Below are 72,089 nucleotides of genomic sequence, written 5' to 3' on the forward strand. Positions count from 1 at the left end.
GTCAATAGCAAAAAACAAAAATCTTTTAAAATTGATACAGTTTGTACTATGGTTGAATAACGTGCTTGTGGATTTGTGTCTTTTGATATCACTCAGATGTTCTATAACACGTGTTTTTAATTTTCTGATGGTTTTCCCTATGTAAAATCCTTGACATGCGGTGCATGTTGCAGCATAAACAACCATACTAGAATTACAGTTACAGTGACCAGGGCATTTCAAGGTTTTCCCGTAATTGTGAATAGAAATGTAAGGACCATCATTAATAAATCTACACACATGACATGAGCCACATTTGCTCATCTTAGAATGCCTCAACTGTTCACTGTTAGAATTGTTCTCAAATATATTTTTCACCTTTGCTGTATGTAAATTTAGGTACCAATCCTAAAATACCAGAAAGTTCCACATTTACATCTATAACACTAGTCCATAATTCTTGGACACTGGTGACAATCTCTTGTGTTCTGTTGTTAAATGGAATTATGAATGTGTCGTTCCTAGTAGTATAAACTTTGGGGATAGTTCCTTCTAATGTATCATAAGTAATAATAGGTTTACATTTAGTCAACCTCATAGTTGTCACCTCTTGACTAATGTTAAAAACTAGATCGTAAGGGTAACCTCTGTCAAAAAACACACTCATAAGTACATCCAATTCATGTTTAAACACTTGATTGTCACTAATTAATCTGGACAGTCTGAGCATCTGGCCCTTCACGAGGTTCTTTTTTTGGTGAAGTGGATGGCAGCTCTCAAAGTGTAAGAATGAATTTGAGTATGGTTTCTTCCTGAATAAGGTTGATTCAATTCTATTGTTAACGACAGTAAGCTTGATGTCCAAGAATTCTGCATTGTTATCAAAAATATGACTAGTGAATTTTAAAAAAATTGGTGGATTGTTCTAAAAAAATGATAAAATCATTAAACTCTTCCTTAGATCCCCCCCCCAAAAAAAATCAAAATGTCATCCAAATAACGCAAATACAGTAAAATCTTGTTCCAAAAAGTACTAGTAAAAATGACATCAGATTCCCATTGTGCTAAAACTAAATTAGCATAAATGGGGGCACATCTTGCCCCCATAGCAACACCTTTCTTCTATATTAGTAGTTGTGATTAAAGTACACAAAATTGTTTTCTAAGACTAGTTCAAGCATGTTGGTTAATAAACGGTTTTCAGAGAAATTAAATCTTTTGTGTGTGTTAAGACAGTCTTCAAACATTTCCATCCCCTTTTCATGGGGAATGACAGAGAAGAGGTTAATAACATCTATAGTGGCCATAAAAAAATTGGTTTTAAAGTCAAAATTTTTTGAAAATTCTCTGACAGATTCTAAACAGTGCCATGAGTCTCTAAGAATGTATGGTGTACTTTTCAACATCTCTTTACATTTAAAATCAACATAGGCTGCTAATGCTTCAGTTTTTGAGCCTTTAGCTGACACTATGGGTCTGAATGGGGGGTGGTGTATATCCTTGTGAATTTTTGGAATCCCGAAAATTGTGGGTGTAATAGGGAATTCCACAGAAAGATATTTAAAAGTATTCTGGTCAATTCTAGCATCCATCAAATATTCATAAATCAACCAGTCAATTGTAGTGTATGCTATCTAGTGACTTTTTCATAAGTGTCATTGTCATCTAGTAAATCAGTCATTCTTTTGTAGTAATCAGTGTTCAACATAATGACTACCCCACCTCCTTTATCTGGCTTCATAATCCTGTATTGGTCCGAACTAGTTAGTTCTTTTAGACAAAACTGTTCTGCTGAAGTCAAATTGTATTTGGTGACAATTTTCTTGTTTAAAATTCTTCTAATACGATTTTCACAAAGTTTTTCAAAGATCTGAATTAAAAAATGTTGTGGGGGGATAAAAGTACTGTGACGTTTTGGAGTAAAAAATGTAGTATCAGTGGTAATAGTGTTAGTCTGATGAAAAAATATTTTTAAATGTAACAATCTAGTATATAATTTAAAATTAATCAACACACTACCAATGTCCACATGAAACGAAGGTACAAAATTAAAACCTTTACTAAACAGTTCTAGGTAATTCTTATCAAATTTGTTTTTAGTATAGTTATATAAACTAAAACCTGAATGTGTTGTAACCAAACAGTTACCCAAATCTTGGTTAGTAATCAACTCATTTGTCAGCTCATTGTTAAGTGATACTGAATGAGAATCTTCTATCTGTGCCAAGAGTTCATTCTCTGTTCCCCCTTGTTGTAGTGATTGTGTGGGGGATACCTGTAACTGCCTTGTCTTTCTCTTATTATTTCTGACCTCCTTAGCACCGGCTGTTCTAAAAAAACTGATTGTGATTCATCATTATTGTTAATGTTAGTGTTATTTCTATAAGTTTGTTCAAAACCTGACATTGGATTATGCTTGTTCTGGCTATAATGTCCTTGAGTTTGTTTATAGTATTTCATGTTTTTGTATTCTTTAAAGTGTGTATAAACTCTATTATTCCTATAGTCTTGGCTGTCCCTTTCTATTTTATGATTTTTTATATCAAGTCCTTTGTTAACATACCTATCCATGTCTTTAAAAATATTGTCTAATCTAAATTTGTTGTGCTCAAATAAAAGGTCTGCTTTAATATTTCTGTCCAACTGACATAGTTTCTCATTCAAAATGTTCAATTTCTCACAATTATTGCGTATGATTAATTTCAGTAAATCAAAACCAACTCTATCAAAAAGAGATGAGGTCAGTAAAAACAGCAGTACCTTCCTCAAAGCCATGATCTAGTTTTTAACATTAGTCAAGAGGTGACAAATATGAGGTTGACTAAATATAAACCTATTATTACTTATGATACATTAGAAGGAACTATCCCCAAAGTTTATACTACTAGGAACAATACATTCATAATTCCATTTAACAACAGAACACAAGAGATTGTCACCAGTGTCCAAGAATTATGGACTAGTGTTATAGATGTAAATGTGGAACTTTCTGGTATTTTAGGGTTGGTACCTAAATTTACATACAGCAAAGGTAAAAATTTGAAAAATATATTTGAGAACAATTCTAACAGTGAACAGTTGAGGCATTCTAAGATGAGCAAATGTGGCTCATGTCATGTGTGTAGATTTATTAATGATGGTCCTTACATTTCTATTCACACGGAAAACCTTGAAATGCCCTGGTCACTGTAACTGTAATTCTAGTATGGTTGTTTATGCTGCAACATGCACCGCATGTCAAGGATTTTACATAGGGAAAACCATCAGAAAATTAAAAACACATGTTATAGAACATCTGAGTGATATCAAAAGACACAAATCCACAAGCACGTTATTCAACCATAGTACAAACTGTACCAATTTTAAAAGATTTTTGTTTTTATTATTGACAAAGTACCATTTAATTCACATAAAGGTGGAGATGAAAAAACAATGTTAGAAGCCAAAGGATGTTTATGGCAACTCAGGCTTAATGCCTGTAAATGGCCAGGTCTTAATGAACAAATAGCTATTTCTAGCATACTTAAACTTAGATCACACTTTATATGAACTAATTTTACATTTACATCATTACTGTTTCCCAAGCAAAAGTGTTTTATTATGCCAAAACAATTTTTAACTAACAACACTTTTAAACACCACAATTAGGCTTCAAGTATTACACTCTTCAAACACAAACATATATTTTTTAATTTTTTTATTTATATTTACATATTAATTATACGTTTATTCATAAACAATTATATTTCATTTTATATCATATCTATATATTTATATACATTCATATTTATATTTAATATTGTTCTTATTTATATTCATATTTATATAACGTATTTAATTGTACTTATTTATTCAATGATTTGGAATTTTAATATAACAACAATATACATTAATATACATATTTTTATTATTTTTATTATTGAGGGTTATGGCTGACAAAGTTTGCAGATGACTGCAAACTGGGTGCCATAGTAGAAAACACATCTGACACAGATATCCTTCAGAAGGGTCTCACAGAAACGGATAACTGGTGCCAGAGCCATGGCCTAAAGTTAAATGCCAAAAAATGCATAGTCATACCCTTCGGGAAAAACAAGGTTACCCCTAGCTACCAAATAGGTGGCAATCCACTGAGCACAGAAGAAGTTATCAGGGACCTGGGGACCCAGGTTGATAGTAGTCTGTCATTCGACACCCATGTAGCTAAAGTAGTTAGGAAGACCTTCTACATTGCCCACCTTATCATGAAGGGATTCTCATCTAGATCAAGGGAGGTCATAGTCTCCTATACTCATCACTCATCAGACCAATGATTGAGTACAATGCCCCATTTGGAATGTATCTGACCCGACACTTGCAGCAGCTGGAGAGGCCACAAAGTTCCTCACCAAAAGGATAAAGGGTCTCAAACATCTGTCCTATGCTGCCCGACTGAAAGAACTCCAGCTCTATTCAGTCGCCACCGCTTGCTCAGAGGTGACCTTTGCCTAACATACAAGGCAATGTCAAACCCAGATTTGATGAATATGCTTCACCTCAAAAATCTAGATCCGTCAGAGCCACAAGGCGGAGACTTAAACCTCGACACGGCTATTAATAGGACATGCTGGAGGGATAGATTCATCACCCAAAGACTCCTATGCTGTGGAATAAAATCCCGGTATATGTGAGGCAGAGCACCTCGCTGGCCTTGTTCAAGAGAAATCTTGACCAATGGATGGGAGATCGCAGATATACCCCAGGGATTACCTCAGTGTCACTGCTCAACAGAGGCACAGCAAAATAATGGGTATAGTTCCCCATACTAAAGGGGTGGTGTAAGCCACAAAACTATGGGCTAGGCTTGTAAATGCCCTCGGGCAGATAGCCTAGTATGAACCTATGAACCTATCAACACACTACATTTTAGGTTTATTCATAACAATTATCAATTATTTTTTTAATTTACTGATTGTATTTATCAATATTGTATTTATATTAACACATTGTTTTTATATTTATGTTTTCATTAAGTTTTTTATTCAACACTGATTTTTACATTTCACTTTATCTTTAAGACTTGAATTACTGGCTACTTAATTATGAGCAAGTTTATTGATTAATTGTTTTTTAATTGACTCTGAAGGAAGTATATAAGGGATGACTATTTAATGTATTTTGTACTCTGATGATGCCCCATGTTAGTGGGTGAAAGCGCTCAGTATCTTTGGACTGTGGAGTGTATCGTTTTTTTTCATCGTCTGTTTTGGTCTGGTTTATGTTCATTAAAGTCTTTTTTGAAGAAGACCAGGACTCAAGGTTTGCTGTATTTTTGCTTACTGGTACATCTTGTTTTCGAGTGATACTATTAGCTTGAAACATTAGCAGAATAAGAGAATGTGAATTAATATAGATTTTTCTGACATAAATCGTCTATAACTGAATTACTATCATTATTTATTAAGGGCAATTCACCACCTTTTCTTCTGCAGTCACCAGTTTTAAAAGAGACAGACCTACAATCGGAGTCTAAATCAGGGATGTCCTTGAAGATCAGGGACAGTTGAGGTGTCTAGGTCATAGCAACAATTGCTAAGGCCAAAGACACAACCTAAGTGGGCTCCGACAGTATCCTGGATTGCATCCTAAATAGCTTGGGACATGGCCTATCAGGACCACTTGCGTCACTTTTAAACTACAACCTTGATACAGGCAGTGTACCACATGAATGGAGGACTGCAATGGTTATCCCCCTTTGCAAGGGTGACCATCAACCAACCCCAGAAACTACAGACCCATTAGTCTGATAAGTCAAGTCTGCAAACCCATGGAATGAATAATAAAACAGTTGAAGGGGCAGTATGATATTTAGCATGAATAAATAGTATAAAATCATTTCCTACTGTAGGGACATGTATGTATGTATATATATATATATATATATATATATATATATATACATACATACATACATTTTTTGTAAAATTTATAAGATGTGTATTCTGTATATCCTAGATGCATTAAGAGCAGCATGTGTGCATTTATTTATGCATTTATACATTATTTAAGGTTTATGATTTATGTATAACAGTTTGGTACAATTACAAATGTTTAGAATTTTTTATACATATATATGTTATAGAACTTAAATTTATTATGGGACATGAGGGGTTAATTTTCTTGAGATGATGTCTGTAGGTTCAATCAAAGTCGAGTGTACTATTTAAATTTTAGATTGATTTTATTCATTTGAATAATGAAGTTTAAATTTGTTAAACGGAAGCACTCACGTGTTTATTTTATTATTTTTACAAATAAATTATCAGGTTCTTTTATCTTGCAACGTTTTTGTGCCTTCTTGCCTTTTGGGTTGGTAAGGTATTGTCACTGTTTGGTTTTTCTTCAGTTGGTCTTTGTTTCTTCAGCAGAATGAATTGTCATGGAAATGATCGACAAGGACATTGACAACCTACAGACACTGACCCCATCCCACTTTGGTTTTGTCAAAAGATGCTCATGCCTACTTATCCTTTTAGACTTCTTTGAGAGGTTAACCAAGGCAATGGATGAGGAGAAAATTATGATACTTCCTACCTCTACCTGGCTAAGGTGTTCGATGCAATACCCCATTCAGGTACTGTTGACAAACTCGCCAAACTAGGCATAAATCTTGGCATAACTCAGTGGATTGCTAGCTGGCTCACAGGACTCGAGAAGTCAAGATTGATGAGACCACCTCCACCAAGAGACCAGTCACCAGTGGAGCACTTCAGGGCACAGTACTGGCACTGCTGCTGTTTGGCATCTACTTCTTTGAGGTCAAGGTTAATGCCAAGGGCCTCTAGCTCACCAAGTTTGCAGATGACTGCAAATTATGCACTATCATAGATTTACCCTATGGCACTAACATTTTGCAAGAGGGTGCAATACCGACAGATGACTGGTACCCCTAAGTGTTGACCCAGTGGTTAGGCATCTGTGAACATAAGTAGACAGTAATCTGGCTTTTGACCAACACTTGGTCAAGGTAGTCAGAAAATCCTTGTATGCTGCCAAACTTACAAGTAAGTTGATGGCATCCAGGTCCAAGGAAATTGTAGTATCACTTTACTTGGCCCTTATCAGACCCTGTTATTGAGTACAGTGCCTCCTTCAGCATGTACCTGACCAGGTTTAAGCAACAGTTATAATGCTCACAGAGGCTTCTCATCAAGAGAATGTAGGGTATTAATACATTGTCCTGTACAGATCACCTTAAAGCCCTATGTCTGTACTCAGTCTCCTTACAGGTTACCAAGAGGCAGTCTATGTATGGCTTATAAGATATCCTGAGATCTAGCCCTGATAGACCTTTTGCACATCACAAAATGAAGAGCACCAGAAGGACAAGATCCAAGGATTTAAACTTTGCTTTTGACATAAACAGAACATGCTGGTGAGACAGATGTGTCTAAGGATCACCATGCTTTTGAATAGTTTCCCCATCCATGTCAAGCACAGTCTATCCATAACCCTTTTTTATTTGACATTTGTTGACCGGGTTAGTCTGACTGAGCAAAAGCCCTTTTCAGCGGAGGCCTGGGCAGAAAAGCTCCACAATTAGTACAAACAAATAGTATAACAAATACAAGGTGTATAAGCAAATCGTATAACTAGTATAAAAATCCAAAGTGTACACACAAGTAGTCTAAACAAAACCTAAGTGGGAACATTTGTACATCAGAAATTGTGTACAGGCATATATTATGGTACTTTGAGTGGTACAGTAGCAAATCCGTGGGTCTGACTGTAAAACAAATCAAGGGTATAATCCTTTGTGCATAAGTAGTTATATAATGGCATATGCCATGGCACTTTGAGTGGCACAATGGCAAATATGTGTGCCTAGCGGTACCAAATGTTGTAGATAGAGCTCAAGTAAGGGGAAAAAAATCCTTTCAGTATTAGGAAAGGAAGAATAATCAGGTGAGTACAGACCAGAGAGTAGAAGATGCAGTTATTGCAAGTCTAGTAGGATTTGGGGGTTAAATTTTAAGGAGAAAAGTGTACATTAGAGGAAGAGAGGAGGGTAGATGAGAGGAAGGACAGAGGGGACTTGGAGACTGTTGTGGCAGGTGGACACAGCGACAGAGCCAGCTACTGTTTAGAAGGTTTCTGAGAACAGTATTGAATCTTTGTGGGTGAGTAATATTCCTGATGTGTAGCGGACGTTTGCTCCAAGCTTGGGCAGGAGAGTATCAGTACAAGATTAGCCCAGTTTTGCTTTTAGGTTTGTAGATAGAAGACTAGCAAGGCCAGGTCAGGACAAGAGGAGGGCTGGTACCAGATAGAATGTATGATCTGAAGCTGAGAGAAGTTGGTGGGGAAATTCTAACCAATTTAGGCTTTTGAGGGCAAGGCAGTGGTGAGAATGGAAGGTTTGACCTGCTGCTAATCTATCAGTTTTGTTGCAAGTAGATTATAGTTTAGACAGGAGAGAGGATTGCAAGTTTGTGAGGATTTGAGAGCCATAGATGAGACTTGGAAGGAGGTAAGTATGAGATAGTGAAATTTTGGAACTGGTGGTGAGAAAATAAAGTTTTTATTATGATACAGAAGTCCAAGTTTTTGATGAGTTTGTTTAATGCTATAGGCGAGATGTAGAACAAATTTGAGTTGGTCATCTATGATGACCTCCAGAAGCTTGGGGTGAGAATTGACCGAGATAGGTGTATTGTTTAGGGAAGAGAGAGAAAGAAGGAAGATTTGAGATGGTTCACCGTTTTGGGGGGTGAAAAGCAGGAGTTTAGTTTTTTTTTTTTGGGGGGGGGGGGTTAAGAATCAACTAATTCTGAGTGAGCCAGATTTTGATTGATAGGAAGGATTTTTGTGCGAGTATTTAGGTCCGAGAGGGACTCTGCTATGGTAATGACTGTGGAATCACCAGCATATTGCACTAGGGATGACTGAGGACAGGATGAATGCAATTGATTAGTAAAATGTTGAATGAAATAGGGCCAGAATAGACCCTTGGGGAACTTTTGTTAGATTCATAGGTTCATAGATTAGTACTAAGCTAACTACCCTTGTGTGCCATTTAAGCCTAGCCAATTATCCCTTGTGAGACTCGAAACCTGCACCTTGTGTTTGTAAGGCAAACACCTTAACCATTAGGCCACCCTCCCAATTTTTGGTAGGTAGGGCAGGTGATGTAGTAGAGAGCTATCTAACAGACTGTTGCCAATCTGAGAGGTAATCTGCAAACCAGGAGATGATTAAAGGGGACAGATTAAGTGCAGAGAGTTTAGTCAGAAGTAAAGGGTGGGACTTAGCTTTTATATTTATGAATCTCATTTCACTGAAAGCTAACCATATAAAACCAAAAGTAGGTTGGGGGCTTTGACCCCCTATCACCTCCCAATGTGGGGGGCTGTGGCCTCCACACCCCCCCTTACCTTTATATATATATATATATATATATATATATATATATATATATACACACACACACACACACACACACACACACACACACACACACACACTAACTACAGGATCGCACTACAGTGGGGAAAAGGGCATATACATTTTAGTTGCCCAACAGTACTATATTTGAAAAATGTGAGTTTCATTTGATTTATTTTGAGTGATTTAAAGGTGTGGTGAAAAAATTCAGTGAAATGAGTTTTCAGTGAATCAAAGTAGATATATATATCTATATATATATATATATATATATATATATATATATATATATATATGTATATATATATACACACACACACACACACACACACACACACACAGTGTCGTCTGTCAGTGAGTATGTTATATTTAGAGAGGTATTCCATTATTTAATTGCAGATTATTTTTTGTGGGATTTTAGTCATTGGACAAAAGTTAACAATGGTTAAGTAATCAGATATGGCAGGTTGTTTTATTTTGGGTATTGGTGTAATTAGTGCATGCTTAAAGGTTTGAAGTATGTGGTTAAAGAGAGGATATAAATGTAATACAGTGGGCACCATTGGAATTGGTTGCCTGAAGTGCAAAATTTTGGAGTTAGTAGTATAGAAATGTGGCTTGTTTCTGTCATTACCTTGACCTGGCCAAAGGTTTTGACACAGTTGCCCACTTAGGCATAGTAGAAAAGCTAAGTAAATTGGAAATAACCCCCCTGATTTGCCAACTAGCTCACAGGGCACAGGAAATCAAAGTAGGGAAAGTTACCTACATAAAGAGACCAGTCACCAGTGGAGTTTCCCAGGGTTCTCTGCTGGTAATTTTCCTGTTTGACATCCATTTTTCTGAAGTAGAAGCCAATACCAAAAGCTCCGGCTGACTAAGTTTACTGATTACTGCAAACTAGGAGGAGTCACTGAATCTCCAAATGACTTAGTCATCCTGCACAAAGGTTTGTCCGAAATAAGTAACTGGTGCCAAAATCATGGACTGAAACAAAATGCCAACAAATACATTATTGTATCCTTTGGGAAGTCATCTTCCCCAGGGAGCAATAGTATTAACAATACACCCCGAAGAGCTGACCCAGTTATTCAGGATTTGGGAACTTATGTGGACAGTGACCTAACGTTTGACCAACATGTATTCATTGTTGTAAGAAATCCCTTGTATAATGCACATCTTATAAACAAAGGTATTGTGCCTAGATCTAAGGATAACATTGTCCCCTTTTACTTAGTCCTACCATTAAATATAATGTCCACTTTGGCATATATATATATATATATATATATATATATATATATATATATATATATATATATATATAACACCTACAGAGATACTTTACTAAAAAGATACAAGGCCTAAACAACATGTCCTACATGGACTGACTGAAAGCCCTGTCACTGTACTAGGTATCCTTCAGACTGCTGAGGTGTGGTGTGTCTGTCAATACAAGGCATCCTCTGACCGAATACTGATGGATTTACTGCACATCAGCAAGTCAAATGGCATCAGAAATACTTTGTCTATGGATCTAAACCTCTTCTGTAACATCAAAACAGTTTGGAGGGACAGGTATATCTCAAAGAGGATACTGCTGGTCTGGAGCAGACTCCCATCCACATGAAACAAAGTTCATCTCTGTCCATATTCAAGTGCAACTTGGATCTATGGGTGGGAGATTAAAAATGTACACCAGGACTACTCCCTTTATTACTAGTGGACAGATACAGCTCCTAAATGCTTTATCCCATGCATTGGTCCCCTCAAATTAACTATGGTATGATCTTGGTTATTCTCATTAGGGGTAATATATAATTATCAACCATGGGATTGGTAAGACCGGTCTCTAACCAAATTGGATAGGTTAGTTAAAGCACAAAAAGGGAGACTGGCAAGTCTTAAAATGACCTGCAAGGACAGCTAGCCTAATATTTGCCTGTGAACATGTTTGGAGTTTCTTAGCTTGTGCTTTAGTTATTTGCATAAAATAGAAGGCGGTCTAGATATTTTGAAATGGTGTGGACAGAATCTGCCAACAATGGAAGCTGACTTTTTGGGAGGTGATGATCCATTTATATTTATATTTTTTCCTGCATTCGTATTACTCATTTAATGTAGTTAAAATATAAACTTTGGTAAATACTTTGTTACTGCATGTCTGTTTTATAGTGTTCCAAAGTTGTTTGGATTGGCTGAGAAGTTTGGTTTGCATTGATCTCATGTAGTCTGATTTGTATGCTTTAATACTGAGTCTTACTTTCCTGAAAACTTTAATTATCATGCTTTACCTTGTCATTTGGGTCCTTGAATTTTATGCATCCTTTCATTTCTACAGTTATCCAGGAGGTGTTTTTCCTGTAGTCCTAATTGTTTTGAGGGAGTATAATCTGTCTGTTTTAATTTCTTCAAGTCTTGTGTTTCAAGTGCCACAGCAGGAATGAATCCCATTCCCAGCTCAGGATATGATTAAAGTTCAAAGACAGAAACAATATTAATTTCATGATGTTGGCCAAAAGTAGTATTTGTAGCACCCACAATGTGCCCAGAATTGTCTGCTTCTTCCATATGGAGTTACATGTATCGGTAGCATATCTAAATACAACTGCAAATTCTTTTTTATGGCACCCATTGCTCCTACTACTATTGTGACTGTCTGGGTATACTTGTTCCACATTGCTGTCACTTCTGCCTGCAAGTCCTGGTTATTTTATGACTTTGTGTCTGTCTGTACATAAGACACAGTAATCACTGGGAGTAGCAATTTCAGTGACCAATGCTGCTTTTCTTTTCATGGACCACTATATCAACTTTTCTTGTCTAATTTCTGAACTGTTGGCAATGGCTGATCCCATGTGATATAAACTTCATAATTTTCTATAATGCTTTGTGGCTGATGTTTCCAATGCTTCTCACCTACTTCAATATTATAATGTTTGCACAATCCCCAGTGCAACAGTCTTAACACATTATTATGCCTTTCAGTATACAGGCCCTCTACCATGAGTGTATCACACCCAGCAAAAAGATGTGACTGTTTCCAGTTCTGTTTTACTGAACCTACTTTTTTTTCTCCACATGTTCAATGGACTTTGTAAACCAACATGTACGTAGTCCACTATCCTGGTCTCCCATTATTAACCTTTCATCTTTTAGTTTGAATTCACCTGTCCTTAACCATTCCTGCATCAGATCCTGAGTGACACAAAGATGTTCCAGGAGATCTATGTACTTGCCTCAGTGTTTGACTTTTCCACACTTCTTTCCTTCTCATCTGATCCATTTCCTTATATTCTTTCTTTTGTTTTTTGACACCTTTGATTGCTGCCTGATTTCTGTCTACTTCTGGTGTGATTTCCATTCCTGCTTGACACCTATATGCTTCTGCTAAACTAAGCAGGGAAGTCAACTTAGTCGCCTCATGTTTTAAAACTTTTGCTATGTTTGGATCTGGTGAGGTCAACAGATATGTATACATTTCCATGACTTCAGATCTATACATGTAACCAATTTCGAAGATGCCCTTACCTCCTTCAGAACAAGGAATGTATAATCTTGATGTACATTGATTTTTCTGTACCATTTAAGCATGAAGCATTTTTCTTGTTTTCCTGTCCAACTGATGAAATACCTTTTAGGACTAAATAGTCACCCAAAACTGTAAGAACAGGAAGAGCAAATTGGTTTACAGCTTGGAATTTTTCTAGATGTCAGGGCTGTTTTGGTATTAGTTTTAGTCTTCCTTACTGAGTTTTGTTTGTATTTGTTCATGTTTTATTGCCAATCCTTCATCAATTCCCAAATACTTATTATATACTGTTTCCTGCTAATGTTCCTTTATATCATATTCCTGTTCCAGATAGATATTTTCTTGGTGCTCCAGCTTTACTGCTTTAAATGTTGCTTTTACACATTTAGTGGGTCCAAATAAGATTCTTAGAAATATGTGGAATCAAGAAAAAGTATCAATGGAAATATTTATGGAGGAATTAAATATACCAAGGTTAAAGGTAGATGAGGATCAATTAACAGTTACAATAGGAGGAGATGAGATAAAAATGGTACTGTATAACCAGTCTACAGGAAAGTCTCCAGGAATAGATGGTATTCCTGTAGAAGTTTAGAAGCTAGGAGAGAAAAAACTATAAAGATCTGGAGGATTTTGGTAAACGGTATTTTAATGGGTGAAGAAGCACCGACTTACTGGAAGAAAGCTGTGGTGGCTGCAATACATAAGGATGGTAAAGACCCATCAGATCTGGCATCATTTAGGTGTTTTGTGATTCTGAACACTGGTTATAAAGTGTCTGTCTATAATGGCTAAAAGAATGGCAAAGGTAAAGCCAAAATTGAGAGATGGGGATCGGTGTGGTTTTGTGGAGGGGAGGCAAACTTTTGACAGCATTCATAAAACAATGATGATCCAGAGGGAACCAGAATGTAAAAAAAATAACACCATTGTTGGTGTGTCTTTATGCAAAGAAAACATTTGATTGAGTAAGCTGGGATTTTATATGTAGGACAATGGAAGCATTTGTATTATATGACATAATAATAAGGTTAATTAGGAGGATATACGAGGGAATCAAGGTAAAAATTATAGCAGCAGGTTCCTCTCCAATAAGTTTTGCTTGAACAGAGGAACTAGGCAAGGATGCCCTCTTTTTCCCTTTTGTTATTTTTGTTAAATTTGGAACAGTTGGCAAAGAAAATAAGTGACTCAGTAATTCAAGGATATAATTGGTATGGTAGTCAAGAAAAGTCTGTATTTGCAAGTGATGATAAAACCAGAAAAGGGCATTTCAGTGTTGTGGAACATTGAGACAGTTTCAAGTCTTTTTGGGAATACAAAATTAATGAAGATAAAAAAACAAAGACAATAGCTGTAAACTATGTACCCACGCGCTAATTGGTTCAGCAACCTATGTTTATGGGGACTTGATAAAGTACCTAGGAGTAGTGATTAAAAGGGATTCTGTTATAGCAGCCAAGAATATGTGGGAAGAGATTAAACAAAATCAGAAAATGAGAAACTGGAAGCTCTGTTTTATTGATATGGATAGCAAGATACAAGCAGTGAAATTGTTTAGTCTCTTTAGTTTTGTACACAGGTCAGACATATTTGTGTCAACCAGAGTAGAAGCTGTGGATAGCATTTAATAGAGTTGAAAGATTTTATCTGAGGGGGGAATAGGGCAAGAGTCAAGTGACATAAGTTGATCCTTCCAACAGAACAAGGCAGTTTGGGATTACCTGTGTTGAAGGGATATTTCAGAGCTCCATATTTAAGGCTCATGTACATAGCACAAGCAGAAAGCAATAATTCAAAGTGGGAGGGGATGATGATGAAACAAGGGGAAGCTCAAGAAATAAGGAGAGACTGGGATTTTGGATGCAGATCCTTAAGGAGAATAACAGTGGCCATACATAATATTATACTAATAAAAAGCGGAAAGCATTCTAAGAACCAAGCTAGCACTGGAATGGAGAAAGAAGATTCTACCGATAGGGATGACTGCAATTAGTGGTACAGAGAATATGCAAGAGGAGACTGGAATTTACTGGAGAAAACTGGCAAAGTATTGGGAGCAAATAATTAGAGAAGGAAAGGTAATAGAATAGGAGGAGGCCAAGAATACATTTGGATCGCAGGCTAGAGACTGCCTTCCCTGTCAAGGATTGATATCAGTATATAGGCAAAGAGAAAGAAATGCGGGCATCCTAAGTGAAAGACCAGCATGTGTAGATTTTTTAGTTGAATATAGAACAGAAGCTGCTGTTAAGAAGGGATAAACAGTAGGGCATATAAAATATTGCATGATAACTATAGGAATCAATCAGAGGAGGTTAGAAAGGATTGGGAAGAGAGACTGGATAAGCAATTATGGGAGGATATATGTATGGCTTCCAAATATGCAGCAAAGTCTAGATGATTTAGGATTTTTCTTGGGAAGTGTTTGAAAATGTATTTTATAGCCCCAAGCAGACTCAAAAGATTTTTTCCTTGGGTAGATTGCAAATGTTGAAGGTGTGATGGGGATGAAAGAGGTAATTGGGTACATATGTTTTTTGGGAGTGTAATTATTTGGCAGACTTTAAAAATTCCATGCAGACTACTCTGTCAGAAATTTTGTGTGAACAAATTGGTGTAACTAAGAAAATTATTCTTTGAGCTGTGATACAGAATCCAGATTGCCTAGACACAGTAAGGGCTTGCTGAGTTTAGTTCTGGTTTCTGCCAAAAAAGCAATTGATAGCAAATGGAAATCAAATTCTAAACCAATTGTATTAGAAGCAGTAAATTTAGTAACAGATAAAAAAAAAGGAAGTGGGATCTGTAGAAAAAGGTAAGAGCTAATTGCATAAAGGGAACTGTGGAAACAATGCATGCAGAATAATGTTTTGGAGGAGGAGTAATGTTTAAGCAATGGCAGGAATTGAATGAGTTTTGTAATGTTCAATTGACAATGATTATAGAAGGTTATGTGATGTATACATTTTTGCAACTGAAAATATGTCAATATGGTTTGTTTTTATTTATAGAAATTTATGATTGCTTGTGTCATAGGTGAACAAAGAAAAGACCAAATCACATTCTTATATCATCTGAGAAAGTTTTAACCACTTGCAGTTTGGCTTTCAACTCCTCATGTGATGAACCATACAGTTTTAAGTCATTAACAAAAAGTATGAGAAATCTTTAAACTTGATTGCTTTTTGGGAGCCAAATTGTAAACATGACCTGGTTTACTAAGTGGACAGGTGAATGGGTTAAGGGGAATACAAAAAATTAGGGTGACAGTCATCCTGAAATATCCCCATTTGAATTTTTATCCAGGTGATGATAATTTGCCCTTTGTCATGGCTTAGCTGCAGAGTAGTTTGCCACTGTTTCATGGTCACTGCAACGCAATTTATCAATGAATGGTGCATCTTCTACAGCTGCAAACACTCCTTTATCCATGATTGTGGGATGCTGTCAAATGCTTGTTTGTGATCTGTCCATGCCATACTTAGACTATTCCCCTTTTACATTCCTTTATTTGGCAACAGATGATCCTATGATCCATATGGCGGCCTTTTTTTACTCTCTTGTTCTATTGCCATAATGGAGTTTTTTTTCCCTAAATGACTATAAACTCTGACTGCATCAATTCTAGTATAGTGTTTGTACATTGTTAGGATACAAGCTACTGGTCTATAGTTTTTAGGATGGCTGGTAAGTTCACTTTTAAGGAGGAGTATAATTTTTCCTGTTTTTAATCAGAATGGTGTCTTCAGGACACGCATATAAGTAATTCTTATTCATGGCTAAATCTTCATGTAAAGATGCTAAACATTAGGTTCTGGGTCTGGGGTTGTCCATTTAGAAGCTTTTCTAGATTTGTTTCAAATTTCTCTGGCTGTTACTTCATCTCACTTCATATCTTTTACATTTGAGCTCTTTACTGTTTCCTTAATTTTTTTTCTATCCACTCAGCATCTTTATTTTTCTACAGGGTCTTCATAAATATAAATATTACTTTAAAATGTATTTGCTACTACTTTTTTGTTGGGTTTCTATTCCTTTTGCTTTGTTGCCCAGTTCTCTATAAAACTTTTTTGGATAATCAATGAATTGTTTATGTTGCACTTTTCATTTATATTTATCTGCATAACTTCTATTTTTTTTTCTGCCTGAGCTGATAGCTTTACTTTATTACTTGCAATAGTGTATGATAGATCCTGGCTTATTTTGACACTTAGTGTCATAACTGCTTTGTAGTTTTCTACTCTGTTCAATGCTTCCAGGATGGCATTTTATTTCTCTTCCCTTATCACTGTGTTTTTGTGGTAAATTTCTATTTCTTTAAATTCTCCATTATAAATCTTCTTTTCTATGTTCTCGTGTTGTGAAATTTTCCATATCTGGGTTCCTTTGCCTGTTAAAGTTTACAAATAAATAAGAGTTTCACCTTTTTATTGAGTCAAGAATACTACTTCAGGATGTGCAAAGTACTGGTTTATTCCATAAACAGTGTTGGGAGACTGCCTACCAAGATTTTCAAATCATTTTCAAAGAACAAAGGAAAACTTCGTATTTTATGGCTTTTCTAATCAATTTCATGCATGCTAAACTCTGATGTTGCATAGCTTTTAACAGACCAATTTATTTTTAATTATTTTATGCCCTCTTGATTCTCCCTTAGAGCTTCTGGTGAACATTTAACAGTAAACCTTTTTAAAACATAAACCATCTAGAATTATCTTTCGACCTTGTTACATTCAGTACCAGTACATACTGTTTACAGACATCCTTGCAACAAATCATCCTCCACCTTGAGAAGGCCAGAGCTTACAAAAGTTTCCTGACACATTGTTTTTCTTTCTTTTCTCCATTAATATTCTTAAACCAGACTCTGTTTTAAACATAGTAACATCCCTTAACTCCTTCAGCATTTACTGTGCCTTCAGTTATCTGTCAATACACTATAATTTGCTAATAAAGAAAATGCACTTGTAAGGCACTTGAAATGTAAAGCTACAACTTATATAAAACTATATTTTGCATAATCATGCATCTATTTTGCCTTTTGATTTTAGCATAAGCATTTTGACTAATTTGTGAAGAAACTGCAAGTTAATATGCATTTTGTAAAGAATAATCATGAGACAACACATTTTCCATAACAAACCTCCCCCATATCAACACTACCAGTGTCGCACAACACACAAAATTCTATTTTAATTCTTTCTTGATAAAATATGCTTCAGCATCATAGTATTCATCATCTACAGTGATTGAATTTTCATTTACCTTAAATTCATTATCAGATATTTTTATATAAGTGTGCATGTGAGGTTAAGCATTTTGTAATTACAGCCTTTAGAGCAGAAAATATTAAAACAATTAAAAATAATACCGATTATTGTAATAATACCTTTTAATATACTAGTTCCCAGATTACTAAATGCACTGCCCAACCATTCAAAAAGTGTCAACTGTTTATATGTGCTGTTCAGGTCCTTGGCCCTCTATTCCATAAAATTGGCCAGCTTTTCTTGTTCATCATGATAGTCAGTAATATAAGAACAACAATAACTTCTTATGAGGACACATGATGCCCTTTGGCAGCAAGCATTATGTCGAGTGCCAACCGGTTTTGTAATACCACAGTTTGAATTTGTCATTTCTCGATTTGCCATTGTAATGTGATGTGATGTGAAGTATGATTTGCTACCTCCTGAAGAATTTGAGCAAGGACAGTGATTTCAAGCATAATCCTTTGCACTCTGTACCCAAGACTGAAAATACTTGCTCTGCCCGGTGAATTGCCCATTTATTTCTCAGTCTGCCTACTGAGGGGTTTCAAAATGTTGAATAGCAAGAGTAATATAGCCCACAAAATACCATCCAGACCAGTTTGTAGTCAACCAGGGGTAGGCACAATCACAGCAAATGTAATGATTCTCTATCATGCCCATGCTAAGCCCCAAGTCGTATCTTTTTAAGTATAAAGAGTTCAACACACTTTCATGTCTAGTGTCATTGAATTTGCTGGTTCCCACTGATGGAGTTTTATTTCTGGTATAGCATGTGTCTTCATGATTTGTGTTGCAAGCTGATGAGACATAACCTTTGAAAAATTAGTCATATTACATACGCCAAGTTAGATTAGTGTCACAAAGATCCTTTTCAGATATCACCTGTGATGCAGGGATTGGAATCATAGAATGATGAGGTATATGCGAACACACCCAGCAGTTTGTCACATTTAAGTCCACAGCAAATTATTGAAGAACCAGCAGGAAACTATTTTCTGTCAACCAGTTTATAAAAGGAGACAGCAACAAAAACAAAGGAAAAGTACCTGCTGTCACTCGATTTATCATAGACTGCTGTTTGAGTTGATTTTTTTTCTTTTAATCCTTCTCTGAGGCAGTTGGTTTGTCCTGCACATTTGATTTTTTTTCTTTACTGACAAAGATGATTCATTTGGAACTTTAACACAAGTCCTTTTTTAGGACTCAAACATTTTTTTTGGAACGTTTTAACACAAGCCCAATCACTGGGCTGCAAATGGTGACAGGGCTGGTCAGAAGGTTAAAGAAGAGTTTTTGTTGCAGTTTTGTGGTACTGCTGTAAGAAACGAATATGTTTTGAGCAGTAAGAGAATATAGCATCATCTATTCGAGTTAATTCTTCATTTGACATAGGGGGAGTAGCTGGAAGGGCTATGTCTCCCCCCATTAATATCTCATAGCGCTCAATTTCCTTGTTGTATTTAATGCACTCCTCATGCTCATTAGTGTTAAAGTGCCTCTGGCAATTTAAGGTTTGCTTTAGCTCAAATCTCTGAAATCGTATTTTTAAGGGTTCTATTAACTATCTCTAGATAACTGTGGATGGTTGGGACAGTGAAGACTCAATTTAGTATTAAACATTTTGTATAGTTCTTTAATCAGGGAATTTTTAAAGCGAGTTCCCTGGTCACTATTGATAGTACAAGGTACACCAAATCTAAGTATGAATTTAAAATATCAGTTTCTTAACTACTGTTACAGAGTCCTCTTTTTGGCATGGGGTAAGCTTCCACCCATGCAGAAAACATGCGAATCCCCACAGATATAAATTGTAAATTATGAACTTTTCGTATTTGGACAAAGTCCAACTGCACATTAACAAAAGGTCCCCAAGGTGGTGGTAATCAGGCAGCCCAAATGTTTGCATTTTTGCTAGCATTATGTTCTAAGCATTTTGTACAATTGCTAACATACTGAAGTATCAAAGAGGAGACATGAGGGCCATACCAACTTTGGATAATTTGATTAAAGATGTCTAACCTGCATGAGCTGGTAAATGACATGCCCTTACAAGGTAGGGTAGTAAGGAGGCAGGTGCCACCAGTCAGCCATCCAGATGTCACCATAACCCATTGGCAGATTTACTGTATCTGTCTTTGTCACCTTTGAACTTCTTCCTGTGATGCTTCATCTTGGAAAGCTGATACTCTTAAAATCAAACACATCCTCACTGTTAAGAGTCTTGCAGTAACATCACATGAAAACTTGTGCAAAGTTCTTTTACAACTTGCTTAGCAAGTTGATCTGCCAAATTATTTCCCTTCAAAACAGTATCTATACCATTTTGATTGGCACTACATTTAACTACTGCTAAATATTTTTTTTTTAGGAAACAAAAGAGACTCTACTCTTCGTTCAAGCAAAACATCATTACTGGTGCAGACAGATATTCTTGCGACCAAATTGCCACTTTGATTTCTTCCACAGGAACCATCCACAAATAGGTCCAGTTCAGCATTGGGTATAGGAGTGTCCTTTAAGTCATTCCTAGGAGAAAGCAGATAATTAGTCACACACTCACAATCATGCCCTTCACCATCCTCATCAGTAGGTAACAAAGATGCAAGATTTAGAACAGGACAGCATATGAGAGAAATCGGGTTCCATTTAGATGCTCAAAAGTCCTTTTACGGGAATACGAAAAGAGCAACATATTGCATGAACCATGGAAATGCCGAATGTCCAAAACTGCAAAATTCAAACTGTCAAAGTGTCATGGTTGGCCCATCTGCGGTATAGCTCCGTAAGGTAAGTGTGCGATAGTTACAGACCTTAGGGATAGGGTGCGGGTTAAGGTAAGTGCATAGATAGTAATGTATGTAAGGTTTAGTGAGGGGTTACAAGTAGGGTTTTGGTGCTTTACTTTAGGGTTAGAAGTAGGGTTTTGGTTAGTGTATGTATGTGGTTTATTTATTTTGTTTGGGTAGGCAGTATGTAGTGGGAGGTGGAGTTGGCCGACTATGGGGATTTGGCTTTTTGAATTTCACAGTTTAGTGCGTTCGGCATATTCGCACTTCACGCAGTACGTGTCTGTGTTTTTGCATTTGCTTAAAAGGATTTTCACTAATATAATATAGACCCAGAGAAATAGATGAATCAGAAAGAAGTGTAAGTTCATATTTAGTTAAATGTGCATTTGAGAGGGTCTGAGTGTTCATTTTAAGTAAGAGAGATGATACAGAATGAGGGACGGCTACTGTAAGATCACACCTGAGCAACAGCAGTTGCACAAGATTGACTAGAATAGCGGCAGTGGTCACCACCCTTAAACATGGTGGAAATCCCTTTGCAACACAATCAAGTGCTGTAGTATAATGAGCTAATGGATGATAGTTGTCCCCATGTTTTTGTACAAGCACTCCCTCAGTAAATCCATTTTTTCATGACAAAATAAAGTGAAAGTTTTTCCATAATCTAGTAACCCTAAAGCTGGGGCAATAGCTAAAGCTTTCTTTAAATTCTTAAATTAATTTTCCTGTTCACTATCCCAAGAGAGGGGGCCTGTTGTATCTTGTTTTAAAAGATTTGTCAAAGGTTTAGCAATTTCTGCATAGTTAGAAATCCACTGTCTGCAAATATCCTGTCATACCTAAGAAAGATCTAAGCTGATGCTGAGTAGTTGGACATGGGGCTTTAGCTATTGCCTCAATGCATGATGGTAACATCTGCCTTCTAGAGGTATCAAATGACCAATATACCGTACCTGAGGTGATCATAGCTGTAATTTTTCTCTCAATACCTTGTGTCCTTTTTCTGCAAAAGTAGTTAAAAGATGTAGGGTATCCTGCTGACACTGCTGAAAAGAATCAAATGCTATTAGTAAATCATCTACATATTGCACTAGCACAGACCCACCTGGAAATGTCATCTTCCACATTTTTTTTAGAATTTGAAAAATAATGAAGGCTTCAGTGTATCCATATGGCAAGCATGTCCATGTGTACTGCTGCCCCTTATAAGTAAAAGCAAACAGAAACTGACTTTCAGGGTGGATAGGTATAGAAAAGAATGCTGAACACAGATCTGTCACTGAAAATATTTTGCTGTAGGATATATGCAACTCAGTATTGCTGCTGGATTTGGAACCACAGGAAAAGTTAATAATACTGCATTGTTTACAGTTCTCAAATCTTGCACAAACCTATAAGTATATTTTCCTGGCTTTTTCACGAGGAGATTAGAAGTTTTACAAGGGCTTTTAACTGGCACTAGTATTCCTTGTTATTATCAAGGACTGAATTAAAGGTTTTATTCCCTGCTCTGCTTCTGGTTTTGATGGATTCAATTTTATTTTTACTGGTTCTGCAGATTGTAATATACCTACTTCATTAGTGTGTTTAGCCCATATGTTAGCAGGTACCTGCTGCAACAGTTTTTCAATTGTCTATATGCCTTCAAAAGGCTGTTCCTCATCTTCTACAAAGACTGCCTCCTCTGATTCTGTTGGTACATTCAAATATACCCTTTCTGGTGTACAGTAAATAGTACAATCCAGTTTGCATAACTGGTCTCACCCCAGCAAATTTACCGGTGCAGTAGTACTCAAAAGAAAATAATGCCTTTCTTTAATTGGGCTTAAAGAAATGGGTATAAGTTTCTTCCAAACCTGCCAAGACAGAATAAAGGGATCCCCTTTTACTGAACTGTACTGCCTTTTTAACTTATTTTACCTGGTGTAGCAACTTATTAGCAGCCTGTAATCGCCTTAATGCTGACTCCTTTTCCCTTTTACGAGCTTCAGTATACCAAGAATAAAATACTGTCATTTATTCCCCACTCACTTTGTTTTTTCTTTTCTTCCAAATTACCCTTCAGTTTCACAAATTTATCCTTATCAGAAGATGCATTTAATGGAAATACCTCACCAGGGCAATTTTTAGTAAACTGAAACCATCCATTCAAATACTTACAGCTTTTCTTTCTATAATTGTGATACGTAAAATATGCAGGTGTTCCCTTTACAGGGATTTGATCCCATTTGCTTAACTTTGTTCCTATTTTTCTTATTAAGACTTACCTTGATTTAACTTTATCTTTTTTCTCTGTCTCTCTATTCACTCATACATTAAGTAACACAAAACATCTCTCATGCCTGTTATCTTTTAGTCTTAAGGGTACCGCCCTTGATACAAGGCACCTCCTTGTGCTAATTTTCCCTTTTTATTGTATGCGTGCACACATTAATAAACATCTTATTTTCTGTGAGGTCCTTCCACCATTACATGTACCTAACAAGCCAATTTCTGTGGGATCCTCCCACTATTACTTTATATATATATATATATATATATATATATATATATATATATATATATACCTAAACAAAACAGTTACTCACTCATTCCACTTTAACTACAATTATCTAAAAGAGAGAGAGAGAAATTTTCCACAAATCCATTTTCCCCATTTTGTCTAGCAGCAGTTTGCACAGCCCGAATAGTTAGTTATCTGAATCTCTCATGATCCTGTATAAAACAGTGAGGAATTCACAGAAGAACTTTCTGTGCTGGGTCCTTGTAATTTATTCCACACTGCCCCACAGCAACCTCTGTTCAAAATCTGAGTCATGGCACCAACTGATAAAGTTCACAAATAAATAACAAAGAGCTTTACCTTTTTAGTCTTGAGTCAAGAATAATGCTTCAGGATGTGCAAAGTACTGGTTTATTCTGTAACAGTGCTGGGAGACTGCCTAGCAAGATTTTAAATCAGTATCAAAGAACAAAGGAAAACTTCATATTTTATGAGTTTTCTTATCGGTTTCATGCATGCAGAACTCCGATGTTACATAGCTTTTAACAAATCAGTGTATTTTTAAATTTATGTCCTCCTGATTCTCGCTTAGAGTTTCATGTGAACACTTCACAATATGCCTTTTTAAAACATAGGCCTTCTTGTCTAAAAATTATCTTTTGAACTTGTTACTTTCAGTACCAGTGCAGATTATCTTTACAGACATCCTTGCAACAACTTACCCCAGCATGAGAAGGCAAAACCTTACAAAAGATTCCTGACACATTGTTTTTCTTTTTTTCCTCCATTAACATTCTTAAACCAGACTCTTTTAAGCATAGTAACATCCCTTAACTCCTTCAGCACTGTGCCTTATTATCTGTCAGCGCACTGTAATTTCCTAATAAAGAGAATGCAGTTGTAAGGTACTTCAAATATACAGCCACAACTTATGTGAAACTATATTTTACATAATCATTTGTCTATTTTACCTTTTGGTTTTAACATAAACATATTAAAAAAAAATTATTTGACTCATCTGTAAAGAAACTGCAAGTTAATATACACGTTGTGAAGAATAATCATGAGACAACACATTTTTCCATAACACTGTTTTTTCTTCAGATATCTTTGGTGCTGCTTTTTTATATTATTTAGTTTTGCTTTTTCCTTGCTATAAATATTGCACCATATGAGATCACTTTTCTTTCCCATGCCCATATTTCTTCTTCATGTGCCTTCTCTTCCACCTTTTTCTCCTTAATTTGGGGTCTCATTGTTCCACAATACTGAGACATCACATGTATTGGCCTTTCTAGACTGTCATTCACTTTGCTGCCAGTCTATGACTTCAGTTTCTATTTGTGTAACTTCTTCCTTCTTGATCCTCTGTTCTGTATTCCCCCTTTGTTTTCTTATTTTTTTTTGCATTGTGAAATTTTCCATGTCTGTCTGTCCCTTTTTTAATTTTTCCAAATCTTTTGGGTTTCTAATACCATGATGGCAATGGACCCCATTCCTAAATCAAAGTACAATTAAAGTTCATGAAATGAGTATTGTTTATTGTTTCAGTCTTTGATGTCAGCCACAAGTGCTCTTTGCAGCACCTGCAATGTGCCCAATAGTGACTCCTACTGCAATTTGTATGGAGTTATATGTATTGGTAACATATGTAAATACGATTGTAGATTCTTTTTTTTATAAGACCCATTGCTCCTACTACTATTGGGACTGTCTGGGTATCTTTCTTCTACATTGCTCCCGTTTCTGCCTGCAAATCCTGATATTTTATGACTTTGTCTCTCTGTATGAAAGACACTGTAGTCACTGGGTGTGATGACTTCAATGATTAGTGCTACTTTTGTCTTCTTTTCATGGACCACTATATCTGGTTTTCTAGCATCTATCTTTTGAGCTGTTGGTAGTGGATGATCCCATGTGATGTAAACTTCATCATTTTCTATGATGCTTTGTGGCTCATATTTCTAGTGTTTTTCAGCCACTTTAATACCATAATGTTTGCACAATCCCCTGTGCAACAATCTTGCAATATTATTATTCCATTCAGTATACAGTCCTGCCATTAGTATGTCACAACCAGCAATGAGGTGTGCGACTGTTTCAAATTTGGTTTTACAAAACCTACATTTGTCTGTTTCTCCCACATGTTCAATGGACTTTGCAAACCCACATGTACACAGACCACTATCTTGGGCTGCCAATATTAACCTTTCATCTCTAGGCTTGTCTTAGACTCTCCTTAACCATTCCTGCATTCATTCCTGATCAACATGAGGTTCTTCCAGAAGTTTTCTATACTTGCAACTATATTTATGCATTTTCCACATTTCTTGCCTTCTCATCTGGTCCTTCACCTTGTATTCTTTCTTTTGTTTTTTGGTACATTCAGTTGCTGCCTGATTTTTTTATCTGCTTCTGGTTTGATTTCCATTCCTGCTTGATGCCAATATGCTTCTGCTAGAATAAACAGAGAAGTCCTCTTAGATTTATTCTCCTCCTGTTTCAAAACTTTCACTACATTTGGGTCTTGTGAATTCAGCAGATATGTGTGGAGTCCCACAATTGCAGATCTATATATGTAATCAGTTTCAGGGAGGCTCATCCCTTCTTCAGAACAGGGAATATAGAATGTTGGTATGCACTGATTTTTATAAATCATTTGTTTTTCCTATATAATCTATCCAACACATTTTGGGGCCAGTTCCTCACTCCAAAACTGTAAGTTAGGACAGGAAGAGCAAATTGGTTTATAGCTTGGATTTTGTTCCTAGATGTCAACGTTGTTTTCAGGATTCTAAAGTATTCCTTACTAAGTTTTATTCACATTTGTTCATTGATTCCCAAATATTTATACACTCTCTCTTGTTCAAGTTCTTGTATATCACATTCTTGTCCCAAATGGTTTCTTGGTTTTGCAGTTTTCCTGTTTAAAGGTTGCTTTTGCACAATTATCAAGACCAAATGACATTCTTATATCATCTGAAAAAGTTTTGAGAGCTTGCAGTTGTGCTTTCAGTTCCTCATCTGATGAGCTATACAGTTTTAAATCATCGACAAACAGAAGATGAGAAGTCTTTACACTGCTGTTTTCTAGGAGCCAAATTATAGCCATGGGTTAAGGGCAAGGCAGAATAGCAGCAGTGAGAGAGTCACCCTGGAATATCCCCCTTTGAATTTTTATCCCTGGGATAATTTGTCCTTTATCATGGCTTAATTGCAAAGTTGTCTGCCACTGTTTCATGGCCACTGTAATGTAGTTGATCAGTATAGGGTGTAACTTATACATTTTTATGCTCTCTTTTATCTATGAACAAGGGATGCTATCAAATGCTCTTTTTGTAGTAAATCCATGCCATACTTAGATTCTTCCCATTTTTACAGTTCTCTACTATGACTTTAACAGCAAATAATCCTTTGTTCCATATTCCATATGAATTTCTTTTATTGTCCTTTTGTTCTACTCCCATAATTGAGTTTTCTTCTAAATGACTATAAATTCTGTTGGCATCAATTCCCATGTATAGTTTATATGTCATTGGAAGGCAAATTATTGGTCTATAATTTTTAGGGTAGCTTGCAGGTTCATTCTTAAGTAGGAGCATTGTTTTTCCTGTTGTTAGCTAGATTTGTGTCTGTTTGGGGTGTGCATATAAATAGTTCTTACTCATGGCTAAATCTTCATGCAAAGATGTTAATACTCTTAGCCAAAAGTTAGGTACTGCACCTGGGCTTGCAGTTTTCCAGTTAGAGGCTTTACTTAACTTTGTTTCAGTCTCTCTGGCTGTTACTTCATTCCATTTCAAATCCTGTACCTTTAAACTTCTTATTCTTTCTTTTACTTCTTCTATCCATTTAGCATCTTTATGTTCCACAGGATCTTCATAGATACTACTCCAAAATGTATCTATTTCTTCTTTTTTTGGCAGTCTTTCAATTCCTTTAACCTTGTTTCCCAATTCGTTATAAAACCTTTTTGGGTCATCAATAAATTGCTTATTTTGTACTTTTCCTTTATATTTTTCTGTTTATCTTCTAAGTTTTTTTGCTGTGCTGAGATTTTTAGTTTATTTGCAATAGTGCATGATAGATCCTGGTGTGTTCTAATACTGCACATTGCTTTTATCACATCTATCTTTCTTAGTGTTTTTGTTGATCTCTTCCCTCTTCTATATTCTTCCAACAGTGATACTTCTTGTCTTAATTGTTTTATAGTTTTTTCTATTCAATACTTCCAAGATGGTATTCGATTTCTCCCCTTCCTTTCCCTCACTACCCTGTGTTCTTGTGATGGAACTTTATCAGTTATTAATTTAGCTGCACAGTAATATATCCTGTTAACTTCTGTTATATTGTATGGATCTCTATGGACAGTCCTAATTACTGTGTTTATTTGTTTTATCAGACTTCTGACATTTTGGGTTTTATTGATCTTCTGCAGTCTATTTCTTTTATTGATCTTAATATGTCTGTATGTGTCTATTAAATCAAACAACTCTTCTCTTAACTCATTTTCTTTTGTTTTCCATTTCCTGCAGGCATTCTATGGAAAGTTCTGTAGCATCTTCCTGCAGCATATTCTCTTCAATTTCATCCTGTGCCATGTGTTGCGCTGTCATATGGGAACTCACTGGCCTAGTGGCCTTCTCACTCCTGAAGATTGACTGCATCAGAGTTTCTATAGATTCCTATTCATTCCCTTGCTGTAAAGCTTCAAGTTAATGTTTATACTGGTTTCCTGTGGAAGGTTGCAGTATATTTTCATATGGTACCTGACCAATTGTTCCCACTCCACTGATTTCCCCTTAATATGGATATCCATTGCTCTATCCTGTTGTGGTGCTTTCTGAATTAGATTTTCTACACTGAATCCTTCACTTTGCAGGTACTCCATAACCTCAGTTTCTATTTCTTTAACTTCTCCATTACTAATCTCATTTTCTACTTTTCCTCTTTGTCTTCTTATTTATTTATTTTTTATTGTAAAGTTTTCCATGTCCGGATTCCTTTGCCTGTCTTAGGTGCTGGTCATTTTGTATTGCTTAATTTTACTTTCTCCTTTGCATAAATATTACACCATAATAAGTCTCTTTTTCTTTCCCATGTTCATATTTCTTCTTCAGATGTCCCAAGATCTTCCTGCTTCTCCTTACTTTGGGGACTCACTCCATCATGGTGTGATCTAACCTGGGTTAGACCTTCTACAACAAATCTTTCACTTTGCAGACACTCCATAACTTCAACTTCTGTCTTTTTTGTGTGTCCTGTAGGAGGGCCAGAATGTTCCTGTAGGTTGACAGTGCTGATGTGGAGTTGGAGGTGGTATGAACTGGTGTCAAGTCAGTGGTTTGTAGTTTAGCCAAAAGTATATTTTGTGAGCTGTCTTTTACTGTTGTGGTTATTGTGGCTCTGTGGGAAGGTTGTAATTCTGTTGACCATAGGGTCAGAATGGGGCAGTGATCACTCATATAATTAGGTTGTATCTGGAGTGACTTGCTCTTTTCTGGGATATTGCTAAATACAATGGCAAGTATGGAGGATTTTTTTAATTATTATTTAGTGTTTGACCTGGTTCCTTGTAATACCAGCTGTGGCAAATTGAGGGAAGCAGCATTTCTTTGCATCTGATATAATGATTTTGTTTTTATCAGAAACGGGGACACATTGTTTCAGGATGTTAAGCAGTAGGTTGGTACTGGAAGGAAAATGTAAATAACAGCAATTAATATGTTAGTGTGTTTTCCTAATTGTGAACTGAACTAGTAACCGGTTAAGGATGGTTTCACTAGAAGTGTCTGTTGAAGCTATTAAAATGGATGTATGGTAATCTTTTTACTACTAAGTTTGCTGTATTTCCAACCTGCCTATTTCCTGATGTGTATTATGGAAAACTGAGTAATAGGTTCATAGGTTGGTACTAGGCTATCGGCCCTAGGGCCTATATAAGCCTAGCCAAAAACATTCCCTGGCTATTTCTTCCCACTTGTATTAAAGTCAATACAGATATAAGAATTAAGAACTTGGTATCTCTGGTAAGAGTTTAGTGGTTGCTTATCTGTTAGGAGTTTCATATTTTTTTCAGATGGTCCCACTCCCCAGGCAATGGTAAGTACTTGGGAAAGGGGGTCCACCAGACTGGAGTATCTATGCGGATGGAGATAGTTATGTTGTTCCTGGAAATAGATCTAAGAGTGGTACCTTTTATATGTACCTTACAAAGCAACTAAACCAGATTGAGGGATCTCAGCGTTTGCTCCTCAAAAAAAGATCTCTGGTCTCTGTAAATTAACTATTGTGATAGACTAAAAGTCATGTCCCTCTACTTAGAGTCATACGGATACAGTCAATAGAATTAGTGGTAAAACAAACATCTGCTAGTGAGACTTAAGTGTATAATACAGTGTCAACAGCAAAAGATGGTTTGACAGGTAACTAATCCAATCTATGTCCCATTTCTGGAATAGGCTTCTTTTGTGTATCCAGCAGAGTACTACTCTCTAGCTACTTTTAAATAAGTCTGGATGACTGGTTTCATGTTTCACCTTGGATTTATTGGGAAAATCTATTCACTAATGGACATTTTTAGTATCCTACCAGTATTAGGTGATGTGGCTTAGCTTCTAAATGTTCTTGGCCATAAGCTTAGCAAACAACCAATGACCTTATAAAGAATCAGACCCAGCACCTCCAGGCATGATGTAACAAGCTCAGTGGGGCAAAGATCCTGGTATGAGGTAATTATTCTGGAAACTAGAATCGTCATAATCTAGAATAAACTCAGACCAGTTCCAAGGTGGTGAATGCTCTAGAACATCCTTGAAAGTGCACTTTGGCTAGCAATTGACCTGACTGAGACAAGCCTTTTGACAAAATAATGAGTGGCAAATTCACATTTTTCTTATGTCTTCTGCATAGCAATTATCAATTACCATTACCAATGTTGCTTGCATTTACCTATTATAGTTATTTTGTTTTTGCCAGAAATTGGTTATTTCAAAAATTTTAAGTAAGCTTGCCTATCACCAACAAGAGAGCTGCTGGTTGATCTGCCACTGTGGAGATCTCTGCCTGGTAAATTAAAAAGAATGCTTGTTCAGCAGGAACCTGATCTTGAACAGATGATGTTATGCCACCTGTGATGATATGTTCAGCCTGTCCCTTTCAATCTGTTCTCAAGATCTCCATGGCTCACATGTCGTGAAATGGACATGGTATTGCATGGCTTAGGAGACTGACAGAGTGTCAAGAGGCTGTTTTAGTCTTTGACAGCCTCATCTTTACCATCTGCACTGAACTCTGCACTGAACTTATATAAATGGTGATATAAAATAGAAAGGGTAACCAGACTAAGGTTCCTGCAAACTACCAAATTTTGTTCAGCTAATGCCACCACAAATTGGTCAACCTCAGTGAGCAAGGATGTGATCTTGCAATGCGAATGGATTTCCCACTCAGTCACTGACCATAACACCCAGCTGAAATACCAAGTCCAATATTTACCCTTGTCTGTAGGCAGCAAAAGTAACTACTGGGGCAAACCTGAATGCTTTCATAATGCAAATGAATTATTTTACCAGAGCCATGGGCTGTTTGCTAACCCCGATGATGAAGTTGCACAGGTTTATCTATCTGTTAAACATAAGTGCCAAGAAGAGGAGGAGGTTCCTGAAATCCTGAAAGAACATCATTGCACTAGCAGATGAACGTAAATGAGGAGGTACTGATCGTTTACCACTGCATTCAACAATTTCAACCTACAGAATGCAGTCAAAGTCAGCTTGTAAACTCCTATTTTTCAACATAATGGATTACATGTTGTTTATTCACTGTGCACATTGTTCTTTTTGAATTTTCCACAGGAATTCCATTTGCTATGTGAAGAAGCACTTTTAAGAAAGCAAAACCTTGTTTACACAAAATATTTATGAAGCTGTGTCAAAGAAAAACTTCCACAAAAATCATTCTGCACATTTTGGAATGATGACTATGATAATCTGTATACATTTTGCAATGAGGAATGTATACAGAACTTCATTTTTGTATTTTTTGAGATAGTTTTCATCTCATTGTGCTAAAGTAATGCTGTACAGACCATTTGTTGTCTACTAGTAAATATATTCTCTTTTTATATTAGTTTGCTTTTCAGGCTTTCATTGTTTACATTTCTAATTATCAACGTGGCATGGTTAGCCACCCAGTGGTGTGAATATTGACTTAGGTGATGGTTACTGCTGATGTGACATCCCAACCCTATGTGCAAAAATGGGAAAAGGAAGTGTTGATGAAGATATTGCAGTGCTAGAAGTTTATTAAGTTATGTGGTCATTATAGCAATGAAATAACTGCAAAGAGAAACCGAGGAATGAACTCTAGTACACACCATGACCTTCTTTTGGTATGCTGTGGTGCTTATTAATGTGTGTTTTGTGGCAAAGTTAATTTAATTTAACCACCAGATTTCTTTTGTAAGTTGAAATCTAGAATAAGACTAATTTTTAGAAGACTAATTGTTCCTTACTGTGGACTATTTGTAGATTTGTCAGCATATCAAAATAACTTTTTTTTCCTGTTAAACTGTAGATTGAAACCTTAATGTGTCAATTGATTATATAGATGCTATTCGTTATGCAATTGTTTTGCTGATGTCACTTGGCCTAATACTCTGTTTGCAGCCAGTTGATCTTGCAACATTTTACGAGTCCACATTGTAATTTTGAAAGCCCAAAATCTTGAGTTTCAAAATACCGATCCCAGAAACTCGAGATTTTGGAATCTTGAAATTACAAAGTAAAAAAAAAAATAACACTAAAAACTGTTTTTGCAGGGGGGCAAACCCACCTGCACCCCCACACCCCTTGCAACTTAAATATGCCATCTCCGAGATCGTGCTACTGTGGAGAGAATGGTAAGCATAATGGGAGCATTATCATTCTCTTCACTGTAGCACGATCTTGGAGATGGTATATTTATGTTGCAGGGGGGCTTGCCCAATGCAAAATCATTGTTTTACTTAGGTTTTTTTTTTTGCACCACTTTGTAGTTTCAAGATTCTAAAATCTCGATGTTTTGAGTTCGATATATCAAAACTCGAGATTTTGGGCTTTCGAAATTACAAAGTGGACCCACATTTTACGCATCATTGTCTTTGTGTTGGAATGCAGCTCTGTACAATGACACACTAGGTCATGTGACATGGTAAACAAATATTATACAACCTAGTGCACTCCCATGATGTGTGTACTTATGTAACAACAGAACTGTAGTGTGCAGGTTATAGTGACATGCATATCAGTTATACAGTTGTAATTAGTCCCAGGCACCATTACTAAACACTAAGATATAAAGTTCATGCTGGTAGGCAGGTTACGGTTCAGTATAGATTGCCATCAACACTAAGATATAAAGTTCATGCTGGTAGGCAGGTGATTGCCACCCCTCTTCAGGAAAAAAAATAATCTGTTGTTCAAGAACAAGCTGAATATTGTCTTTGGTCTGAGAAAATAAAAGATGATCAGGAATATTGTGGCACTATGTCTCACCTATAATAAGATATTGATGTCCTCCATCTTCTTGGCTTCAAGTTGTGCACATTCTGTCTATCTTGTGCCATGTTAGCCATGGTATGGTCTTGAGCTCTGAGATTTAAGACAAATGGGACAAAGGATAGAATGTAGATGGTGCTGTAATCATTTGTTAGAGAATCTGCTTTTGTATTCCGTATACCAGGCTGAGGTAATGCAAAAGAAATCTTTGTTTCTGTCTTGGGAAATTGCAGCAGCAGCAGCTCACTTTGGGGTGCTCTTTCACATAATGGGTGGGCTTTCCTGCCCATTCTGCCTGCCACTGAGGTCTTTGTTGAAGAACTTGAACTTGCTGTCAGATTCTTTGCTGCTAAACTTGCCTCCATCAGATCTAGTGTTGACCGTGGTGTTCTTATTAGTATGCATTATAGAATAGATCATCTCATTCTATGGTCTGCATTTGGCATTCCTGGTTATGATTAGTTTACCACACTAGGTTCCAGAATGCATTCCTTCACCCATGAATTGGATTTTTGTCCAACCAAGTTTGCAGCATCTTTGCTGTCTTGACTCCAGTCCTTTACTACATAATCAAATTGTCCCTTATGAGTGGAGTCTCTTCATCACTGTTAATGTAGGCCTGAGTTAATTCTGCTCATAAGATAGTAGGTTTGGATGCAGATAACCAGGAAAATTGCAGATCTAGCTCAAGACTCCCCTTTTTTGGTAAGGTTCTTGAATAGCTTGTGCAGCTGGATTCCTGTTGGTGTGTTCATCGGGTATGTGACCCATTCAGGCCTGTATTTTGGTCTTGGCATGGTACTAAAAATTTCCTTATAAGGTTACTTTACAATCTCCTTATAGAGATCAAAATTATTATTTCATCTTGGTTGTTTTAGCTCTCATTTCAGTATTTGACATGGTGGACCATTTTTCACCCATTATTGTGGTATCTCAGGTGTTGAGTGGCAGTGGTTTCCTGCCAAACTTTCTAGTTATTTAAATTGGGTCAACTCTTTGTCCTTATCCTTGACATATGAGGTGCCAGAGGGTTCAGCTCTGGGTCTGGATCTTGAGCACTGTGTACATGCTGCCATTAAGAGATATTGGTAGGAGAGGTTTAAACTGCCATTGTTAGGCCAATGACACAGCCTTCCTTCCTTAAGATTCCGTGTTGATCTTGAATTGGTTTCACAGTTGGAGTACATTCATAATTGGATGATTAATACGTGTTTGAAACTCAGCACCAGCAAAGATGATTGCCTTTATAGCTACACTGTGCTTAAGCAGCTGTAGCCTGGAAAAGATAAAATGGTCTCTGAAACATACAGTCATGTCTAACTACTAATCAGAAAAAAAAGATGTCATAGGTACAAAATGTATCAACTAACAGTTCTTGTAAAAGCTATAATTTTTAGAAAATAAAATTATGTAAGTAGAGTTTAAGATAATGAACATTATATAAGTCATACCAGCCATGTTGCTGCTTGCCATACAGAATCTGTTGTTTAGGTAGAGGAGGGAGCTGTGTTACAAGAAATCTGTGAATTGCACAGAATAAAATCTATAAATAATCCTGCCAAAGGGCAATAACTTGATGAAAAGAGAATATGTTTGCCTTCCATGAATTTGCCAGGCAAATGCAGGGTGGCACAGTTGTGTAACTTCTTTCTGTATTCAAATGGTGCAGTTTGAAAACTAAGGGCTGTGAAGTGTTTGTCATGAACATAATGTGAAGACAGTCTCTTACATCAGTTTGCTTAGAGCTAACCATGTCTAAGGGAACAAAGGATCCCCATTGCCGTGGAATGAGTTTGTCTGTTATTTTGACAGGTAAGCAGGATTATGTTGCATTCCCCTTTCTTCATTTCTGGTCTACCAGCAGGTCTGTTTTGAGATCCTGTATCCATTATTCAGGTGCAATATTCAATATTTCCATGAGGGTGAATGTTACCTGGAGACCGTAAACACATTGCACAGTGGTTTCTCCAAGGTCTTTCTTTTTGGACCAGTATGTGTTGTTGCTTCTAAGTTAAATGAAAATAAAGTGCACCATATTATAGACCAAATGTTACATGCCTTGAACTGTAAAGGAGACCTAAAATGTAAGACGTGGAGTTCAGTATATACCAGTCTTGTAGTGGCGAAAGAGGGTCAGTTTTTACTCAATACAGAATCTACAGAAATATCTTTAAATGAGTACAAACACAATATCATTCTTTTATTGGTGAAAGAAAATCCTCTCTTTATTCTGTACAAAATCTACAGAGATATTTTAAAATAAATGATGCACATCAGTGACTGAGCCTGTTAGTTGCATGTGCGACATAGTGAATATGAGTGGCATAGATGGCCATCATCTGCATTTGTGTCAGTGGCTTACAGCCATTTCCACTTAATACTCATCAGAATCCCTTGTCGCTTTCCCTGAAATTGAACATCTTTTCTTACAAGAGAAAACATGCTGCTGTTTTTTATAGAAAACATGCAAGGTCTATCTGCAGGTTTGTGCATTCACACGTGCCTGCAGGACTGAATTGGGATTTATTTCTTTCATCACATTTAGAGTATATGCTGAGCCTAAAGAACTATACTAAGATTGTTCTTAGTATAATAGTCTTTGGCTCTGGAGTTGCTAGGAAACAACATACATGTTTCTGAACTTCCCTTTCTGTAGAAAATTGAAAGGTTAGTAGCTACTTAGCCTGTCTTCACCCTGAGAGCTTTGATCAGCACTACATAAATGTTTAGTAGCTAGTATTTCTCTGAGCCTGGTCAGGACTCAAGTCTATAGCCCTCAAGATGTTTATGTGCCACTCAGGAGCAAAGGGAAGCAGATAAATCTTTTTATTTTGTGACGACCATTTCTTACTATGTACATGTGATTTTTATACTCTGAGAAAAGCAGGGGTTTAAGTGATATTTCTTAATATGTCAGCTACTGCTTGTCATGGATTCAGTTTGGCTTATCTTTGCCTTTGATATCATTTTGTAATGTATTGCATCCTCAGGATGATATTCTTATTGAAAGCCGTGAAACCTATGAGCACCCAACCACTCTTGTATCATTTATTTATTAAATGCATAAATACAAAAAAAAAATGTTTTTTTCTTTTTATGTCTGAGATCTAGTAGTAACCAAGAAAAATAGTACTAGGGATGGTACCACATAGCTCCAGCATTCCGATTGCTGTCCCTTCTTTTCACAAAGCAACACTACGTGATATTCATTCTCTGCAAATACCAGTAGTAATCAGGCACATAAATCATCTACTAAATCATGCAGCATTTCTTCAAAATGCAGCGATTTACTCAGTGGCTTGCAGATGATCTTTAAATACACATCTTCTTACTTTTGTTTAAAAATTTTGTGTGATTATAGGTTTGGATTCATTCTCATTTTAGTCACACCATATAATTGTTCTACTTTCTTGGTATAACATCTGCACATTTACCTCAGTTAATAAAACTGGGCATAACTGAGTTTTGCAGAAATCAAGAGAGAGGCAGTGAGATGTGTCATACTGATGTAAATCAAGCACAATAACACACGCACACACATTTTGTGTATTTATATATATATATATATATATATATATATAAAACCCAGTTCACAAGCAGAGGTTACAGCATACCTCTCAACTGTCCAGATTTTTGCCTCATTTTTTTGCACTTCCTCATAAAATTTGTGATTTTTTGCCAGATCTTTGTGGATTTAAGTCACTAAATAATAGGTTCATAGGTGTGTACTCGGCCAATGACCCTGGAGCCTTTACAAGCCTAGCCCATAGAAGTGCCTTGGCATCATGCTGCCATTAGTTCCTGGTGCCTCTATCAAGTAGAGCCACTGGAGTGATCCCTGGGTTGAACTTTTGATTTCCTGTCCACGCATCAAGATTTTTTTTGAAAAGGGCCAGTGAGGTGCTCTGCTTGACATGTATGGGAAGTCTGTTCCAGAACATGGGCAATCTCTGGGTTATGAACCTGTCCCTCCAGCGTGTTCTGTTGATTGTGGTAATGGGGTTGAGGTCCCTGGAGCATGTGGTATGGAGGGATTGGAATTTCTTTAGGTGTAACATTTCTAACAGTCCTGGGTCAGACATGGCTTTGTAAGTCAAGCAGAGATCACCTCTTAATAGACGATATGAGACCAAGAAAAGCTGGAGTTTTTTGAGTCTGTCCATGTAGGGCATGTATTTAAGGCCTAGGATCCTCTTTGTGAGGTACTTTTGTGGCATTTCCAGCTGTTGCAGGTGTTTAGTGAGGTACATGCCAAACGGAGTATTATACTCGATGATTGGTCTAATGAGGGAAGAGTAGAGAGAGATGATGACCTCTTTCTTCTTGGATGCAAACCCCTTGGTAATGAGATGTGTCACATAGAAGGACTTTCTGACCACAGTGGCAATGTGGTGGTCAAAGGAGAGGTAATGACACATATCTGAGTTTTAGACTAGATATCCTTATGAAAATACACAATAATGCAAAACCTGCTATTTTTGCAAATATCTTAGTTTATTTGAGCAATATTTAAAATCTGTCCCTATTTTGGGGCCTTTATCCCCGAATTATTTTTGACTTTGTTCATATTTTTTGCACTGAGAGGATGAGGATGGGTTACAGCCTACTGGAAATTGTAGCATAACTTAACAGAGTTCATGAGTACCAAAAATGTATGGTATGTGCTCAACTATGCTTCATGTATCTTACTTTTCACCCCTGCACAAAAAAACAAAACAAAAAAAAAATATTATGAGTTGGTCCAACTATAATTTTCGGTCATTACCAGAACCTTTATTCAAAAGGCAAAATATTTTAAAATGAAATTACAAGCCTGAGATAATGCCAAAATTCTAAGATTAATGAAGTCACAAGCTATGACAAACAAAGAATGGCAGTGTGTATGATGCTATGACATGGCAGAGTTTACATGCCAAACATTGCTGAATGAGGCATGCCAGTCTGTAAAATGCTATGAATGTAGTGCGCTAGCTCTAAGGTGATATCGATCGACTAAATTATATATGTTTAGTAATCGTTATTGGCAGTATAGAATTTCCATTTATATTTGATTATTTTATTACTAACTGTTCTGTCTAAAAAGTGTTGGACAATGTAGTTTAATTCTTTGATGCAATATTAAATATGTACAGCAGATACATAAATATATAGCTGTTTTGACAGCTTAAGACCCAAGGAGCTCAGATATGTTAATGTTTGCTGCTGTTATTCTGAGGCACAATATCTTTGTTTAGCCTATTGATGTTCTTAAGGAGGGGAAGTCACATGGGACTTGCAAATGTTTTTTTTTTTCAGTGTATTCTGAATTATAGAGAGCCAAGATAAAATTTTACTACTGATTGGGCAGAGTGGGAGCAGAAATACAAAACAAGAGGGGAAGCAGTCCACTAGAAGAAGGTGCTTTATAGTAAATGGTGTATTCAGGTTCTGCAATAAGGAACTGTAAAAGAGATTGTGGCTTAAAAAAACAAACATAATGAATAAATAAATGCATGTCAGTGACAATTACCAATCAGTCCTAGTATCTAAGGAATTTTACTGAGTGATAAAACCCTCCTGCTCATCTTTATTCATGTGTTCGAACCTCAACCCTACACATTAACTTATGAAAACCCTTTCTCCTAAAAGCATCACTATTCAGACAGTGTGTGCTTGGTGTTACTTTTGTTTTAATTGACTAATTAGAAGAGTGTTTATTATTCTTGTCCAATTGGTACAATGTCGAGAATGTTATTTGTTGATTAAGGCAAGTGCCAACATGCAGAAGTTAATGTAGTTACTGTAATTTTTTCTGCGTGTCAAGATTTTTATCTGTATTCATCAAGGCCATATAATTGAATATATTGAAGCTATTTGTTCTTCCATTCTACCAGCAACCATGGCGCTCTTCCCATCCACACACACACACATTTCTTTGCTCCAGAACTGGCTACTACTTGCATACTTGGCAAAGCTCATTGGGTGTCTTTTTTTTTAAATTGTTAAGTTGAATGTATGACTTATTTATGTACACTGACCTGGGAAAGAAACTCACATGTCAAAGGTATGTCTTTAGATTTACTTTTTTGTTTGAGACTGAAGGAGAACACATTTCCTGGTCTAGTACCAATGCTCTGTGTATTTCTTATTAGAGACAAGCTTGTTGCAGCATGCCCACTGAGTCTCTTTTGTGGTTCTCAATTTAAAAGTCACTGGAGATCATGTGAAATTCATGTAATGCTTTTACCATGTAGGCCTGCAAGCCTGTGATAGCCTTCAAGCTGCTGACTGCTGTGTTTCACTGTATAGTAAATATCTCCCATGCCCACCTCCAAACAAATGTACCACATGTGTGAAATTAATGTCTCTTGGAAGACTGGTCATACTTCGGATCCTGCAAATGGAGGAATACATACTAACCTCGAAAAAGGGCATAGCAAAATTAATTTAAAATGGGTGGCGAAAGCCAAACACACACTGCCTAGTATGAACCTATAATGCACTGAGGTGCAGCAGTCTTGGACTGAGTCTGTACAAGTAGCCAGGTATGATGGTGCAAAGAGGTGGTCACCCCTCCTCACAAATCAAAGTCGTAAGAATGAGTTTTGCAATTTGCCTTTTTTTTTGCTATGTGGGATAGTAGGATCTCACTTTAATTTTCAGTGTGTTATGCTTCCCTTAGTGAACCAGGAAAATCTTTCTAAATTAATGATTCTTTACTGAAATGTGTTATGAACTCCACTAACCTTTTCCTACAAGTGAAGCATCTGTTCTCATTTCTGCTTAGATGATGTAGACAAAACCTGTTTCTGTGAATTTTTGCAAGCTGTGTCTCTTTTTGTTCCTCAATAAAAGAAAAGGAAACAGATAAACATACACAAATTGAATATAACATTAGAAATCATTTACATAAATTAACAAAGAAAGAAAAAAAGAAAGGGAGGACATTTCCTGATCTCAATGTTTTCTAAGGTGAGCATTGCAGAGAAATAATGGATACAATAAAACTCTCCAGGGTGGGTATTACAGGGAACATTAGAAAGCATTTACATAAATTAACAAAGAAAGAAAAAAGAAAGGGAGGACATTTTCTGATCTCAATGTTTTCTAAGGTGAGCATTGTAGGGAAATAATGGATACAATAAAACTCTCCAGGGTGGGTATTACAGGGAAATACTGGAAATTCATCTCCGAGCTGTACCATCAGCTTCACACTTAGGCAGTCCATTATTTTCTCTATGATAGTTAAGACTGTTGGCATTATTGCTTACTTAGCATTTATCTGTCTTTAGTTCTAAATTCTGAGGCTTAGAGCTTTGTAGAAATATCACATAGTAAGGAAGGCAAAACTTTATTAAACTGAAACAAGGTATAAACAAAAAATGTACAATAGTTTTGATGCAACAGAGTCAGCTGTCAGAATATTAGCAATGTAAAATGTAATATATAGTAAATGACAATTGGCATTATAAAACTTGGACCAGGAAAATAATGGAGGAGGTTCATTTTGAAAAAAAAATATTGTCAGAAACTGGAAAGGATGGGACTAGAGACCATATATCAGCATGCATGTGTGGGAAGCAGATCTTTAACCACCTGTAAAGTGATGTTCTGTAATAACAGCTATAAATGAAAATTTGTGCTCTGATGTGATTTATACAGACTTAACTTCAGCCTTTGCTAGGGTCATACACAAAACACTGATCAATAAATTAGTACAGCTAGGTACTTATAATCTTGACAAGATGCATAGCTTCAGGGCTTACAAATAGGACATGGCAAGTATCATACAGCAATTGGACAGGTGAAATTCTAGGTTACAGTTAAGGTCACCCATATGGCTTTGTCCTAGGCCTATACTTGTTTAGGTTGTATCTTTCTGACCTATTTTTTTTTGTTTTGTTTTTTTTTACTTGAGGTGCTGTACGGTTCATATGCAAGCTATCTTGATAGTGGGTAAACTGATTTTATCTGATACAGACAGGGCATTTCAACAGAAAAACAACTTGTCCAAATTCACTATTTGAGCACAGAGACTAATTTGCTGATAGGTACATCAAAAACAAAGCATGCAAAATTTGGGACTACAAGACTGAAAGATAAATATTTAATAGAGCACATGATTGAAACTGTGTGTTGTATTAAGGACCTGGGTATGTGGATAGATCTAGCTGTTGAGTCTTTTCTAACTATATCAACTAAATGGTTAGTGATAGTTCTAAAATGAAAGACTGCATACAAAAAGATTTATAAAATCTAGGAAATCAGAAACTGAAATTATTGTTTGTAAGTTACATTAGACACAAACTAGAGTATGGAATAACAACATGGAAACTGTATAGAAAAAAACAAGCATGAATAAATTGGAAAGAGTATAGCAGAAATATACAAATGGGATCCATGGATGTGAAAATGTACATTATTATGAAAGATTAAAATATCTGAACTTGTACAGTGTCTCGTGTAGATATATACACATATACATAAGAGGAAACCTTTTTCAGTATATAAGGCATTTAGAGACAGCTACCTCTAAGAATGTTTGGGGTTATCAAAGAGTAGTAGAGAATCATCAGATTACCTGTGTAGGACATCATATAGGAATGAGAGATGCACTAATTGGTTGCCCGAGCGAGTAATGTATTGAATAGATTACTAAATTATATTAAAGCAAGCACTAGTTTAGTTATTTTTAAAAACAACTTGGACACTTATTAAGGAAATTTGGTATATTGGAAGGCTATTAGGGCATTATTGTCTGTGCCTGAAATATTTCTGTATCTATATATAGGAGGTAGTTGAACAAGTGATGGTAATGAAGTAAGAGCAACTTGTTTCAATTTAATAAAGTTAAAAAGGCATTAACAAAAAATGTGTAATAGTTTAATTGAGACAGAATTAACTGGAAAATATTATAAATGTAATGCATAGTTTTGCAATGCTATTTCTTATTCACTAGGACTAAGAAACAGTTGAACAAGTGACTAATATAAAAGGCACATTGCATAGACAGTTGTCCAGGCATGAGAAAAGTTAAATATCCTACTGGATTTATCATATTTTAAAAGCTTTAATGAATTTGCCTACTTTTTTAGTTGATGTTCTTTCCAAGGTGTGATCATCACTTTGACTTTTTTTACATAATGCAGTTATCTTTCATACTGAGGTAAACATTTCAAGATTTAAAAGCTATGACTTTAACTTTCTACAGTATGGGTAACTCATAAAACATTGTCATATTCTTGACATCACTGGGTCTTTATTTGTACACAGTTTAATTTATTTGCCAATGAAACAATATCAGAATGAACTGGTATCATCACCTTTTTTTTGTATTAGTAGCAGCAGCATTATTACCCAAAATATAAACGGTTTAATATTTAAACCCTCAACTGAATGGCCCATCACAGAGTTCTTGGAGCAAAATTTATGGTACAGCTTTTGTCTTATTAAACAACAAATAATGTCTTGTGATAATGTTTGTAGTTTAAATTTGTAACCATAAATATTAGTTACCAAAGTTTAAAGCTCCAAAAACAATAAGGTGAATTCATAAAAATGCACTATTTACCAGCAGATGACAGTTCTGATGCTGCATGCCCGTGCACCAATGTGAGCCTATTGAAATTTTTTGAGGAATGCAAAAGCAATCCTTCAAAAGGCAAAACTACAAGTATAAAGTGGGGGTGAAGATTGTGGTACCTCAGAGAATCTCCCTTCTCTGAGAGACAGAATCTGCAATTCAGATATGCGTTAATAATGAACATGGGTGACTCACTGCAAATGTGCTTTAATGATGTAACAGTGAACTTTGAAATACACACACACACAATTCAGTCACATTTTATTTATTATTTTTGAGCTGTGGAACCCACAGTTTCAGTTTTTGTATATGTGATAAGGAGTTTGTTACAAGGAATATGTGCAAAATTAAACACAACACAATAATTGTGCTGCAGGTCATACCACTGGAACACTGTACCTATAATCTCATTTGGCAAACCATAACACAAGAACACTTGCTAAAGTTGTCCATGGTGAGTAGAAAAGTATACAGGGTTAATGACTCATCATATTCTGGGCTTCCGGATACTGGCCAAAGCTCTTGCCACCCCTATAGTTCCATTTTTAGGCGGTGTTCCAAAGAGCAAATTACAACCTTAGCAGCTACAAACAAATGCAATCTGAGGGTCACGCTGCTCAACGCTAGAAGTCTAAATCTCAAAATGCACTCACTTGAAGCACTCCTTAAAATGGAGAACATTGACATTTGTGTTGTAACAGAGACCTGGTTCAAGGCAGCAGAAAGCACCCCTGCACTACCAGGCTATAACTCATTCCACACTTTTCGGCCCCAGAACTTGGACCAAAGCTCCAAAGGACATGGTGTTTCCACATTCATAAAGGATGCGCACACCTCCAGACTGGTAGCCCAACATAACGCATCAGAGATACTTCAGGTGCAGCTAACATTGGGTAAGACAGCGATTCAGGGGGTAGCCTGTTATAGGTCCCCAACTATGTCTCAAGACTCGCACTCCACATTCCTAAGAACCCTGGAGAATATTAGGGTCCAACCTAACACTCTCATACTGGGTGACTTCAACTACCCCTTCATTAACTGGGAAAACTACTCCTGTACCAATACACTTCTCCAATGTTTCCTGGAATTCATTAATTCCAATGCCCTGGACCAGCTCATTCTTATCCCCACTAGAGGTAGCAAACATCCTTAATCTGGTCATTACTAACATGGGGGACCATTGCTCTACACCAATAGCCAACTCCTCCCTGGTTATATCTGACCACAAACTAATCACCTTGGAAATTCACCCCCCCCCCCTACAAAGGTAACCACCATGAAAAACTTCTCCAAAGCTAACTTTGGGCTCCTAAAAACAGAGGTGGCTAACTTCATGGCACCCAAGCAAACAGAGAATAGTTGCATGAATGCTGAATCATACACCAATAAACTGTACAAACTTACACAAATGCATGGATCTTGTCATACCCATTAGAACCAGGACTGTCTCCTTCAAAAAAATGAAGCCAATATGGTGGTCCCCTGCCATAAACAAACTCTACAACAGGAGGAGGAAACTGATGCTGAATAAGGTGAAGTCCCAAGACTGGAAAAACTCCCTTATCAGCCTCAACAAAAAGTTGAGATCCCTTATCAAATCCTCTAAAGCTAGTTATGAAAACAGTATTGCAGCAGATAGTAAAGACAACGACAAGGCCTTCTATAGTTATGTAAAGAATTTCCGTGGTAATACCCAGATTTTGTCTGAGCTACTGCACAATGGTACCTCCTATACCAAGCCAACAGATATTGCCAATATACTGGCCAACAGATTCAGTGCCAACTTTACCCCCAAAGACCAATCATAATACCAGTAGATTGCCAGGCACCCAGTATTACTGCAGCACAGGTTAAAACTGCACTGTCCAAAGCTGCTACAGTCATCCCTCTCTGCAAAGGAGGAGCAACTATAGACCCTGGGAACTATCGCCCCATTAGCCTGACAAGTCTGATATGCAAAGCTATGGAACACATCATTTACCTAATAAGCAAGGATATAGGGAATCTCCAAACTCTGGATCCCACACAGTTTGGTTTTGTGAAGGGCAGATCATGCCTGCTCAACTTGGTTGACTTCTTTGAGTCAGTCACCAGAGCTGTGGATGAAGGCAAGATGGTTCATACAGCCTATCTTCATCTGGGCAAGGCCTTTTTAAACCATTCCTCACTCAGGAATTATAGAACAACTCACTAAGCTAGGCAACAACCCCTATATCACTAGGTGGGTTGCAAACTGGCTCACAGAACCCAACGTGTGAAAGCAGCTGACTCCAAGTCAGACTGCTGACCAGTCATGAGTGGAGTCCCACAGGGATCGGTCCTGGGTCCCCTCCTGTTTGATATCTACGTCTCAGAAGTCCAGGCCACCACAAAGGGACCCTGGCTGACAAAGTTCGCAGACAATTGTAAGTTGGAGCCATCATTAACTCCCCAAGTGATGTTGACATCCTACAGAAAGGCCTCACTGAGACCGACTAGTGTTAGAACCATGGCCTTAAGCTCAATGCCAAAAAAATGTGTCATCATCCCATTTGGGGAAAAACCCAGTTCCCATGAATTATCACATTGCTAATAGTCCACTGAACACAGAAGACATTGTAAAAAAAATCTGTGAACACAGGTTGAAAGAAACCACTCTTTTGACCACCACATTGCCACTGTGGTCAGAAAGTCCTATGTGGCACATCTCATTACCAAGGGTTTTACATCCAGGAAAAAAGAGGTCATTGCCTCCTGTACTCTTCCCTCATTAGGCCAGTCATCAAGTACAATACCCCATTTGGTGTGTACCTCACTAGACACCTGCAACAACTGGAGAGGCTGCAAAATTACCTCACAAAGAATATCCTAGGCCTTAAACACTTGTCCTATATGGACAGATTCAAAAACTCCAACTATTCTCTGTCTCATGCCACCTACTTAGAGGTGATCTCTGCTTGACTTACAAAACCATGTCTAACCCAGCTCTGTTAGAAATGCTACATCTAAAGAAATCCCAATCCCTCCACACCACATGGTCCAGAAGCCTCAACCTCATTACCACAATCAACAGAATGTGCTGGAGGGACAGGTTCATAGCCCAGAGGCTGCCCATGCTATGGAATAGACTTCCCATACATGTCAAACAGAACACCTCACTGGCCGTCTTCAAGAGAAATCTTGATGAGTGGATGGGAAGTAGAAAATTCACCCCGGTGATCACTCCAGTGGCTCTACTCGACAGAGGCACTGGGAACTAAGGTTGGGTGGCATGATGCCAGGGTAATCATATGGGCTAGGCTTCTAAAGGCTCCAGGGCCATTAGCCTAGTACACACCTATGAACCTATGTTTAACTTATGCAAAAAAAAAGATGAACTGGTGAAATTATGATTTATGTCCATCATTTCCACATTTTGACACACCAGCCTGTGGGCAAGTTAAACATACTGCACTTTACATAACAGATGCATAAATCTAAGGATGAAAAATACTGATGGAAGATGATAGCCCTACTGCTGTATTAAAATATGTCCCTTGTATAGGTATCAAAACTAACTGAATATTTCACATGTGCAAGCGTAGGCAAGATAACCACAACTCTTGTGAGACATACAGCAGATGCATAAAAATGCATCAGCAACATAAAAGGCAAACAGCTTCATTTAACTTACTGGATGGAAGGCATTTTCCAAACCAATAAGTAAAAATACTAACTTCTCAAACAATTTTAGTGTATCTTTTAAATTATTATTCTGTCAGAGCTGTACATGAGTCTCTTAAACATCTTCAGTTTCCTTGGGACCATCTGTTGTTGTAGTATGCAATGTTAATGTGCCTTTGATCCCCCACCCCACATTACTGAATTATAGTTTGGAAAAGAGGATGGCCAAAACTAATGTCATTGGATTTGTACTTGCATTCATCATTTATAAAAGGTATTCACTCATGGAGTTATAAACTGAAACAACCAAATCTATCAAAATCATCTAATCCATTATGCTCTTAGTAAATCACTGTGGTGGTTTCAGAGGGAAATTTGCCAATATGCCATAACAGATATTTAGTAACATACATGTTTTTTATGCACACTGCTGGCTTTTCACAGTGACTATAACAGTTATAATAAGGTGGTGTGTTTTTTTCAGACACAAGACCATGCTGAAAAACACTTTTGAGCCCTGTGGCAGATGGGATGAAAGCAGTTGCATCTAATAATATATATGCTTTAGCTATGTTGTGCATTTCAAACTACTAACAGGATGTATATGCATCAAGTGAACGCTTGTCACCTATAACAGGGAGCAGTTGCTTTCAAGATGTACTGTAGATTGCTGGACAGTTGTAAGCATACAGAAAGTGTAGTGAACATGTTTGGATGTGGTGACATATATACTAAGCAGTGCTTGCACATGTAGACATCTGCACGTCACCATATGTTTGATCTAGCTTGGAATGTTTGGTGTGTCAATTAAGCAATGCTCTGAACATCTTGAACACTTAACATTGCTATACCTGTGCCTTGACGCAAAATAAATCTGCATTTACATGACAAACGCAACATATATCTATACAGATATTGTATTTAAAAAACACTTTATAGACACTGGCACAGCTGTAACTACTCAATCAAAATCAGAGATGCACCACAAAGCAACACCCTTTCAGATGTGTAAAGTTGAATGAATTTTGTACTGATACATCACTCAAACTTTATACACAGATTGTCTAATTTAGCACAGTGGTAATAGGAGGGGAATGTAGAAACTTCTACAATATGCATTCCTAGGGCACACTGAGTAGTTGCCTCAAAAACACTGTGGTAGTGTGGCATTGAAGTAGCAATCTGTGTGCTGTGGCCATGCATGGTTTACTTTATGCACATCTCCCTCCAAAACACACATCAGCAGTCTAATGTCTGTATACTCACTGTGCCTTTATTTGAGCCACTGCTGCCTTAAATTGCATGCTTGCTAGTGTTAAACAATGTCTTTAGGCTATGGAATAGGTTCATGATATTTAGTATTTATGCTCCACAAAATAACACATATAATAGAACTGTGTGTTTTAGATACTTGTAGAGATGGGGTGAAGTGTTCTGCTTTTGCATCTATGAAGGCTTTCTAGCCACTGTGGCTAGCTCCTGGATAGGTCAAACCATTTAAACTGACATGGTTGTCCATGCCTGGCTATCTTAGTCTCAGTTGACAGCCTGCCCCTGTCCATATGTTGCATAGGTTCTTCTGAAAGTATTATCTTATGGATGTGTTGGATATGTCCCATTAATAAACATTTATTTATTTATTTTACATTTGTTTACCAGGAAAGTCCAACTGGGATAAAGACCCATTCTCAACGGAGGCCTGGGGAGAAAAGCTCCACATATAACAATACATAAAAAATACACGAGAACTTGTAGTTACAGCTGAATATTTATACAATATAATCAAGTTTACACAGAGAAGAAGACAATTTTCTACAGAGCTGCAGTATGTGCAGGTATTTTAAAATAGCAATATAGATAACAATTACATGAGTTTACATGAGCTTGCAGTATTGCTGATGGCCAGAAAGAAGAGGATTAGCATGAGCAAGCAGTTTTATATCCACTTAGCCTGGACTAGTACAGGTACAAAGTCAGGAGTCTGTAAGGAAGCTTTTAAGAGCATTTTTAAACTGATTGGTATTGTTAGTGGTTCTAATGGTATAAGGAAGCGAATTCCAGGTTTTAGTACTTGGGAGTATAGGGAATCACCAGCAGTGTTGGTGGATTTGGTTGCATGTAGTAGTGATTTATTTGTTTAATGTAGGCTGCAGTTAGTAGAATGGGATTGCAGAATTTAGTAGAGCTGTTTTTTATTTTTTTTCAGCCTGATATAGTAGTTTGTGTTCCATGGTTAGTTAATTATAGGATAATAGTTCTGGTAGATGTTCTTCGTGTTTCACTGTTGCAGTCATCACACTTTGGTTATCTGCCTGCAGGTAGCCCTCAGTTGGCCCAAATACCAGAGACTTAGTATTTCTGTGTCGGTTGCTGTCATTTCAGGACTGACATTAGGTCATCAGGGATATAAAAACAGGCAACCGACAGCCATTACATCAGTCTTTCTTGCCGAGGAGCCCGAAGCAGAAGCAGTTTGCATGAGTGCCGGTTGGCTGATACCCAAGTTTTCGTTTCTGAATTGAATCATCCTGAAGTCTTCTAAAGCCAAGTACCCCATTGCGGACCCTTTTTTCTTGCTCCGATGTCATAAAAAGTTAACAATAGTCTTGCCTGTGGAAAGCAAATACCACACCGAGATTTCCATTCTTATTGAGTCACCTGTTTAGGCCCAGACTATGACGTACCTTGCTGTCGGTTTTGTGCTTTGTTCAATGCCTGAACTATTTGTTGTTGAGCCCTTATTGTAGCCAAATACTTTCGTTCTCTATCTCCATATTCCGAAATGGCTTTGGTAAGCCATCCGACTACCGATCGTTTGAAAAAACATAAGGATAAAGACAGAGACAGATCTCACAGGTCCAAAACTGCCAATGACGCTTCCATTAAGCTAGTCACCAATTCGCCGGTACACAGTGAGGCGCTTTCACAGCCCCGATGCCCGCTTTCATGGATTTGCAGGCCGCTACTGAGACCCGTTTGGAGTCTGGTATGCCGAGAGACTCTTCTTTGACTACGGAACCTGCGGATGTCTCTACCTTGGATGGGTCCAGAGCCACTGTGCAGGCACCGGCTTTTGAAGCAGTCTTTGCATTGCTGATATTCGACACAAACTGATGACTTCTTTCGATTTCAGTTCGCTCTAAAACTACTGAGTTTCTAAGGCCAAGAGTATGAGCTATACCTAAAAAACCGACGACCCAAACTCAAGTGCCTGCTTCCTTGCCACAATCACAAATGCTTAAAATGGCAGAAGACCTGATCATGCTGATTAGGGGAAGCCAGCCTTACCCTGCTAAAAGAAAGAGACCTGTCCCCAGCAGCTTTGACTGACCAAGAGTCCGATGACTGTGCGGTTTCAGAATATGAAGACATGCCTTTATCTGCCTATGAGGATTCTGACGCAGAGGAATCCATTTCTTCTGCTTCCCCTCCAGAGGATTTTTCTTTTGGTGAAACCCTGCATACTTTGAGAGAACATTTCCACTGGGAATGCCAGGATTATCCTCAGTCAAAAAAGAGACTCAGGGAATTTTTAGACATACCACAGCACAGACCCTTAGCTATCCCTCTTGTTTTGGATGTTGTGGATGATGTTTTCATGGAATCCAGTCTAACTCCTGATACTTTACCCCCTGCTCCAAAGAAACCAGACAGGTACTACAGAGTCCCTGACTCTCATAAATTTCTTTTCAAAAATCCTACTGGTGACCCAGAGGTCATCTCCCAAGGGCTTAAAGGAATAAAAGTATCTACAGCTAAGAATCCCACCCCTTCAGACAGGGATTCCAGAGCTTTAGACAGATGGGGTAAGAAAGTATATACATCTGCAACTTTCGCCATTAGAGCATTGAATTGTCAGTTCCACATGCTGAAATACCAGCAACATACTATGGAACTTATTAAGCAAAAATTATCTACTTTTCTTGACTGTGCAGAAAATAGATTTACAGGAGCTTATGCATTCTGCAAGCCAAGTCAGCAAACATACCCTGCAATGTGGGTTTGATGCCCTAGAAGCATCTTGCAGAGCAGCAGTCACAGGTTCTGTACTTAGAAGACATGCTTGGCTTAAGGAGAAGACCTTGTCAAATCAAAATTACTGGACGCTCCTTTGAACAAGGACAATCTGTTTGGCACCAAAGCAGAAGAGGCTCTAAAAAAGATGGAAGAAAAGGCTAAGTCTATGCAGACAGTCAAAGATTTTTTTACAAGTGCAGGCCTCCAAGATTTAGTAGGCATTGCCTCTCAAAGCATTGGTCCTTTCCAGCCCCCTCAAGGCCATCTCAAACTAGATCCGGGGAAACCAACCCCCTTCCCAGACTACAGTCTCAGGGTATGCAGAGATCTAAGCAATGGAATACCTACACTTCTAAAACAGGGAGTGCTAAGCCACCCCCTTATGGAAAGAATTCACAATGACTTCTCAACTCTTCTCCTCACCTCTGCCCAATTGCTCATGCCCCTAGGAGGAAAACTTGCCCACCATGCAAAAAACTGGACCTCCATCACCAACGATCGATGAGTCCTCAACATAGTATCCCAAGGGTACAAATTTTACTTCCACATACTGCCAACCCCCAAAGGGTTCCCAGACCTTCCACCAAACCAGTGGGCAGAGACATAAAACCAAGTTCAATCGCTGCTCTCCATAAGGGCAATTCAGCCTGTTCCTGCAGAACTGATAGGCCAAGGTTTTTATTCCAGACTTTTCCTGGTACCCAGAAATGCAAATCTTAACATCTTTAACTCTGCCACATCCAGCTCTGACTCCTGCCATTTTGTCAATGCCACCGTCTCCAATCCATATAACATAGCTGGTCTCACTACCCTCTTGTAGACCTTCCCTTTCACTCTTACTGGTACTCGTCTGTCACAAATCACTTCTGACACTCTTCTCCACCCATTCCACCCTGCTTGTACTCTCTTCTTCACCTCTCTTCCACACTCACCGTTACTCTGAACTGTTGATCCCAAGTACTTAAACTCATCCACCTTTACCAACTCTACTCCCTGCCCCTCACCATTCCTCTTCCCTGCCTCTCATTTACACACACATATTCTGTTTTAGCCCTGCTGACCTTCATTCCTCTCCTCTCTAAAGCATATCTCCACCTCTCCAGGGTCTACTGAACCTGGTCCCTACTCTCACTACATATCACAATGTCATCTGCAAACATCATAGTCCACGGGGCCTCCTGTCTGATCACATCTGTCAACCTGTCCATCACCACTGCAAATAAAAAAGGGCTCAGAGCTGATCCTTGATGTAATCCCACCTCCACCTTAAATGTATCTGTCACTCCCACTGCAGTCCTCACCAATGTCACACTACCCTAGTACATATCCTGTACCACTCTTACATACTTCTCTGCCACTCCCGACTTCCTCATACAATACCACAACTCCTCTCTAGGCACCCTGTCATATGCTTTCTCTAAGTCCCCAAAGACATTAATGCAACTCCTTCTGACCTTCTCTGTATTTCTCCAACAATACTCTCAGAGCAAACATTGCATCTGTAGTGCTCTTTCCGGGCATGAAACCATACTGCTGATCACCAATCATCACCTCCCTTCTTAACCTAGCTTCCACTACTCTTTCCCATAACTTCAAGCTGTGACTGATCAGTTTTATCCCTCTGTAGTTACTGCAGCTGTGCACATCACCCTTATTCTTAAAGATAGGTACCAAAACACTTTTTCTCCACTCCTCAGGCATCCTCTGACTTTCCAAAATTTCATTAAACTATCTGGTTAAAAATTCCTCTGCCATTTCTCCTAAGCACATTCATGCTTTCACTGGTATGTCATCTGGGCCAACAGTCTTTCCATTCTTCATCCTCTTCATAGCTGTCCTTACTTCCTCCTTGCTAATCTGTTTCACTTCCTGATTCACTATCCCCACATCATCCAACCTTCTCTCTCTCTCATTCTCTTCATTCATCAGTCCTTCAAAGTACTCTTTCCATCTACTCAACACACACTCCTCACTTGTGAGTACGTTTCCCTCACTATCCTTTATCACCCTTACCTGCTGCACATCTTTCCCAGCTCTGTCCCTCTGTCTACCCAATCAATACAGGTCCTTTTCTCCCTCTTTAGTGTCCAATCTCTCATACAACTCTCCATATGCCTTATCCTTAGCCTTCGCCACCTCTCTCTTTGCCATGCACCTCATCTCCTTATACTCATGTCTACTTTCTTCATCATCTCTTTGACAATCCCACTTCTTCTTCACCAGCCTCTTCCTCTGTATACTCTCCTGTACTTCCTCATTCCACCACAAGGTCTCCTTGTCCTCCTTCCTCTGTCCAGATGTCACACCAAGCACCTTTCTAGCAGTCTCCCTTATTAGCTCTGCTATAGTTAACCAGCTATTCGGTAACTCTTCACTGCCTCCCAGTGCCTTTCTTAACTCTTCCCTGAACTCCACCTCACAATCACCCTTTTTTAACTTCCACCATTTAATCCTTTGCACTGCTTTCACAATCCTCCTCCTCTTCTTGATCACCAATGTCATCCTACAGACCACCATTCTATGCTGCTTAACTACATTTTCCCCTGTCACCACTTTACAGTCTCAAATCTCCTTCAGACTGGCCCTCCTACATAGGATATAATCCACCTGTGTGCATCTTCCTCCACTCTTGTATGTCACCCTATGCTCCTCCCTCTTCTTAAAATACGTATTCACCACAGCCATGTCCATCCTTTTCGCAAAATCCACAATCATCTGACCTTCTGCATTCCTCTCCTTAACACCATACCTACCCATCACTTCCTCATCCCCTCTATTCACTTCACCAACATGCCCATTGAAGTCCGCTCCAATCACTAGTCTCTCACCCTTGGGTACACTCACCACCACTTCATCCAACTCACTCCAAAATTTTTCTTTCTCATCCATCGCACACCCAACTTGTGGAGCATATGCAATAACAACATTCATCATTACACCATCAATTTCAAGCTTCATAAACATCACTCTATCAGACACTCCCTTCACCTCCAAAACACTCTTGGCATACTGTTCCTTTAGGATAAACCCTACCCCATTTCTCCTGCCATCCACACCATGATAGAACAATTTGAACCCGCCTCCTGTACACCTGGCCTTACTTCCCTTCCATCTGGTCTCTTGCACGTACAATATATCAACCTTCCTTCTATCCATCATATCAGCTAGCTCTCTCCTTATACCAGGTATACTGCCAACATTCAAAGTTCCTACCCTCACTACTACACTCCTAACCTTCATCCTCTCTTCCTGCCTTTGGGCATGCCTTCCTCCTCCTCTTCTCCTTCAGCCAACAGTAGCCCAATTTCCGCCAGCACCCTGTTGGCTAACACTACTGGTGGCGGTCGTTGTTAACCCGGGCCTCGACCGATCTGATATGGAAATATGAAATGTTCTCCGCATAAGTCATTTGGCAGAGGTTTTACGCCGGATGCCTTTCCTGACGCAACTCTCCCCATTTATCCAGGCTTGGGACCGGCACAAAGAAATGCACTGGCTTGTGCATCCCCAGTGGCTGGGTTCTTGTGCATCCCCAGTGGCTGGGTTCTTATAGGGAATCATATAGTTATATAAATGAAAACAAACAATATTGACATAATCTTAGTTGCAAGCATTTTACATCACAAACCATATAGATATAATTGTAGTTGCAAACATTATACATCACTTATAATCTACCCAATCATTATCAGTCAGATATTACATAGCTCATTCAAATCCTGCCTTCTTTAAACCTCATCTCTCCCCTATATGTATTGTTCCCACAATTCCCATTTTTCCTATGTAATTTGCTCCTACCCTTTCCTAAAGATGCCAATTACAGTTGTTTTATCTCTGTTATTATATGCACTACTTCTTGTACCATTGGTTTAGACTTTGATTTCTATTTTCTAGTAATTGTTTTTTTTTGGCAGCTACCATAATTAGACTCCACAAGGCCTTAGTATATCTAGGCAATTCTTATTCTGAATCATGGTTCAGAAAATAAGTTCCCTAGTTACACCAATTTGCTCACCCAGTATCTCTGATAGAATAGTCTGCAGGGAATCTTTAAAGTCTGCCAACTCATTACACTCCCAGAAAATATGTTCCCAATTACCTCTTTCTTCCTCATCACACCTCCAACATTTACTGTGTACCTGAGTAAAAATTCTCTGGAGTGTTCTTGGAGTATAAAAATATCTATGTAAACATTTCCAAGCAAGGATCCTGAATCTTTTACATTTTGCTATATATTTGGGAGACAAACATCTATCCCCCATTGTTTCTTTGTGAATTGCTTATCCAATCTCTCTTCCCAGTCTTTTCTAAACTCCTCTGATTGATTCTTATAGTTATCATGTAATATTTTATATGCTCTACTAATTATTCCTTTTTAACAGCAGCTTCTGATTTAGATTCTACCAAAAACTCTACCAGCTCTGGTCTTTCATTTAGAACACCCTATTTCTTCCTCTTTGCCTATACTCTGATATCATTCCTTGATAGGGAAGGCAATCTCTAACCTGTAGTCCAAATACATTTTTGGCTTTTTCCCATTCTATTACCTTTCCCTCTCTAGTTACTTGCTCCTAATACCTTGGTTCCTTTGCTGTTTTCTTGAATAAATTCCAGCCCCCTTTTGCCTGTTGTCTATATCCCTAATTGCAGTCATCCCTATCAACATAACCTATTTTCTACATTCCCATGTTGGCTTGGTTCTTACAACATGCTTCGCTAGGGACGGCTTGCACCTGTCACCCCTGGGCTTTCGGATATTGGCAAAGGCTCTTGCTACCCCCATAGTGCCTTTTTTAGGCAAGGCTCAAAAGACAAACCTACCTCCATAGGTATCACAAGGGATAAGAAACTAAGAGTAATGCTACTCAACGCCAGAAGTCTAAACCTCAAGATGCACGCACTCGAAACTCTCCTTAGCATGGAGAACATCGATATCTGTGCAGTAACAGAAACCTGGTTTAGGGCTCCCAAGAGCACCCCAGCACTACCAGGTTATACCTCATACCATGCTTTTCGGCCCCAAAACTTGGACCGAACCAGAAAAGGAGGGGGAATATCGATATTCATCAAAGATACCCACACCTCCAGGATGGTGGCAAAGCACGAAGCATCAGAGACTATCCATGTGCAACTAACAGTGGGTAAAACTGCCTTCCAGTTTATAGCCTGCTACAGACCACCCTCCCAAACCCAGGAACCCCACTCGGCCTTCCTGAGAACACTGGAAAATATGAAGGTCTCTCCAAACACCATTATATTGGGTGACTTCAACTACCCAAACATAGACTGGGAGCATTACTCTAGCTCCAACACCCTAGCCCAAAGGTTCCTAGAATTTATAAACTCAAATGCTATGGAACATCTTGTTACCACTCCCCCAAGAGGGGAAAACATACTGGACCTGATCATCACCAACATGGGGATTCTATGCTTCAGACCAGAAGTCTATCCCTCACTGGTAAGATCAGACCATAAACTAATCTCACTGGATATTCACATCCCGACCCCACCCCCTGCCCAGAAAACCACAGTGAAAGACTTCTCTAAAGCAAATTTCACACTCCTCAAAACCAAGGTGGAATCCTTCAAAGCCCCCGGGCCTGTGGAAAATACTGCCCAGACCGCAGAATCCTTTATAAACACATTCTATGAACACCTTCAGGAATGCATGGATCATGCGATCCCTAATAAAACCAAGACCCAATCCTCCAAAGGCAGACGTCCTGTCTGGTGGACCCCAGCCATAAACAAACTATACAATAGAAGGAGGAAGCTACTAAATGATAGAGCAAAATCCCAAAAAGGGAAGGCATCACTGATCAGTATTAGCAAAAAACTACGGGCACTGATAAAATTGTCTAAGGCCAGCTTCGAGAGAAAAATTGCACAGGACACTAAGGATAATCACAAGGCTTTCTTTAGTTATGTTAGGAACCTGGGTGGTAATTCCCAGATATGCTCAGAATTAGTCCAAAATGACAAAAAATACACTGAACCCACAGACATTGCCAACATCCTAGCTGACAGGTTCAGTGCAAACTCTCCCCCCTCCCCACCAAAAGGGCAAATATGTATCCCAGCAGAGTGCTGCCCCCCTGACATCTCAGATGCTCAGGTAAGAGCCACCCTCTCCAAAGCAAAAAACACAGCATCAATGGGACCAGACGGTGTCCCGGGCTGCGTCCTACATGAACTCCAAGAAGAGCTAAACCCAAACATAAAACTACTGTTCAATCTCAGCCTTACTACAGGATATGTGCCCAAAGAGTGGCGTACAGCAACAGTGGTCCCTCTCCATAAGGGTGGTGCCTCAATGGATCCTGGAAACTATCGCCCCATAAGCCTGACTAGCTTGGTCTGCAAAGCTATGTAAAGGATCATCATGGACCTCATAAATAAAGATATTGGGGACCTACAGACACTGGATCCTACCCAGTTCGGCTTTGTTAAGGGCAGATCCTGCCTCTTAAACCTGGTTGATTTCTTTGAAACAGTCACCAAGGCCATTGACAAGGGGAAGGTGGTCCACACAGCCTACCTGGACCTCGCAAAAGCCTTCGATACAATACCCCACTCGGGCATTATAGATAAGCTCACCAGCTTAAATATAAACCCCTATGTCACTAGATGGGTTGCAAACTGGCTCAAGGACAGAACCCACATGGTTAGAATTGCTGGAGCCATGTCAGACTCCAAACCAATTACAAGTGGTGTCCCACAAGGCTCAGTCCTGGGACCTCTCTTGTTCGGTATATATTTCTCGGAGGTACAGGCCAACACGGAAGGACTGTGGCTGACCAAGTTTGCAGACGACTGCAAACTGGGCGCCATAATCGACTCTCCAGCCGACACAAGCATCCTCCAAAAGGGCCTCATAGAAACAGACAACTGGTGCCAGAGCCATGGCCTCAAGCTAAATGCCAAAATGTGTATAGTCATCCCCTTTGGCAAAAACAAAGTGCCCACAAATTACCACATAGGTGGTAATCCATTAAGTACAGAAGAAGTAATTAGGGACCTGGGGACCCAAGTTGATAGCAATCTCTCATTTGACAACCACGTGGCCAAAGTGGTTAGAAAAACATTTTATATAGCCCACCTAATCATGAAGGGATTCACATCTAGATCAGGGGAGGTCATTGTGCCTCTTTACTCATCCCTCATCAGGCCCATAATTGAGTACAATGCCCTTTTGGGATGTACCTTACCAGACACCTGCAGCAACTGGAAAGACCCCAAAAGTACCTCACCAAGAGGATCAAAGGGCTCAAACAGATGCCATATGCTGCCCGGTTAAAGAAACTCCAGCTCTACTCAGTGGCATACCGCCTGTTCAGAGGTGATCTGTGCCTGACGTATAAAGCCATGTCCAACCCGGAATTAATGGACATGCTGCACCTCAGAAAATCCAAATCCCATCGAGCTACGCCCTCGAGAGACTTGAACCTCAGCACTGAAATAAATAGGACATGCTGGAGGGACAGATTCATAACCCAGAGGCTCCCTTCACACTGGAATAAAATCCCAGTCCAGGTTAGGCAGAGTCCCTCATTGACTCTCTTCAAGAGGAATCTTGATGAGTGGATGGGAGATTGTAGGTTTACCCCGGGTATCACTTCTGTGTCACTGTTATAGGCACAGTATACTAACCTCGAAAAAGGGCATAGCAAAATAAATTTAAAATGGGTGGCGAAAGCCAAACACATTCTGGCTAGGCTTATAAATGCCCTAGGGCAGATAGCCTAGTATGAACCTATGAGCCTATATAATATACATGGTTCTCCTTTTAACCATTCCTTAAGCAGTTCTTATGGGTTCATATGTATATACTAGACTAATGACCACCTAGGACTTTATAACCCTAGCCCCGCAACCCAACACAATTGTGTGCCCATGTACCATGAGCATGCATTGGAGGTGTATGTTAGGAGGTTGCTAAAAGTTTAGTCAGGGGTATGTTAGAGAATGTTTATGGTTGGCCTCTGTCCAGCAGAGACACTGGGACAGATCAGGGGTGAATTTTCAATTTCCCATCCAATGGTCAAGGTTATGTTTGAACAGGGTTGGGGTGGATTTTGCTTCACATGGATGATGAGCCTATTCCAGAACATGGGGTTTCTTTGTGACACATATCTGTCTTTCCAGTATGATCTTTTTATGTTGCAAGCAAAGTTTGCATCCTTGGATCTAGTGTTTCTGGTGCTATTCATTTTGTGGATGTGCAAAAGTTTCATCAGGGCTGGATCTGAGGATGCCTTATATAATAGGCATAGATTGCCTCTCAGTAACGTGTAGGAGACTGAGTATAGAGATAGGGCTTTAAGGTGATCTGTGTAGGACAATGTGATAATAACCTGGAGTTTCTTGGTGAGGAATTTCTGTGGGCATTCCTACTGCTGCATTTGCCTGGTCAGGTACATGCCAAATATGGCATTGTACTCAATGATGGGTCTGATAAGGTCTGATTAAAGTGGTACTTACAGCTTCCTTGGAGCTAGATGCCAATCCTTACTTATAAGTTGGGTGACATAGAATGATTTTCTTAATTCCTTGTCTATGTGTTGGTCAAATGCCAGATTGCTATCTATGTATGTTCCCAGATCCCTGATTACTAGGTCATCTCTTAGGAGTGTCTTATCAATGGAATAAATAGACTTTTTCTCAAAAGGCATTGTAACACACATCTTGGCATTGAGTTTTAATCTGTGGCTTTGGCACCAGTCATTTATCTGTGTTAGACCCTCTTGCAGGATGTTAGTGTCATGGATGGAATATATAATGGCTCCCAATTTGCAGTTGTCTGCAAACTTGATGAGCCAGAGGCCCTTGACATTAGCCTTGACCTCCAAGAAATAGATGCCAAACAGGAGCAGGCCCAGCACTGAGCCCTGAGGTACTGTGCTGGTGACGGGTCTCTTGGTGGAGGTGGTCTCACCAATCCTAACTTCTTGGGTCCTATCTGTGAGCCAGCTGCCAATCCAATGAGTTGTGTTGGGATTTATGCCTGTTCAGTTAGGTTGTCAACAATACCTGAGTGGAGTATTGTATTGAACACATTAGCTAGGTCTAGATAGGTGGTGTACACCATTTCCCTCTCATCCATTGCCTTGGTGACCCTCTCAAAGAAGTCTACCAGGTTAAGTAGGCATGAACTTCCTTTGTCAAAACTGAACTGGTATGGGTCCATTGTCTGTAAGTTGCCAATGTGTTTGATCATTTTCATGACAATTCATTCCATGGCTTTTCATATTAGACTAGTCAGAGTAATGGATCTGTAATTTCCAGGATCAGCAGATGGTCCACCTTTGTGAAGAGGGATAGCCATTGCATTCCTTCATTCATATGGTATATAGTCTGTTTTGAGACTAGTTGAAAGTGACTCAAGTGTCCTGATAGATCATGTTTCAAAGTATTTAGGCGGTAACCTGGGATAGTGTCTGGGCCCACTGAGGCTGTGTTTTTGGTCTTAGTGAGGGCCACCATGACCTGATCCCTGTTAAAAGTTAGAGGGGTTATGTTGATAGAGATTTCTCAGGAAAGCAGGGGAGAGTGAAGGAGTGAAGTTACAGATAAATTTATCAGCCAGCAGATTTGCTATGTCATTGTACTTGTTGAAGGTGGTGCCATTTACCATCAGTTCAGTACACTGCTGTGTTACCTTTATGGTTTTAGACATAGCTGTGGAAGAACTTGTGTTTGTCTTTAGCCTAAGAGGCAATCTTGACCTTGTAATTTGCCTTGCTGCATTTAATTAGTCCTCTGAGTTTCCTGTTATCTTAAGCATTTCTGCACTTAAACAGTTTTTAAGCAGTTCCATCTATAACAGTTCTTAAGCAATTCTCCTCTTTAGCAATTCTCCTCTTTAGCAGTTCATAAGCAGGTTTCCTCTCAAGCACATCTTAAGCAATTCTTCTCTCAAGCAGTTCTTAAAAAGTTTTCTGTTTTAAGAAATCTGCTCGGCCTAGTGTTTTTGTTCTGTTTGAGAGATAGAAGCTTAAGTTGTCTAGGCTGCCTATTTCACGTTTTTTCATTAGTTAAATTGTTTCTTGAGTGATAAATACACAGTGAATTTCTGGGTCTTTGTCTTTTTCTGAAAATATTTCAAGCCTGCATAAACTAAAGCACTGCTGGTGATTCCCTGCTGGGTGAGGAAAATAAACCTATAATCGGATGTCAATTTTCATTCTTTCTCAGTGTATGGGATCAGTTCCTATACTTGGATCTGACTCTGCCATTATTCTATCTCATGGCCACCAACAAACTCTCAAGCTCCTTCCCTACCCCCAGTGCACCATGCCTAACATCCCTCAGATCTTGTTTGCCGCTTTCACAACTAGACATGGTTGACTACAGCTATCATGCTATCTTTAGATAAGTATTATTTCATTGACAATTTTACCTTTAATTACTATTCTTAGGTAAATCTATTTTAGTTCATATTTTTGTGTACAGTTAGACTTTTTACTACCTCTTATACACTTACGAGTGTATTCTCACTATAATTAGTGGTAGTCCTTTCCTACCCTCGATACTTCTCTCCCGATGAGGGTAATCAAAAAAAGGTAATTTTGTTGTCTTACCTTACCTTTTTTGCTACCCTTTTCCTCTTCTTAACACTGATTCCTGTTGTTATTACTGTTTGGATAACTAGGATGATAATTTTTAAACCTTTCTGTAAAAATGTTTCTCCTTTAACAGTGTTGAATAAGTGTTTCAAAATGTGAAAAATGTGGGCACAAAATGTTTTTTCAGATGCCCTCTCTTTCTCTGTGTACTGCTTTGGGTCTGAGCATCTAGATCAGAAATGTGATTTTTGATGCTTCTTCAGAGGCTGTAAAGACTGAAACATTTATTGCTAACTACTTTTTCTCAGACCATCACTGGAGTTGTATCATCAAAGTCAAAATCCAAGGACCCTTCAAAAGGTCCAGGTATTCAAATTCTTTGGCTTCAACTTTGTCTAAACCAAAAATAAATAAATAAATAAAAGAAACAGAAGGATTTCATATCCAAACATCTTGGATCCAACGTCTCCAATGTCTCCTCCAGATCCTAAGTCCTCCTTGAAAAAGACAGGTTTGGCTGTTACTTCTTCATTGGATCCTAACCATTGGATCTGACAGGCACGTCTTATTCTAGAGAAATCAAAAGATTTCAGATCCAAGCTCTTTGAGTCCAAAGCCTTTAGAGCTGCCTTCAGATCCTAACCCTTTGGATCTGACAGACTGAAGTTTTAACTGCAGAGAAAATTAGAAAGATGTCAAATTCAAAGCCCCTAGGGCTTCCTTCAGATCCTAAGTCCTCCTCGGATTTGACAGGTTTGGTTGTTATTTCTTCAATAGCTCTTACACCTTCAGAGCTGATAGACATAAGTCTTATTCCAGAGGAATTGAAAGTTTTCATATCCAAGCTGTTCAGATCCAAAACTTTTAGAGTCTCCTTCAGATCCTAAATTCTACTGAGATCCAACAGGCTTGGCTTCTATGGTGATTTGTTCCTTACCTTCTGCCTTTTAGATCTACAGGAAGAAGTAGAAGTCAAACTACAGAACATGCTCAAGACCTGTCTATCCTTCCCTTCCTGCTCAACGTTTTTCAGGATGTGGATAATATCATGTGAAACTTTCTCAGGGCTCAAACCCACACGGGGGTCTTGCTAACTCAGCCCTGTCATAGATCCGTGAGTGTGTCCACTAAATCTAATTTTTTCCCTTTTCTTACCTTTGCTTCTGAGTAAGAGGGGGGAGGCTTTCCCTTGGTCTATTAATTTTTTCTCTAATGTGATACCGAGGGCCTTCTTGATGCATAGACAACCACCCTCTCCTGTCTGGGATCCTACCCACTTGTACCACCAGGGCAGGTGGTCAATCCCAAAATACTTTTTAAGAGGCTACAAAGGGATTTGATTAAAAGACTATTCAAATCACTTTCTGGAACTGAAACTGCTGAGGGTCAATCTTCAGTAGTCTCTCGCAGGCTTCCCTACGTACCTTATTTAGTTTGTTCATGAGGCTTACTTCGCACACTGCTAGAGCTGCGGGTTCAGGCATTTCCATCAGGAGAAATGCCTGGATGCACCTCTGTGATTTTGCACAGTCTTTCATGTTATCTTTCATCATTGCTTTCTTTGATAGTTCTCCTTGTTTTGGCCCCACAGTAAAGGATGGAAAGACCCTATCTGCTGTTTGGCACCACAGTAAAGGACAGAAAGGCCCTATTTGCCATGGGCATACCTTTTCCATTACCTCAATCATTGGGGAAGTCAAAATATGTGGTTCAGGAAGTCTCAGGGTCCTTTCCAGGACACGTGGAGGTAGTTCCCACTGAGGCAGAGGGGGGAGTGATAATGGCAGATGCCCCAATGGCAGAGGACTCCTGCAAATCCACGGGTCTAGAGATACTTTTTTCTGATAGACCCTGCCAGCGCTCCTGAAAGGAGACCTGATTGCCTTCCTTTGGAGGCACTTGGTGGTCCCCTTATCTCTAAACCAGGAAGCCTAGCTTAACAAAGGACACTTTGCTTGCAGGCAATCATTTGCAGAGGTTATATTGTTCCCTTTTCCCTTCCACTCCCATTACCCAAGAAAACCCCCAATGTCCCACCATATCAGAAGAAGCAGCAATGCTGGATTTCAAAAAAAAAAATATATAAAAAAAAAAGAAAAGAATCATCCAAAAGGTCACTCCAGACCAAATAGAATCCGGAAGTCGCTAAAGATTCTTTTAGTGCCTAAAAAAAAAAAAAAAAAAAAAAAAACAGGATACTGCAGACATGGAGACCGACTTTAGGTCTCGGTGTGTTAAGCAATTTGGTTTGGCACACTAACTTTCAGTTGGTTCAGTCCAGTTTCTGAGAAAGGGCAACTGGATGGGCTTGATTGACTGTCAGGATTCGAATATATATTCGTACATAAAAATGAACAGACAGTCCATGAGATACAGGTACTTTCAGCTGTGAGACCGCCATTACCAGTTCAAAGTCCTGCCCTTGGCCTTACTACAGCCCCCAGGGTGTTCAACAAGTGTAAGGCATCCCACATGTTTCCATAATCAGACACCTGACTCAATACTGCTGTGACTAAGCATTTACTGATACAAGCTCGAGAATAAGTGTGGCAGACTTGTCCAAATTTTGGGATAATCTTCAGTCACAGCAAGTCACAATTCTGAACAACCCAAATAAGAATTTATAGGAACGGTGTTTAACACAGTATCTATGATAGTATCTCTTTCGAGAGTACAAACAATAAAAAATAAGTCAAGAAAATAATTTGCAGTACCAAAATTTCAGCCTGGTTGATTCCACCAGTCTTGGGATCAATGTCAATGGCAATAGTCCTACTTCCTTTACCAAGATATTACATGAGAATCTGCAATAGATGCTACAAACACAATGGTGAATTCTCTCTCAACCTATGTCAACCGATGTAAGAATAACTCAGACAGGCAAAGGTTCTTTCTGGGTGGATGCAGTCAAAACAACTGTTGCTAGGCATCATTGCTTTCTTTCTTTCTCTTCCCAAGGCTACAGTGACCATGGATGCTTCCTGGATTGGATGGAGGGGACAATTCCTGGGAATACAGTCCAGGGCACTTAGTCCCCTGAGGAGGCCAACTTACATATACTGCAGGTGTGCAATGGGTGATTTCTTCCAACTGCTTTTTATTTGTAGTGCATATTCTGGGGAAGTTCAGCATGATAGCAGACAACCTGAGCGGGTCCGTCTTACTTCCTCATAACTTGTCTATCGGCAACAAAGTGACAGACATGGTTTATTTATTTATTCATTCACTTCTTTCATTTTGTCAGCTAGGGTTGTACACTTATCACAAGGACAATTTTCAAGCTGTGCCTAGGAGTACAGACTTGAGGCAAATGAAAAAAAAATGCAAATTAAAAGGAAGAAAAAGTTCATCCAAACTAAATGTATGTAACAACATGGTGGAAGAAAATAAAATGTGATATGCATTTACAATGTATCTTAATAAAATTTCCTTCAGAATGCAGACAGATTGAAGAACAAAACCATCCTCATTGTACATTACTGGCCTCGACAAATATGGTTCCTCTTCCTTTGGCCTCATTTTCAGTACTCGACTTCGATTCTAGATCCGACTACAGAACTTGTGTTTCTCCTGACATGTATGATTCACCCACACATCTCAAACCTCAAACTGACTCTGGTTTCTCTAATTACATTGATAGCCAGGCAACCTATGCTTCTTTTGCCTGTTTGTTCCATTCTGTTATCTTGTCATAAAAAACTCTCTACAAGGAACTTATACAGACATTTATGGAAAAGATTCTTTTGCTGGGTAAACCAGTATCAGGTAGAACATTTTTCAGCCTGATACATTCTGTTCTTGAATTTTTAGTGAGTTTATTTTAAGAGGGTGCTTGCTTATCAAATATCTAACTTCATCTCACAACATTTTTATATTTTCATGTTGGATTTCAGAATTCCTCCCTGGTTTCCTCTAAATGATGCAAAGCATTTTAATGGTTCTTTTCTACTTACAAAGATTAAAGTTGGTACAACAAACTTTAACACAGTCTTCCTTAAACCTGCAGCCAAACACAATCTAAAATTCTGGAACGTTATATTTTTAGTTGTAATTACTTCCACTAGAAAATTTAGAACTTCAAGCATTACATTCTAAGTTCTCATACTTGATTTTCCACAAGGATAGGGTCACCTTACAAACCAGTGCTTTCTCCCTACTTAGGGCAGTGTCAGAATCCAACATTAACTAACCAATTAACTTACCAGTATTTTTTCCCAGATTTTGCAAATAAAGGAGAGTATATACCATGCTTACCAGATGTTTATAGATAATTGCATTTCTACCTGCTCAGAACATACAAATTAGGAAGACAGATCATCTCTTGGCTTCCTTGACACATCACAAAATAGGGAGATTGGTCACAAATGTAACTATAAACAGATGGTTGACAGATTACATCTTATTTGTATGGATTAAATTGAATTTTCCCCTACCAAGCCAATAAAGACTCATTCAAGTAGACCTATGACTACTTTCGCTATATTCCAGTCTAGAGTACTCATTGACGTTAGTTGTGGGACCCCCACTTGGTCAAGTCCTCATACCTTTATCTGTTGTTACAAGCTGGAGCTGGTCTTGAGGGGAAGAGAGCCCTTTGGCTCAACCCTACTCAGGAAATATCCTTCCTTAAAGTCTGCCCAGTCTGTCCCATATGTGGAAGAAGAATGAAAATTGACAACATCAGATAAAGAAGTTATGTACTTGCCATAACATTCCATCTGCATTGTCCATTTTCATTCTTCCTCATCTCCCACCCTCCATCCCCTTACTTTTATAACAAGTTCTTTGGACACCACATGTCCCATGTGTTGAACTCAAATTATGACAATTCTTTTATGGTATTCATGTCAAGCTGCAAACAAGATATGAGGGATGTTAGAGGTGGTGCATTATGGGTGAGGAATGAGATTGAGAGTTTGTTGGAGGCCACAAGCCTAGAGTAATGGCTGAGTCAGATCTGAACCCATACATTGAGGAAGAATGAAAATGGACAACACAGATGGAATGTTATGGTAAGTATGTGACTTGTTTTTTTTTTTTTTTTTGCCTGTGTGTGATAGAGCTGCTTTCTGTTTTACCTGCTCCATTTTGTTTTCAGTTTTAAGAAATCTGATTGGCCTGGTGTTTTTGTTCTGTGTGAGAGATAGACACTTAAATTATATAGGTTGCACATTTTACATATTTTTTTCATTGGTTAAATTGTTTTTTTTTTTGATTGAGTAAATACACAGTGTATTTCTGTGTCGTTGTCTTTTTCCTGAAAAGATTTAAAGCCTGCATAAACTAAATGCACTATTGGTGATTCCTTGCTAGTTTTTCCCACACACCCTCCCCTTCATTGATCTGTTTTTTAAATGTGGCGATTTTAAGCTGCCCAGCCCTACTGTAAATTGAGCTGAATAAGCTCCTCCATTTCTATACTTCTGTTGATATCTTGAATTATTTATTTTCCTTTTCTTGCGCTTGTATTGAAAAAAGTAAATTTTGCCTCTCATCGTCTGTTGTACTGATTTACTTACTCTGAATTCATTATCTAGCCAGCTGTTGGATAAAGTAGTATATTTTTACACTCTAACAAGCATTTGTTTTTACATCAAGAGGTCAGTGGATTTTACATCCAGTGCACTGATCTGTTTAGGTTCAGGAAATGCTTGATATTTCTCCATGTAGTTTTACTAGCTGGAGGGCTGATTAATCAACTCATCTTGTTTTTAGTGCCTTTATAATTTCTGTACAGTTGAGTTGCTGTTTGCTCATTTATACAAAGCAAAGTAACTTTTATTGAATAATCACACGTTTATAAGCTGTTTAAAAGTACACTGCTGTATCCGTATCTTTACATTTGTTTGTGGTAGCATTTCACTCCAGACACACCTTTACTGTGCTTTTACATTGGGAGGACTGGGATTATTCATCTAGTGGCAGTAGGTGTATACCTAGTCTATCTGAGCTGGGAAGCACACAAAAGGGCTCTAAGTATTTTTGCACTTCTCTTATATACTGTGACTGTACTTTAGCAGTTTCAAAAATGTACTATTTGCTGCTGCTTTAAGTAGTTAATTGCACTGTAATACATTGTATCTGTTAGTTGTAGGTAGTTTGTGTGGTCTTGTTATACTTGGGCTTCAGACCAGTTATTCTACATTAAGAAGGTGTTTTTCTGCACCCTTGTGGTAGAAGTATGCCGATCTAACCTGTCTGAGGTGGGGATTGCTGGTGGAAGGCTTATTGTGTGCTTTCCTGATTGGTAGTCAGCTTAAATCTTGTTTCTCTTTGCTCGTATTTAAGCCTCGTGTTTGCATGGTGCTCTTCTTCATGCAGTAGTTGTTAGCAGTACCTTGTAGAAATGCAAAAGCCTAGAAACTCATTTTTTCCCCAAACAACAGTTAGTGAAACCTTTCCAAGCTTTTCTGCTGCTCTAGGAGCAACTCAACTGAGCAGCATTACCTTATTGATCAGTATTAGCCTACACAAAGTATAGGTCATTCTTGTCTTGGCACTACCAGCACAGTCCCATTCCCTTCTCTAATAAAACATACAGAGCCTGCTGTCATGGACAGGACATTTCCTATCATCTTTGTGGCCAGCCTGTATAGACATGGGCATCCTGAGGCAATGTAGCAATTGTCTCGTATACTGACAACCACTTACTCTTGAAACAAACAAATGCTTTATGTGAGAGATGTAAGCAAGACTCTCACATAAGGTCAAATCCATTGCCAAACAGGTTGTCAGCACACACACACTTTCCACACTAAATATGGGCACAACACATTAACCCACATATGTGGAGGTACTTACTAGTAACTTACCAAAAGATCAGAGGCCTTCCAAATGGAAACCACTTACACACATAATGCAAAAAACAACCACAACACATAACACAAACACCAGTGTCTCAACAAATAAGCTCATAAGGCATAACACCACAAACCCTAATGCATTGGTCATAGGTGACCCCATTGTGAGATGCATGGATGTTCCAAAGAGATGAGCCCTCGCAAGTGCGGCAAGTGCTATGGCCCAAAAAGATACAATCCATATAAGAAAAGCAGGCCAGCACAAAGCAATGTAAAATATATTATTTAATTATGGAATATAGGCAAAAATAGGTACAAAACCAAAGAACCAGACAATTTTCAGCTACATAAAGCCTTCCTCAGTATAAGCCATACAGTTCACTAATACCATTCACCATTAAATATATACAGTTACCAATATGAGCCCTTCTCATTGGATAATTAAAACTGTTCATTTAATTCAAGGGGAAATAAACCATCCAACTTAATTATCCACTTTTTTCTTTATTATTTAGAATGGAGTGCCAACCAGTTTTATTACGTTTATCTCGTATAATCCTGTCAATGATGGTAAGTCTAAAATTTGCAGTTGTGTGTATAAGAGAATGCTTATGTAGGGCACTAGATTGTCTGTTATTTCTGAAATCACTGAAGTGTTCAGTCATACGTAGTCTTAATGGTCATGATGTCTGTCCAGTGTAGAATGCTGAGCAAGAGCATGTGGCAAGATAAATGACCCAATCTGTACTGTAGTTGGCCAAAAAGTTTATATCAAATACTATGGCTGTGTTTTTTCTGGAAAATTTTTTGCATTTGTTTACTCTAGAACAGTGTGCACAGTGTCCACAACGGACACAGCCATATAGAGGTTCACCCATGATTGTTTGCCATTTGTATCTATCAACAACCTGCCATCATTTGTAGTGGCTAAAGTATGAACCTAATGTCTCTCCTCTATGAAAGGAAAATGAACATTTGTGATTACGAATGTTGGATAATTGGTGGTCAGCTAGCAAAATATTCCAATGTTGATTGATGCTGTCCATCAATATGTTGGTATTACGTCCATATGTGGTTAATAGATGAATATCTGAAGACCATAATTGCTGTTTATCCTGATAGGTCAGTAATTCCTTCCTATCCTTGGTAGATGCCAATTGCTTGCAATCAAAATAGTGCCAGATTTGTAGCCTCTGGTTTTAAACCTGCAAATCAGGTCTTGTCTATAATGTTCAGAATTATCTGGATTGGAACAGATCCATCTCATATGAAGAAACTGTGGTTTTGGAATGTTCCTTATAATATGAGGAGGATGGAAACTGGTTGCTTGCAATAGTGAATTATATTGTGGATATTTTCGATTATACTTGACTATCCAAGGTATTGTCAATGTTTCTTGTGACCAAAACATCCAGAAACATAATTTGTTGTACATCATAATTCACCGTAAAGTGTATACCCCACTTATTACTATTTAGCCACGAATTCTGTTAAATAATCACTGTCCACCCTCCAGACCATCCAACAGTCATCTAGATACCGTCTCCATATGTCTATTTCTTCCAGATATATATTATGAGTAAAGTCATAAATCAATTGTTCTTCAACAAAGGCCATGAACAAATCAGCATAAACTGGGGCAAAAGAAGTCCCCATGGCAGTGCCTTGCAACTGCCAGAAACATTTACCATGATAGTAAAAGGTATTTTTGGTGAGTACATGTTTTGCTAGACAAACTAGGAAAGTATTTAACCCTGGTGGATATTGTTCAGATCTATCTGACCAATATTGTAAAGCCTGCAATCCTGCCCAATGGAGAATGTTTGTGTATAGCGCTGTCACGTCAAGAGTGCATAATAACCACTCAGGTTCTAACTGTATATCAGAAATGATGACTACATAGTATCTTGTATCCAAGATCTGACACATTTTAACAAAGGCTTTAGGTATTTGGTCAGGAACTGGGAGAGTGGTTCACTGAGTGAATCTTTCCCAGAAACAATTGGCCTACCAGGTGAGTTTTCTAAGTTCTTATGAATTTTTGATAATAGGTATAGATATTGCATCTATAGCACGTTATTGAAAGTTTACTTAATTGAATCAATAAAGGTCGAACTTTATTGATCAAGTAAAACATCGAATAACATAAAAAAAAAAAATTAAATGGCTGCGCCCCTCCACACCCCCCTACTTAAATATGCCAACTCAGAGACCGCACTACATTGAGGTAAATGGAAATCTCCCCTTACGGAGATTTCCGTTTACTTGCACAATGTTCTTCACTTTCGATATTGTCATGCCGACAATATAAGACTCGATATTGTCAGCTTACGACAACGTGAAGTAGACCCTAGATATTGGTTACAAGGATCAGACACCAAAAGGTGGTGTAAAACTGAATCAGTAATGATCCCTTCTTCTTTGGCATCATGGAGAAATTGGTCAATTTCTTGTTTGAACCTATGACACGGGTCCAAAGGCATATGCATATAGTAACGGCCATCATTAAATTGTCTTTCAGCTTCCCCATGATATTTATGATATTTAGCCCAATCCATGACTACCAGAGCCCCACCCTTGTCTGCTGGTAGGATAACTAAGTTTTTGATATTTTGAAGATTCAATACCACCTTTTATTCGATCTTTGAGAGATTATGGGAGAAAATCGCCGATTCTTTAAAATGAAAATGTAAATCTTTGAGAACACTGTTCTGAAACATAAAAACATTATTGTGCATAGGGGGCATAAACGTAGATTTATGAAATTTGAATGGATTATCATCCCCAACAAATAGAACAGAGTCAAAATGCAATCTTAAATTCAGTAAGTGACAAAAGGATATGACATCTTGGGCAAAGGAGTCCTCTGAAACAAAAAAAAACAGGTACAAATTTAAGGTCTTTATTTAACAGTTGTAGTTCAACTTGAGATAAAGGTGTACATGAAATATTCAACACATTTTCAGCAACATTTATTTCTGTACCATAATTTTGAGTAACGTTGCTACATCAGGGTACCTGCCCTGTGTTTTCTACCACCTTGCATGGTTTACCCCTAAAGGGTCATCCAGATGACTACGTTTTGGAATCAGGGATCCCAGAGTGTGGTGCATATCTAAATCTGTAGCAGAGGATGAATTCCCCCCTGAGGTTCCACTCTGACGGGTTCTTGATTTCTTGACGATAGACTTTGGTCTTTTCCTCTTAAAAGGTTTTCTATCCAAATTATCAAATTTCACATTCTTAGTTACCCCAAATGGTTTACTGCTTTGATAATCCCCCATGTCTCTATTAAATTTATGCATTTTCTTTTCCTTAAGCTGTTTTTCCAAAGTCAATAATTCTTTGCTAAACTGATTCAAATAAGACACATAACATTGCTGCCCCTCATATTTCTTAGTTTCCACACAAATGGCTGCCACCTCCGAAATACATTGGTCACTAGACCTGTCATAATAGGATGTTAATACATTTACAAAACTCATGGATGCCCTCTGTTGGGCAAGACCCCATTCTTCTGATAGATCCTCATCTATATTAGCAACTAATGGTTGAATCCTGACCCTGAGCCCCCTTGGTGAGATCCCCTTTGCTTGATAGGCCTTGAACAGTTTTAACTGCCAAACATTTGTCCTTAATGTGCGCATGCTTTTGGTTAATTTTTGAAAGATGGAAATGCATGTGCTATCTGGCTCATCTAAGTTAGAGACATCATTTGCTCCAGTCTTGGACCCCAGTCCAAATACCCCCAAATCATCTCTGTAAGCTGAGAGACCTTGCAAGATCTTGTTAAGATCCATGATTCATATAGATAAAGCAAGTCAAAACCTAACCACCTGATAATGGTTATAAAGGAGGTTATTCTGAAAAACAGTAAATAAAAGATTTTGTAGATTCTCCCCAAAAGCTGTATATATGTTAGTAGAGGCCAATAATGTGGGGGTGCCAGAATGAGGTCAGTTAAGAAATCAAATGGAGAACCATCACAGTGGGATACAGAATAATATAGCTAGTCACACATAGATGTGCATAATATTCCTATATAATCCCCAGTACACCAGGTCCAGTCCTATGTGTAAATCAAAAGCCCAATTAAGGGAACAGTAGTAGCCACTACTTATCTTTGAGGTGAAACCCCTTCCAACAATGCAGTTATCAGTACACACCAAAACTGGCCTCCGTGCAATGCTACGTTCCCCAAAACACAAGTTCGCAATTCCATAATATATAACGGTTAATGGCATATACCAATATATGAACCAATAAAACAAAAATAAGAAATCATTTATAGGGGAACCATAATAGCCCATGCACATACCAAAATGTATAAGCATATATTCACACACTAATGTGCTTAAGAGCTAGTGCCACACTGATATCCAAATCACTATGTAAATAAACCATTATTACTGCAGTGCTACATTCCCTTATATAAGTAAGAACATTTTGTATTAATGTAAAC

This window comes from Protopterus annectens, chromosome 15.part0 (assembly GCF_019279795.1).
Source record: "Protopterus annectens isolate FY-2018-M chromosome 15.part0, PAN1.0, whole genome shotgun sequence".
NCBI lineage: Eukaryota > Metazoa > Chordata > Ceratodontiformes > Protopteridae > Protopterus > Protopterus annectens.